The following is a 72,089-nucleotide window of genomic DNA, read 5'->3' on the forward strand; positions in this document are numbered from 1 at the left end:
AGGCAGAGCAGAGTATGTCTTATTTGTCATCCTGTTAATTCCAGGGCACTTCATTTACTGGGGACCAAAAGTAATGCAAGGTATGGTCATCCCTGCGGACCAATTCCCAAGGAAGATTGCTTGGCATGTTTCCAAGGACAAAAGTTTACATTTAGTTAAGGACTAAATGTAGCTATGTAAGGTTTGGGAAAATACTTGCCTTTTGCCTTAAAAGCCGTACAATCAAGAGCCTGATGGCTTGATTTTTTTTGTGATTCTCTAAATTTTTACTGGGATGGTGAAGAAGCCATATCTATTTTTCTTGCTTTCAAATTCATCAATTGTTGCCTAAGTTTTAATATTCTATTTCCCCTACTTTATTAGGTTTGTGGGAAAGGAAAAAATAGTATTCCCTCTATTTATCTAGATTCTTGGCTGAGAGACCCCCTAACTCTTTCTGCTTACAGTCTTCCAAGCATACAGGAAGTATACAGGTTATTAAGCTTTTGTTTTTATTTTGTTACTATGTCTTTTATTACGAGAGGATTGGGGATGTCTCAGCCAAGAATCTAGATAAATAGAGGGAATACTATTTTTTCCTTTCCCACAAACCTAATAAAGTAGGGGAAATAGAATATTAAAACTTAGGCAACAATTGATGAATTTGAAAGCAAGAAAAATAGATATGGCTTCTTCACCATCCCAGAAAAAGAAATAAGATAAAGCTTTCTTGAGATAAGAAAAATCATTTCAGGCCCTGGCCATCTTATGTTCTATGCATGACCAGCCTTCTTACCCAAGCATATTCTTGAGTTATTTTTGCAGAATTTAAACCTCTTTGAGCACTCGAATCATGGATAAATTGGATCCAGACAATTGATAATACTAACCCTTAGCTACCCTCCCCCGACTTTGATTAGCTATGACCTTGACTCTATAACCATAAAATGACTTTTGGCCTACTCCTATGCTGAGTTCCCCCTTTGTAAGCCCCTTCATGAATATGCATGCACTCTTAGCTGAAAATTTCCCCAGTTTTGCTGTTTGAGGAAGCACTGTTTAGGGAAACATTCCCAGTGTTTTCCTTTCCTTGTTGCAAGTAAAATCCTTCTTTTCTACTCTTTGGCTTTGTTGTGTCTTCTGGTTCCACATCTACCAAGAAGCAAATCCAGTTTCAGGTAACAAGATGACAAGGAAAACTAATGCCCCAACTAAAACTAATACCTTAATGGCTCATCAAGTGGAGATTTTATTTAAGATGGTTTTACTTAAACCAAAGTTGTTGTTGTTGTTGTTTTGTCTTTAGCAGGAAATTTTATTTAATATGGTTTAAATGAAAGACCTTGGCAGGTGGAGACCAGTTATAGGAGATTACCAGGAAAATCACAGTAAATACTCTTCCTAGTACAAATAGGGAAATATTTATACAAATAGATATTTCCCTTATAAATGTGAATGTCTCTTACAGAAGCATAAATTCTACTTGGCTTTCAGAGCTGCTCCTGTGTCTCTTCTTTCTTAAAAATAACTAGTAAAAGATAACTCTTATGCCAAACACGAACATTTTGGGGGTGGCAAATTTTATTTCCCTTTAGACTGAATTTATTGTTTTTGCTTCTGCACCTAGTAACAGCTGCTTGTTTTATTTACTTTCTGTTTAATAATGCAGGAAATTAATATTTGCATTATTAATCTCAGTGTTGCTTTACTTTTAACTTATATGTATTAGTATTAGTTATTCCTTCTGTGGCTCATTATATAGATAATGCAAAGTTACATTTGTTTTATTTCTCATTTGATTAGAGTAATTAGATATTTTAAAAATTCTTTATTTTTAGTTTTCAAGCTAAACAATGCATTTTTTCTTTTTTATATATTCAATTTTATTTATTTATTTTTTAAGACTTTATTTATTCATGAGAGGCACAGAGAGCGAGAGAGAGAGAGAGAGAGGCAGAGACACAGGTAAAGGGAGAAGCAGGCCCCATGCAGGGAGCCTGATGGGGAACTTGATCCAGGGTCTCCAGGATCACGCCCTGGGCTGAAGGTGGTGCTAAACTGCAGAGCTACCCAGGCTGCCCTATATATTAATTTTAAATGGCATTGCACTGAAGTCAGAAAGTGGGACTCCTTTAAGTTCAATCTTGTACATTTATCGAAAATGATGGATTAATTACAATCAACTAGTATAAAAGGCTCATAGATGCTAGGAAAGAAAGATTCAAATGTTGATATGAAAGTATGGCCTTACCAACTATAGTATTTATAGTTCTAAATACTGTAAGTTCTCAGCAAGAAGAAACAAAGAAAATACAAATATTGTGATACAACATGTAAATGAAAAGTATTATAAGAAAATAAAATGTAGAACAGCTTAGGGGATGGTGGGTCCTGGAGTAAGGACATGAGGAAGCAATCAGAAATAGTGTGGTCAAGGTGGGCTTCAATGAAAAATTGGCATCTGAGTAAAGATTTGAAGGAAGGAAAGAAAAATTAGTCATGTTGGTACATGGGAGAACAGTGTTTCAGAAAAAGGGAACATCGGTGCAAAAGCCCCATTCATTGGATGGGCCATGAAGTTTGCAGAATAGCAAGGACCATGTAGTATCCTTCTATGTTCTATGCTGGGGACTGAGGAGACCAGAGAAATAACAATGAAGTATCTGTATGTCAGTGATGACAGGTGCTCTGGAGGAAAAAAAAAAGTGAAAAGAATGTTTGGAGACAGCTGGACTCACTCTCTTAATTTTTTTTTTTTTTCAGAGAAGTCTTCAATGATAGGGTCACACTGAAAGAAGTGAAGTAGACAGCCACAAAAATATCTGGATGATGTGTTGTTCAGGCAAATGGAATAGTAACAATAATGTTCTATAAAATTAGTTCCTTCTTCTTGAAGCCCAGGTCCATTTTGTCAGTGTAGATGGAAGAACAAGCACTAGAGGTTAAATGAACCCTGGACATGGCACCAGTCAAGGAACACATAGGCCTAGGTTCAGAGGATAAAGATGGTTATCATTCAATGGACCCGGTAGGACAAATAGTTAACCAGCATTACGCTAGGGATATAATCATCAGATGCACCTAATTAACTCTCTGACATAAAGAATAAAGATATTTTTTTTTCAGATTCCAGGTCTCTTGAAATGGAAGAGATCTCCAGAGTACCAGATGAAGTGGTACCAGGACAGTTGCTGGCATGACTTCATGGGCCTCCAGCCAATGCATCCACCTACTCAGGAGACCATTGCCACAGATTTTGCCCTTAAAATTCCTCACTTGCAAGGCATCAGGTGTTTGGGAACTTAGAACATCAGCTCCCTGTTCTCTTGGATGGTGCCACTCCAATTTCTCTCCACAGCAAAGCCTCAGTGTCCATTTTATTGCCTTGCTATGCATTGGTTGGAGAAACTCTCCTGTGCTGTGGTTATATTCCTAATGTTTTATATAACTTTATTTTGGTAAAAATTGTGTAAAAAATATAACATACCAGAGTTTGTATTTTTTCTCCAAATTTTTATTTAAATCCCAGTTAGTTAACATGTAGTGTAATATTAGTTTTTAGTGTAGAATTTAGTGATTCAGTACTTATATACTAGACTCCATGCTCATCACAACAAATGCCTTTCATAATTCCCATCACCTATTTAAGCCATCCTCCCACCCACCACCCCTCCGGTAACTATCAGTTAGTTCTCTATAGTTAAGAGTCTGTTTCTTGGTTTTCCTTTCTCTCTCTCTCTCTCTCTCTCTCTTATCTCTATGTTCATTAGTTTTGTCTTTTAAATTCCACATGTGAGTGAAATCAGATGGCATTTGTTTTTCTCTGACTTATTTCATGTAGCGTAATACTCCCTAGCTCCACCCACATCATTGAAAATTGTAAGATTTTATTCTTTCTTATGGCTGAGTAATATTACATTGTCTCTCTCTATATATATGTACCATATCTTCTTTATTCATTCATTATTTTATGGATATTTGGGCTCTTTCCATAATATGGCTATTATTGATACTGCTGCTATAAACATTGGTAAGTTTGTGTATTGACTCACTCTTTGTCTTTGTCTTTTTAGAGGATAGTCTTTGTCCTTTTAGGGGAATGTGTTACACTTAATGAATATAAAATTAGTTATATTTTCTCTAGTATAGTTATATTTCATAATACCATTATTTCTAGTTTGCTTTCCTGAAATACATTTTCCTTTCTTACTTCTCTTTTAGCTATTTTTAGATAGTTCACCCATTTGCTGTCCCATATTTTGAAAGGTAAATATTCAGTAAAAAATCTTGACTTACGCTATACTACTTTCTCCAATTATAGTACAATATTCTGACATTTCTTTCTGCATAAGCCTCTAATCTTTGTGTATGAACACAAGTGTATTTAACTCCACCCAATATCAAGAAGTCAATTTCATTCAATATGTTTTATTTTCATTGCATAATTTGCCTCTTCAGTTGCTCCTATAATACTTCTTAAAATAATACAAATTAAGAAAAAACAGTCTTATGATTTGTTTTTTATAAAAGGTATGCTAAAGGTGGTGAATAGATTGCAAGTTCAAGGAATACACATGGTTAACAGGGATTTTATAAAGGCACCAGAGTGAAAAAAAAATGACTGAACCAAACAAAACAAAAACAACCCAGCATCTTTATATTGAAGACCAATGTATCAAATATATTTTAAATGAAATAATTTTTTCAGCATATTTTTAAAAATATTTTATTTATTTATTCTTGAGAGACTCAGAGAGAGAGAGAGACAGGCAGAGACACGGGCAGAGGGAGAAGCAGGCTCCATGCCAGAAGCCCAATGTGGGACTCAATCGCAAGACTCCAAGATCATGCCCTGAGCCAAAGGCAGACGCTCAACTGCTGAGCCAACCAGGCGTCCCTTCAGGATATTTTTTAAAGAAGATGTCTGGCAAATTAAATATACCATGATCACTTCTGAGACATAGTCCCAGAGGTTATGAAGTTGATTATCTGGATTAGTCAATAGCAAAAGTTCTAGGAGAGTTTTCCAGACAGAGGACTGAATAAATGATACACGTCCCATTGTGAAAAGAAGTGTATTACAGAGTCAGGAAGGAGGGTACAAATAGTAGCTAGAGGAAAGAATAATGGGAGGTATACAGCAACAAATATAAATAAAATATTGAAAAACATAGATGGTAATTTTATCATAACTTTGGACAAATAAAATATATTTCTACTTCTTATGATGAACAAGAAGAGTGTGTCGTGTTTTTGCTCCTAGAAATCAGTAAGAAAACATTAATAATATTAAAAAAGTTAGATGAATGTTTTTTAATACTAAATAAATATTAAATCTTGAAATTATTTATAGCATAATACACATACAATGCAAGTGAAGATAAAAATAACACATAGTATTAGAACCAGGGTAAATATAAGTAATGTGCAAAAGCCTCACAATTTTTCAGAAAATGAGCACCGTATTTAGAATGTATGAATGAAAATCCATGGTAGAAAGAGGAAAAAAATATAATAAATTTAATAATTCTCAATGATGCTGATGAAAAATCTTCAGAGCAACCAGTCTAAATCAGACACTGTGCTTAGAAGAAAAAAAAATCTCTTCTAGGCTTCATAAACAGGAATGAGTAATAAGATAGATACACAGTAGCCTCAGTAGGCCCATAAATTAAAGCATAGTATGTTTCCTAAGTTATCCCTTATAAGGACTTTGTAAGGCAAAATGTTGCATTGTAAAATGAAGTTTGCAGGAGTCAGACCCTAGTAATATTGATCAGAGAAGAAAATTTAAAATTCCAAATCAAATACATACATATGCACACACAGATCCCTTCCCATGCATTACCTTCAGCCACTCCCAAGATTGAAAACTGATTTTCTTTATAGGAAATTTGTTTATGATGTATGAGATATGAGTTTACTCCAATTATTTTAAATCATATACACCAAGTATAATTCTGTGTATACTTATTTCCATATCCTAACCCTTAAAGTCCTTTGAGAAGAAATTAATTAATTGGCATAGTTATTTACTACATAGATTTTACAAAGCATTTCTGCCTGATTTTGAAAAGTAATCTCTGTGACATACTTCCAAATGTCTCAGGAATTGTGTCGCAGTTACACACACACACACACACACACACACACACACACACACACTTCTAAATGCTTATCAACTGCTTAAACTTTGGAAAGCACATTATGCCTTTTTTTTTTTTTTAAGAAATTAAACTCTGCTATGTTTGATGGAGACCATACTCTATAAACATCACTTTTTGTCATCAAAGGTCACATTTCACAGATAAATGTTCAAAATTTAAGTGTATGGCAAAACAAATCCACATGATCAGAGATATCCTGTATTAACCAGTGTCTGTCGCCATGGTGTTTGCACCTCACTGTGTAAACAGTATATATAATCTACATGCTGAAATACACTCCTAATATGTTAGTTCAGTATTCTAAATAAACAAAATAATAATTAACTACCCAAATTTCAAGTCTCTAAGTTATAATTTAATTTGTGTTAAACCTGTTTTTTGAGTTTACGACTAATTGATGGAGCAATCAAATGCCTGAAGCCATCTAGGTGTGTTTTAATGGTAACGTCACAGATTTGTCATGATAGAAGTTTTCTGTGTATGACTCTCAGGAGAGCATTTTTCACATCTTTGTTCCTCAGACTGTAGATCAGTGGATTCAGCATTGGAATGACAATGGTATAGAAGACAGATGCCACCTGTGCCTGGGTGAGGGATGATGTGTTATCAGGCTGCAAATATGTGAAAATCAGAGACCCATAGAAGATAGTTACACCCATGAGGTGGGATGCACAGGTGGAAAAGGCCTTCTGTCTGCCTGCTGTAGACTTGATCCTCAGGATGGCTGAGATGATGGCAGTGTAAGTGACCGTGATGAGGAGCAGGGAACTGAGAAGTGTGATCCCAGCTAAAATAAAGATCACCATTTCTGTGCTGAATGCATCTGCACAGGATAGGGCCAAAAGAGCTGTGGTATCACAGAAGAAATGATTGATGCTGGAATCACAGAATGACAAACTACTTATCACACAGACTGATACCAGAGAATTTGTGAAGCCTATTGCATATGGCAGGGCTCCCAGCCAGTTGCACACTTTCTGGGACATAACCACTGAGTACAATAGAGGATTGCAGATGGCTACGTAGCGGTCATAGGCCATTGACCCCAGAAGAAAACACTCACTGCACACCAAACCCACAAAAAAGTACATTTGAACAAAGCAGGCAACAAAAGAGATGGTTTTCTGTTGGGATTGGAAATTTACCAGTGCCTTGGGTGTTACAGTGGAGGAATAAAATATGTCAATGAATGCTAAGTTGCTAAGAAAAAAGTACATTGGTGTGTGAAGCTGAGAGTCAATTCTGATTAACATGATCAGCCCAAGGTTCCCCAAAACAGTGAACAGATAAATAAAGAGAAACATTAAGAAAAGACTGACTTGTAGTTCAGGGTAATTTGCAAATCCAGAGAGGATGAAGACCGTCACCTCAGTGAAATTGTTTCCAGCCATTTGTATCAACTCAGGCCTTTGACTTACCTGCTGAATAATAGAATAACAGTAACAAAAATTAGAGAATGATTCAAGCTAAAAGACTTAATAATCAGGTTTGACTTAGACTCCAATAACGAGAGAGTAAAAGATGGCAAACACATATTAAAGACTTCAAGCAACTTTATACATGATTTTCCTTTTGTTTTTTAAATAGAATTGGAAGACACTAATAAAAAATTCCAAGTTGACAACTGCATGGAACTGATAGCACTCTAAGAGGTAGCTCTCTGGAATGGTTTTGGAAGATAGTTCTCCTGAGATACCATCTTCTACCTCAGCCTGTCTTTGGGCTCACCTTCACAACGGTTCCTATTCTTTCCCAACGCGTTTAACAAACATTTAATCAATGAAGGCACTTTCTCTTGTCTATTATTAGAGGCATTCTTCTTAAGGCTTACTGGAAGATGCAGGCATGCAAAAAAGGAAAAGGTTTTCAGCGTGAGGAACACACACTCACAGACACACAATTATAGAAAGAAGTTGATAAGATTAGACTTACCTGGGATATAGTTATCCAAAGGACATTTTCTCTGTGAGCCATCTTCCAGTTATTTTCAGGTTTATGATCAAATGACAGGAAGAGAAAACATCATGCAATATCCACTAAATTCGTCATTAATTTTTGACGTACATTTGCCTCTCTTTCGGCTCTGGATCTCATGAATTATAAGTACGATGGCTTTGATCTGTTGGTGTGGTTTAGCCCAGAACTCTATTTCCTATATAGTGGACCTTTATTAATCTTATAGGCTGATGAAAAAAAAAATGCTGATTGAGGAAAGCTCTGGGCAATGTGTCTGTTACCTCTCACTGATGGAATAGAAACAACAGCCAAATTAACTAAGATAACTAATTTTATGTGCCTTCCTGAGAATTAAAATCTAATGTTTTAGCTCAAATCTAGATTCATATTCAGAATAGTTTTGTTCTTCATATTTTTAAAGCAGTCTCAGAGCAAAAGATTGTCTTCAGAAATCTAGTTTGTTAACAGTCTCCTTATAGCAGCATGTGTTCCTCAAACTCTCAAACTTGTGTCATAAAGGAATTCATCAATTAGTTTCTTTAATCTCTTGAGATTTACATTTTAATTGTACCCCAAGGTCTATTCTTAATTTGCCTGCAATAGATCTCCAATGGAAATGTTTAGAAATATATTCCCTCCTTTTGTGTATTTTAGTTTAAATGGCTGTAGACATACTGACAAATGTAATTGATAGAGTTTTGATAATCAGTTTTTATATTATTAACATATATGTAATATATACATGATACATGTTTATATAATATAAATTATATATTTAAATATATTTAAATATTTTATATAATAATGAATACATTCAAAGTATACCTGAAAAATCAATTTTCCATCCATTCTCTTTTTTCAATATTTATTTATTTTCATTTTTATTTGTTTAATTATTTTTTTTAACTGTTTTTTTAAAAGATTTTATTTATTTATTTATTCATGAGAGACACACAGAGAGAAGCAGAGACATAGGCAGAGGGAGAGTCAGGCTCCTCACAAGGAGCCTGATACTGGGACTCAATCCCGAGACCCGGATCACACCCTGAGCCAAAGGCAGATGCGCAAAGTGCTGAGCCACCCAAGTGTCCCTGTTTAATTATTCTTGAGAGACAAAGAGAGAGCACGAGGGAGGGACAAAGGGAGAGGGAGAGCGAGGATCCTAAGGAGGCTCCACTCCCAGCACAGAGCCCACTGTGGTGCTTGATCTCATATCCCTGAGATCATGACCTGGGCCTAAATCAAGAGTCAAATGCTTAACTGACTGAGCCACCCAGACTCCCCTCAACACACACTTATTAAGCAGTTATTAAATGGCAGATACAGACAGGACTAGCTTTATTGCATTTCACTTTATTGTGCTTCACAGATATTGGTTTTTATTTTTATTTTCTTAACAAATTGAAGGTTTGTGGCAATTCTGTGTCAGCAAGAACACAGGTGCCATTTTTCCGATATCATTTACTTGCCTTGTGTCTCTATGTCACGTTTGGTAATTCTTGCAATATTTCGATGTTTTGCATTATTATATTTGCATTGCTGCAATCTCATGAGAAAACTTTAATGGATGAGGAATTACTTCTTATGAATGAGCAAAGAAAATAGTTTCTTGAGATGGAATCTACTCTTTCTGTTGCAAAAGCCATAAAGACTGTTGAAATGATAAAGGGCTTAGAATATTACATACACCTAGTTGATAAAACAATGAGAGAGTTTGGGAGAATTGACTCCAATTTTAATGAAGTTTTACTGTGAGTGAAATGCTATGCAAAATAATCAATTACACGCTACACAGAAATTATTTGTGAAAGGAAGAATCTGTTGATGCAGCAAACTTCATTTTCATCATGTTTTAAAAAATTGCCTCAGCCACCCCAATCGTCAGCCACCACCACCTTGATCAGTTAGCAGCCACCAACACTGACATAAGATCCTCCACTAGTACAAAAAATTATAACTCACTGAAAGCTCAGATGACGGTTAACATTTTTATCAATAAAGCACTTTTTAAAATATTTTTATTGAAGTTTGATTTACCAACATATAGCATAACACCCAGTGCTCATCCCATCAAGTGCCCTCCTCAGTGCCCGTCACCCAGTCACCCCGTCACCCCACCCCCCACCCGTCTCCCATTCCACTACCCCTTGTTCATTTCCAAGAGAGTTAGGAGACTCTCATGTTTTGTCACACTCTCTAATTTTTCCAAAGCACTTTTAAATTAAAGTGTGCGCATTGTGTTTTTTTTTTTAGAGATAATGTTATTAAACACTTAATAATAGACTACAGCATAATGCAAATATATCTTTTAAAACCAAAAAATTCATTTGACTCACTTTATTGTAGTGATCTAGAACCAAACATGCAATATCTCTGAGGTGTGTGTATGTTATGTTTTGTGTCAGATTGCAAAGATGAGAATGATATTGTATCTACTTTCACATTACTTAGAGTTAATTGCTTCTTTCAAGATTCAAAATTTTGCTCAGTTCTTTGATAGTTTGATATTTGGTGAGCCTATAGGTATAGGTATAGAGGTTACCAGTGCATAATTAGTATAAGGAATACGGTTGACCATGGTATAGGATCAGGGACATTCAATAAATATCAGTTCAGTTGAATTCACTTTTGCTTATTAACCCATTTTGAGTTCTAGTGGTTAATCAGCTATATTTAATATTTTGCTTAGGTATTTTTAGGTTTACAGAGTTTTGAGTTTACTTTACACAACTTTGTAAGTGTTAATATCTTACTTAATCATAGTACAATTATTGACACTTAAAATTTTCCACTGAATCAATAATATTAACTAAACTGCAGATTTTATTCAATTTCACCAGTTTTTCCATAAAGGCCTTTTTCCTATTCCAGGATCCAATCCAGAACAGCATGCTGGCATTCATGTCATTTCTCCCTGGTCTCCTATTAACTGTGACTGTCCCATTTTCTTTCCCTTTCTAACATGACTGTGATACTTGTCAAGATTACTCACCAAGTGGGACGTCTGGGTGGCTCAGCGGTTGAGCACCTGCCTTTGGCTCAGGGAGTGATCCCATAGTTCTGGGTTCGAGTCCCACATCAGGCTCCCTACATGGAGCCTGCTTTTCCCTCTGCCTATGTATCTGCCTCTGTGTTTGTGTGTGTGTGTGTGTGTGTGTGATGAATAAATAAATAAAATCTTTAAAAAAAAGGTTTCTCATCAAGCATTTTGTAGAATGTCCCTCAGTTAAAGATTACCTGATATTTTTCTTGTGCTTAAATTGAGGTCATTCATTACAGGGAAAAGTGACAGAGACGTGATATGTTTGCCCTATCATCTTCTCCAGGGATACAGGATGTCAATAAGTGATATTATTAATGATTTAAACTTGATCACTTACTTGACGTGGTGTCTGCCAGACTTTTTCACTATAAAGTTAGGACTTTTCTTTGTAATTTATACATACTTGGGGAAGGTACTTCAGACTATGTAAATATTCCATTTATTCTTTTGGGCATCCATCGATATGTTCCTTCTACCAATTATTACTCTGTTGATTTGTAACAAATTTCCATTTCCCCATTTTTTCCAAATTTATTTTTTTATTTTGGTGAAAAGATTTAGATTTAGATTTAGATCTAGCCTGCTGGACTCAATTTAGATGATCCCAATTTTGTTGGCAACATTCATAGTATCATCTCCAAAGAGCCAGTGGATCATATGCCTTCTCTCCATCAGGCCTGAGCAGGGTGTTGACTTTGGCCACATCAGTGTCATAGAGTTTCTTCACAGCATGTTTGATCTGGTACTTGTTGGCCTTGACATCCACAACGAACACTAGCGCACTGCTGTGTTCTATTTTCTTCATGGCTAACTAGGTAATCAGGGGGAACTTGATGACACAGTGGTCAAGACTGCTTCTCTTAGGGATGCTCTTTGGAGGATATTTGGGCTGCCTTCAGAGAGCAGTGTCTTGGGCTATGGGAAGGTAGGTGATGTGCAGGTCTTCTTTTTTATTGTGACCATGGATGCTTGTTAGCACCATTTTCTTGGCCTTCAAAACCTCTGCTTTGGCTTCATCTTTGGGAGGAGCCAGGGTCTTCCTTCTTCACTTTCCATGCCACCTTCATGAAAGGGCCTTTCAACATATTTTAATTGAAATTATTCTGTAAGGAAGAGTTGTTTTATCTTCTCTGTGTATTTATTTAGTTAGCTAATTATACGAGCATGTACTCACTGTAATTGCTTTTTCTTTAGGTTATCCAACACTACAATCATTTATTTTGTTGCTCAAATTGTTATAGGTCTGCTAATGAAACCACCAATGAATTTGTGCCTGTATGCTTGGCTCTTTGGTATTGCTCTTGTCTTTTTTTTTTTTTTTTTTCACCTCTTACATTCTGGCAGCACAATAAGCTCCAGGCTTATCTCATACTTTCCTGGACTCAGCTCTCAAAACAACTACTTCTCCAAGGAGCTTTGCCATCTTTTATGGGAAGATGGTATTTGGAAATCAGAATCTGGACTACATAGTCTATTTATACGTGTGCATCCATATTTTTCCCTTATGTCACACATACTTTATAATTATAACTTTTCAAATGAAGACTCTGTGCTATAGTTTAAAATGTTAAAATTTAGGAACCATAATTCTGAGTTTATATCTTGAAATACCACTTACTACCTTTATGGCCCTGCAAACATTTCTTAATCTCTTTAATTCTCAGCATCCATGTCTGCCAAATGACATTAGTCACTTCTGCCTCATGTGTTTGTGAAGATGAAATTAAATATTATATACAAGATATCCTATATAATATTGAGTATATATAGGTATTCAATCTATGTTTGTTTCATGTATTAATATAAATAAGGTTGCAATAATCTATTATATCTATACACCTATGTTTATTAAACTGTTTTCTCCACCATTGGACACTTTTGTTCATCCTGATTTCTCTCTCTCTTTTTTAAAAAGTAATTCAGAATAAACCTTAATTTGTTTCCATTAGTTAAATAGCCAGAAGCATTATTTTGGGACCACACTTACATCTTTTTGTTACATATTAGTGGGACACATTCCTGACGAATTTTAATTTCCATGAAGATTGTCCCAGATCATCAGTGTCATCATAACCTTGCCTCTATTGACCATTTACATCTTACCAAGCTCCGTATATAATAAAGCTCAATAAATCAAAGGTTATTCTTCCAGGTATTTATTACTATTCATTAGCAATATTTCCTTATATCTTTGTTTACTATTTATATGACCATCACTTCAAATATTATTTAAAATCTGACTTCTTTAAGTGGCTGAATTTTTTAATAAACTGTACTAGATGGAAAACCTCCTAATTTAAAATTTATCTTTACTTACTCCTCAATATCTAATATGCTATTACATCACAGGTAAAAAAAAAAAAAACACAACACTGTTTAACATACTTAACTCACTGATTTATTAAACAAGTATTACGCACTTGCTATGTGATAATCACTAGCCCAGTAATCCTGAAACTATGAAGTTGAATAAGAATGAGTCTTTTCCTTATAGGACTAAATAGTTCGGAGGAGGAATGAAAAGTAAAAACAAAATTTCACCATCTATTGTTACAATACATTGTGCAATGATAGAACAATGGAGGAAATCAAATTTTTCAAGGATGTTATCAAGAAAATTGTTACAATGATGGGAATTCTTGCTCTTGGCCCTTGAGAATGATTAAAGATAAGTATAAATGGTCCAAGAAATTTGGACTTCTTATTAAAATGAGAGAGTATATGTGGCATTGAGGAAAGAATTATGACCAAAACCTTTTTCTGAGATAAGAAGAGAGACACATTGCAGGGAAAGGAAGCAATGGAAGAAGTCAGAAGACTATTTCAATAGTAAGGGTTCAAGAACATAGGGCCTGAACTGAGACAGCAACACTGATAATTAATGAAGAAAAGGAAACTTATTTTAAGGGTATTTGGGAGCCAGATCCAATAATATCTAATACAATAAATATTTGAATAAAGTAGGATAGAATCTAGGCTGACTTGCTAGGTATTTGGCTGGTGTGATTTAATGTACAGAAATAATTTTATACAGAAAAAATAATATAAGAATATAAATTAGGTGCAGAGACAGTGGTGAGAATTCTTTAAAATGCTGGGTTTTAGAAATTTGAAGGACATCCAGAGAAAGACCTATTTTTCTTTGGTGAGCTATAAAATGCTCAGATGTCTAAAAAAGTATGAATGTATTTCTCACTTAGACTTTTTTAGTTATCTTAATTAGTTTGCAAAACAAATTGCTCTGAACATCATGTGCAGTTATAAGAGGACAGGACTGAAATTCAGACTGCCACTAATTACCCACCGAATAATGAGCCCAAATGCATATATAATATATAGTTGCATTTCCTTCTCTTCAGTACATGATTTTCTCACCAGAAGTACAGATTGTAATGTCCCATTCAATTATAAATTTCTATGATTCTGAAAAAAGAACATGGTGCCAAAAAAAGAGGCCATACTCACCTCTTTGACATTCATAAGTTGTAAACTATGTAACACCCATCAGCACAATACCTAACTGTTGAAATGACACTTTTAAGCCAATATACATAACATCCTTATGATGCTCAAACTGCTCCTTACAAATTGGCACCAAATTGTTGTCCACTTGTGGCTTGAATCCTTCAAGCAATCTTTATTCTCTATGCATCTCACTTGATCTCAAGATATCATATATTGCAAAGCCTCATTATTCCTGTTTGAAATATATTTCCACACAGCTTCTAGGAAGTCAAGGCAGTGTTAAAGATACATTTCTTTGATTTTCAAATGCATTGGAAAATCAAAAGTTCAAAACCTTTTAAATTTTTATAATTATATTCCTCCAAACCCTATAAAACATATTTAATCACTTTTTATGACATTTATTCAATAATAAGGCAATTATAATATATCCCTTGACCTTTTCACTTCCATATCCACTGACATAATATGTTTTTATAGCACTGTGGCTTTCCCCTGCAATAGAACTTAAGCAAATTAAAACATTGAAATATGTAATATTCACACCTACATATATTAATTCAGGATTGCCTGACACCTGTGGATTAAAGTATAACCAAACACCTTAAATACCTTAATTTTATCATACAAACTTTCTTTCTTTCTTTCTTTCTTTCTTTCTTTCTTTCTTTCTTTCTTTCTTCTTTCTTTCTTCTTTCTTTCTTCTTTCTTTCTTTCTTTCTTTCTTTCTTTCTTCTTTCTTCTTTCTTCTTTCTTTCTTTCTTTCTTTCTTCTTTCTTCTTTCTTCTTTCTTTCTTTCTTTCTTTCTTTCTTTCTTTCTTTCTTTCTTTCTTCTTTCTTTCTTTTTCTTTCTTTCTTTCTTTCTTTCTTTCTTTCTTTCTTATTTCTCTCTCTCTTTCTTTCTTTCTTTCATCTATAAATAGCTTGATATATAGACACCTTTAGATATCTATAGATATAGATGTATACTATTATCAGCATTGCACAGCTAACAGAGGCTTTTAAAAACAACAAAATCAAACATATATTCAGGTTGGCTATAGATATAAAGAAAGAGACTATATTCACTCACATGTCACAGAATTACATTAAATTACTGATTTTATTTTTAAAACATATAACCAGAAACAAGATCATCACAAAGTGCAGAAGTAGATGAAGCAAACTTCAGGGAAAACTTTGCTTGGTTAAGGTCATTTACTGATTGTTGGAATAACCATCTTTGTATATAACTAAGGTCTCACTAGATGGGAGAAGTTAATTTTGGTTGCTCTTTCATATATCTATCTGAAACTATTAAGAAAATTCACTCTACCAATTTATAACCTTTGTAAGAAATATTTAAGTACAGCTGACTTATTTGTGGTTTTAATGGCATTCCTAAACAATGTTTCTATCTATAATTGTACAATATTTCAAAATGGCAAAATCTTTTTATTTCACCCCATCCATTTGATTTAATATGCTTCAGTTTTCTTGATTTTGGCCCAATGACCATGCTCACATTCCTGTTTTTTAGTAATAAGAACAGAGGAAATATGTCCTCAAATTGCTTCTCATGAAATCAATTGATAATTTGGGGAAAGAAGAGCATAATCATTCATTGTATCTACATTAATTTTAATGTATGGGGTTTGACTTCCCTCATTTATGAGACTTTATCCCGCAGTACGCTTATTATTTATTTCTGTGAGCCTATAATAACTAAAATTTTATATAAATATAATTATATTGATGAAGGAATTACATTTTATTTGGAAAGTAATTTAGCAAAGTACCAAAATAAATTGTTTCTATGTATTTTACCAAAGAATTCCATTATCAAAAATCTGTGAGATGAAAACAATTAGAAAAATAAAGATTTAATACAGACTTTATCATTATTATATAAATTTCTTTGCAAAACAAAAACCTAAGTACATAACATCAGGAGATGAATACTTTAGTAATCCCAACATAGAAATAAATTATAGTCTGTGATTATGAGATATCTGGAGAAGTGCTTGACATTGCCTAAAATCCCCATTATTAGGTGATAGTTTTGGTTTTGGAAGTTTGGCTATGACAATAATAGTGATTACTGAACAGCTGTTATATTAAAACATTTGACAATGAGACTATTCTAGAAGGAAATATGGACTATATAGAAACAGTAAGATTAAATTTGCTTTAAAAGGGAGGGAAAACTGAGTGGGAAGTCATCAGAGAAGGAGACAAACAAACTGAGGGTTATTGGAGAGAATGTGGGGGGAGAGGGGGAAGTGGATGATGGTCATGAGATGTGATGAGCACTGGGTGCTATATGCAGCTGACAAATTATTGAACACTACATCTGAAACTAATAACGTACTATACGTTAGCTAATTGAATTTAAATAAAAAGGATATTTTTTGAAAATAAAAAAAATCATATTACATATTTACCTAAAGTAAATTGTCAGGCAATGAGCAAAAAGTTCCATAGACTTACAGATTTTTAACAGCAAAGATTTATTGCTATGAGCTAACTATCATTCCATTTGATAAACATTCTTTTTACAAACTCAAAGCTGCTGTTTACTACATATTACAAAAGTGCCATTAGCCAAGGCTATGCTTTCTTTCTTGACAGTTGTGGTGATGACAATGATACTAATCAGAGTTATTGATGCATATCTGAGTAAGCAGAACAATAAATACTATATGGAATGATGAACATAACATAGAGTTCTAACAGTCATTTGTTTAAAAAAACTATTGGCATTTTTCAAGTAGCTGTACTGTTTTATGGAAGTTTCCTAAGGGCCAATTTTAAGTGAATTCCCTTGTACTCTGGTATGACAGGATACCTTTGCATTTCCATTTTGGTATTTCTTTTAAACCTTGACAGTGAGTGTGCCTGGTTGGCTCAGGCAATTAAACATGCAACTCTAGATCTCAGGGTATTGAATTCAAGCTCTATGTTGGGAGTGGTGCCTACTTAAAAAAAAAAAAAAAAAGAATAATAATCAACTGGCAAAAATGGAACTTCCAGGATGCCTGGATGGCTCAGCAGTTAAGCGTCCACCTTCCGCTCAGGCTGTGATCCTGGAATCCCACATCGGGCTCCCTGCATGGAGCTTGCCTCACCCTCTGCCTATGTCTCTGCCTCTCTCTCTCTCTCTCTCTCTCTCTCTTTCTCTCATGAATAAATAAACAAAATACTAAAAAAAGAAATGGAATTGTCATAAAAAGGAGTTTGTGGAATTATTTTTTTTAAGTTAAATATTCAAATTGTAATAGTTCTAGGCAAAGATGGCATACAAAATGTACAGGCCTCCTATTTTACAGAAACAAGTAGAATTCCTTATGTGTATTTTGTATAGCATCTTTGCCTAGAACCATTACAATTTGCTTGAATTCTACCTCTCAAACATTGATCTTGCTGGTCTAGGGTGAGTTTTTAACTCCATTGATCTGTACAATAGATCAGCTCCTCTAGAGTTGTGAAGAAGGAAGATTGAGTGCACTCTCTGGAACTGATTTTCACTGAGTTAGTAGAGATTCAAAGTAATAATTTGCAAATGTAAGGGATCCAAATTACATAGTGGCATAAAATTATTTTAAACTGGAGATGCCTGGGAATCAGTCAATGCATAAAGAGGCTTTTGCAGAGTTTCTCTTATCTAAGGCAGGAACCTCCAAGAATGAGTCTCCCATAATTGCTCTCTCCCTAGAGTTTTGTCTGCCAAGAGAGAAGACAGAGAAGACCACTTGCCTCTGTATAAACAAGAAATATCACAAAATTTCTTATTTCTCCTGTTTCCCTCAAAAGCACATTTGTTCTTCCCATAGAAGCCTTTCCCCTACTAAATTAAGTATATGCACCCCCACCTCCAATTATTGAGCAAGCTACTTTTTTTGTGCATCTTATTTATGTATGAATAAACTGTGTATTCACTTGTTAAACTGTCTTTTGTTGGTGAAGTTTACAGGTCCTCAAACCATAAACCTAACAGGACAGAGGAAATGTCTTCCATCCCAGACAGAATGATTGCAGGTATATGTATGTATAAATACATGCATAATATATTTAATATATGTCTGTGTGTTTCCAAAAGCCAATAATGAATACCATTTTTCTTCCAACAAATCTCATAGGTATTTAACAATGCACCTGCCTGCAGAATCAATAAACATCCCTTAAAGGTTTCTTCTATAAAAAATTCATGGTCACTGAGCAAATACTTTTCTCAAAATAATTCTTTTCATTGCTTCTTTGGCCTCTCTGTTTCTCACACTGTATATCAGGAAATTTAGGACTGGTAGCAAAAGAGTATAAAACATGGACAAGATTTTGGCTCTATCCCGTGGGTAGCTAGAGCTGCTTCCCAGATAAGTAAATATCACTGTTCCATAGAAAAGAGTCACTACTGTGAGGTGAGAAGCACATGTGGAGAACGCTTTATATCTGCTCCTTGTGGAGTGTAACTTCAGGACAGTGAGGAGGATTCCCAGATAAGAACTAACCACTATCAGAAAGGTAGTCACCGATGTTGTGCCAGAGAAGACAATAAATAAAATCTCACTAGATTGGGTGTCAGAACAGGACAGTTGAAAAAGCAGTGGGATGTCACAGAAGTAATGGTTGATGACGTTGGGTCCACAGAAAGACAGGCTGAGCAAGCTGCTCAGGTGGGTGAGTGAGCTAGCAGAACCTACTAGGTAGCAAGCAGTCACCAAGTGGACACAGAATGTGTGGGTCATGAGGCCTTTGTAGTGAAGTGGGCAGCAAATGGCGACATACCGATCATAGGCCATGGCGGCCAGGAGGAAGCATTCGGTGGTCAAGAACATGTTGACGAAGGAATACTGAAGGAGGCAACCATGATAGGAGATGGATTTCTGTCCTGCTATGTAGTTCACCAACATCTTAGGAATAAAGACTGAGGAATAGCAGAAATCCAAGAAAGCCAACTGGCAAAGGAAAAAGTACTTGGGGGAATGGAGCTGGGCACTTACCCAGATTACTGCGATAATCCAAGCATTGCCCACCACTGTGACGAGGTAGATTGAGAGAAACAGCACGAATAGGGCAGTGTTCAGGTCAGGGTTATCGGTCAGTCCCAGGAGAATGAATTCAGTTACCACACTGACATTTCTGTTGGCCATGTGTGTGTCCCCCCCTTAAGGGGGGTCTGCAGGGAACAAGAGAACAATGAAAATAACCAGAGTATGGCCTGAATATATGAATTCAGTCTACTAGCATCTTTAGAAAACTGCATGGTGTTAGTTAGCAATCATAGTCCACAGGAAATTCAGTTCTCACAAGTGTGAGAAGTCAACCTGATAGGAGACTTAGGTTGACTCAATGTCTCATCAGGGGATATAAACTGACATTATGCACCGTGAGAACCCTGGAAGAATCAAAACTCTTGGAAAGCCTCATAGGTTTAACAGAAAGACTTTAGGAGATTGGGCCCTGGTAACAGTATACTCCAGATTCCAGACCACAAGGCAAGGGCCCTGTATTTTTAGGAAACACATTCCCTAATAAAAAACAAAAAAGCCTCAATATTTAACAGGTAAATTTCTGAGATATGTAGCAAAACTACCACCTGTGACATCTTTTTAACTTAGATAATACACGACACATATTACATAATTTATATATATATTTATATATAAATAGACAATGTATACATGATTTGATTTATAGACTAGCCTTAAAAATGGAAAATGAGAATTGGGTATGTCTAGAATAGAGGATGAAAAAAATTCAAACATTTTCTAGTCCTAACATTACTTATTTGTTAAAACTCATTTGTTCTGGGAAGTTGCTCTTTGCTATTCCAACAGATATTTATCATTCCATTTTCTGATTTCCTAGAGTATTTATTACCCAATGGCTTGGATTAGTCCATATCATATTTTTTTATTAAGATTAAATCAAGAAGCTTTAATATGTTTTCATCTCTGCAGTCAAAAGGCCTCAAGTCTAATTTCTAAGACTATGCATATACTTTTGGTACATTAGATCATGCATGGATACAGGTTTTTATCAAGAAATATATTATTAAATTAAGTTTATTTTAGGCTTTCCCATATAATTCAGAATACATGAAAAATAAGATTATGATTGCTGGTATATTGGGTAAACACTTGATTAAATAATTATTAGGGAACACTTTCCTTACCACAAGATTTATAGGAATACATAATGCACTGCTATATTATGGGAGTTTCCAAAAAGAGAAATAAATATAGATCACGCTTCACATTAATTTGACTATTGAATCTATTTTCATGAACATTAATTAATATGCTGTTTCACAATTCAGGCTTTGGCAATAATATTTCCCTGATAGTGAATAAAAAGTGAGAATGAGGGGATCCCTGAGTGACTCAGCAGTTTAGCACCTGCCTTAGGCTTACGGTGCGATCCAGGAGACCGGGGATCGAGTCCCACATCAGACTCCCTGCATGGAGCCTGCTTCTCCCTCTGCCTCTCTCTCTCTCTCTCTCTCTCTCTCTCTCTTTCTGTGTCTCTCATGAATAAATAAATAAAATCTTTAAAAAAAGTGAGAATGACATAGGTTTGGATCTGATTCTGTGATACTGTGTTTTTATTCCCAGAGTGATATAAAGGTAGTGAGTAACAGTTCAAATGTTACAAACCTTGGGACAAGACTGTTTTGACCATATCTACTTTACTGAGATGCCAGAGGTAAAAAATAAGGATGAGGTCTTTTTTCGTTCATTTATTTCTTTTTGTTTTTTTGCTGAATTAAACTGTGATTTCAATCTTAAGTCCTAGTTTCTAGATTAACTACGATTTTATCTGTTAACCTTCCTCAGGAGATAGCTGTGATAAATAAGAAACTATGTAAAAACTGTCTGGCACACTCCCTAAATGCTTGCTGTATAGTCAAAGTAAAACAACCAAGTGAAACAGAAATTGCATTACCTATTGACATACTGGACAGACGGCTTTTGACTGAGGTAATTTTTTGGATCTTAAGTTTTGTTTGTTTGTTTCATTTTGTTTAGATAGTTTTGCCTCCCTTGACTTTGTTTTTATTTTATTTTTTATTTATTTTTTAAAAGATTTTATTTATTTATTCTGAAAGACCCAGAGACAGAGAGAGAGAGAGAGGGAGAGAGAGAGAGAGGAGAGAGGCAGAGACACAGGCAGAGGGAAAGGCAGGCTCCTCTCAGGGAGCCTGATGTGGGACTCCATCCTGGGACTCCAGGATCATGCCCTGAGCCGAAGGCAGGTGCTCAACTGCTGAGCCACCCAGATATCCCAACTTTGTTTTTAAACAAACCAATTTGTTACTTTGACAATTAGTTCCCTCTTACGTCACTGATTTCAGCTTTATTGCTTTGATTTTCATTTAATAAATAGTAATTTTCATCTGGATTGCCTTTCATGCCGTTTTTCTTTTACTGTAAAGTCAGTTATATATGATAAATTAATTGAGTTTAGATTCTTTGAATATAAAATTTAGCTCTGATAACAGGGCCAAAAATCACCACTTTCAGATTTAACACAATTTAACAGCTTGTAATAATTAAATTTAAATTTTAAAGAATATCTTTAAATAAATTTACTACTATAATTTACATAATTATATGAAGCTCTAAATAAAGCTACCAGAGGAAATAGGGGGTGAACCCAATACTTTTTTAAAAGATTTATTTATTTATTTGAGACAGTGAGAGCATGAGTGAAAGGGGTAGAAGGGGACGGAGAATCTCAAGCAGACTCTCCGCTGAGCAGGGAACCCACTCAGGGCTTGATCACACCACCCTGAGATCATGACCTGAGCAAAAATTGAGTCCGACACTTGACCTGAGCAAAAATTGAGTCCTACACCTAGGCACCCTGAACCCACTAATTATTCTAAGAGAGCTATTTTATGTGATAATGATCTAATTCTATTTCACTTCATTCAGTAATTTGAATGGATTTGAAGCAGATGATTTTTCATCACATTCCATTCATAGCATGTATTAAGAGTTGCCATTTTTGAAAACTGGAGAGGCATGTATAATTCCTTTGTTAGAATACATAAATATAACACTTACCTGGTGTTGAGAGGAAGCTTAGACCTTTCTCTTAGTTTCCTGACTTGTGTTTATATTTGGTTTAGGGTCTTTGGAGGATGAAATCCCTAGTGATTCTGTGATACTGTGTTTCATTAAAAGAGCAAAGAGAGATTTGGGAAAGGTAAGGTCCCAGTGCTGTCTTACCAAATTGTAGCAATTTATGGATTTGGCCATTTCTCAGTTTTAGAGGAAACTGTCACATAAATTCATGTCTCACCTATATGAGGCTCTGCAAATAAACCATCTAAATAAGTGAAAATGAACTCCAGCAGTGTTTATGATTATAATTTACATTACATATATAATATCATATATATATATATATATATATATATATATATATTTAGTTTTAAAGAGCACTAAGTTACATTTGTTGATGACCATATGCTTCTATATACTTGCATCATTATTGGTAGTAATTATGGAAAATATGCATATATTTCAATCTGAGATAACCCAAAAGAAGTGAAAGCAATCATCAATCACTAGATAGAATTCAAGTGTGTGTGTTCATACACTAGATTGCCTTTTAATACAAGAGATAATTTACCCAATTAAGACACTAAAATAAACATTAAGTTTAACATTTTTGTCACTGTGGTCTTTGAACATAAATGTACATTTTAAAAATTCTAGGTTGGCTGCTACTTGAAGGATAGAATGAAAAATATAAAAGGTGGTAAATCAGAGTGAAATGGTGGACATTTATGTTTAGTAACGAAGGGGAGGGGACAAATGAGAATAAATAAGTCAGTGGTACAGGTCAAATGCAGCCAAACCAACAAATAGCTATACAAGAACAAGGTGTTACAGATTTGCAGTGATTTTAAAGTGAAGCAATGACAAACATTGTATGGTCTCATTCATTTGGGGAATATAAAGGATAGCGAAAGGGAATAAAGGGGAAAGGAGAAAATATGAGTGGGAAATATCAGAAAGGGAGACAGAACATGAGAGACTCCTCACTCTGGGAAACGAACTAGGGGTGGTGGAAGGAGAGGTGGGCGCGGGGTGGGGGTGACTGGGTGACGGGCACTGAGGGGGGCACTTGACGGGATGAGCACTGGGTGTTATGCTATATGTTGGCAAATTGAACACCAATAAAAAATAAATTTATAAATAAAAAATACAGGTAACAAAAAAATAAAGTGAAGCAATAGTTAAATAGGCTCACACACAGGGAATATTATAATAATTTTACTAACAACAGTGTTGCTTTTTCTTTGGCAACCAAATATTAAGTAGCATCCTCATTGGGTTGTTGTTGTTGTTGTTGTTGTTGTTGTTGTTGTTGTTGTTAAATGCCCAGTTTGGGCAGCCCAGGTGGCTCAGCATTTAGTGCCGCCTTCAGCCCAGGGTGTCATCCTGGAGTCCCCGGATCGAGTCCCACGTCCAGCTCCCTGCAGGGAGCCTGCTTCTCCCTCTGCCTGTGTCTCTGCCTCTCTCTCTCTCTCTCTCTCTCTCTGTGTGTCTCAGGAATAAATAAATAAAATCCTAAAAAAAAAAAATGCCTAGTATGTTCGAAGCATTTCACCACTATTACCTCTAATCTTTATGTAATTTTATTTAATTAAATATTCTGATCCATATGATTCACATTATACCTGGCCCAGAATAATTAAAGGAATTATCTGAGTTTAGACTTAAGGAAATGGTGGAACAATATCGTAATATAATGATAGTCTGGTGTAAAAATTTGTGTTGCTCTTACTGTTTATTCCATAAAGCCTTTCAATATTTACGAAGGAGTGAACATAATAATGATGGAATTTGAAACCATATTGCATGAAAAATAGTGGGAAATATAGGAAATATCTAGTGCTAGAAAAATTAGATTCAGGATAATATTCTAATTCAGCAAACAGTGAACATCTGAACAGTCTAAGAATGAAAAGTGAGAATATGTGAATTTTAAGACTTCATATCTAAGAATGATACCCGCTCAAAAGAAAGAGATGGGTATTGCTTAAATTGGGGAAAAAAAAAAGGTCATATTTAATTGGTAAATTTTAATTAGTTTTATAGGAGAAGGATGACTAACATTGGACCATTTTTGGGGGGATTCTATATCAGATTCAGATTCTATATCGATAGGGTTTTGATATGATGAAAATATGCTTCTTATATATTTATCATCCTGAGAATTACAATTTGTTCACAGGCTGCAATTGACCAATGACTAGCCTGGGATCAATGTAATCACTATGGTGTTCACAGCACAAAACCAAATTTCAAATCTTAGGAACCATAAATTCATTAAAATAACTTGTCTCTTAATAAACAACAAACATGACCACTGTGCAGATGTACCCACAACTTGTCCAAGCAGTGCTGGTGACTTATTTCCCTGATGAATTAGACCAATTTCCAGACTGTGAACTCCAAATCTACAGACATGAAATAAAATAATAATAGTAATAATAACACCTATTTAGATATAAAAGTTATGTTTAGTAAACATCTACTGATTCTGATTTCTTCAAGTGTTGATGTTGAGCAGTAACTAATTTTATGGATGGGTAAATGTATTGGAGCTGAAAGAGCTCATTCTCAATTTTTTTCCTGATATTTTACATGAAAGTTGAAGAAATAGCATCAGATGTTTCATTCATGAAGTCTTCATTTATTTCTAAATGACTAATTATATTAACCATTTAAGGACATTTGGAATCTGTTCAACCAAGTTGCATTGGCCATATATATATATATATATATATATATATTATATATATGATATCATATATATATGATATATATATGTTATCCATTATATAGAATATATTACTCATTTTCAAATCTTCATCCTATAAATCTGCCATACATCTCTCATTTGCCTCACAATTTAGGAAAATGATTACTTTTTTTCTTATTTGACCATCTAGTTACTGTATATAATAGTTGCTATATAGACAATAATACAGCAACTCATTTGTTCAGATGAATTAAAGGTCAGCATTAAACATAAACCAATATGGTATTTTTGTTCCACAAAATAACTCTCCTCCATAAATGCCCACTTAATAAACTGTTATTTTATCTTTATCTTGGCCAGCCCCTTATTTTATGAGGTAAGTATTATAACAGAACTTAATTTATTTTTCTGAGTTCTAATTATCTGGCTTGTATATCATATCATTCCTTGTGTTGATACTCTAGGATATGAGATATTGAATGCTTTTGAAAAATTGTGAAGAATGATGCAAAATTAGGTTTACTTATTATTTTATTTTTTGATTTTTTCTGAAAATCAAAACTTTAATACAAATTCACTTTTATGAATGCCTTTTATACATAAATGTCACATATATGTAGCCTTAAGGGACCCAATTTCAAGTAATATATTAAATGATCTTGGAAAACCATAAAGGTCCATACAAATGTTATATGATGTTCTTGGGGTTGTTGGTGGTGGTATTATTATTTCATTCTGAAAAGTAAACGTTTAAATGAATTTCTTTGCATGCATATCTAACATAATGAAGATTTCAATTTACTATCTTTATTCACATTTCAATTTGCTGCCTGCAGAGATATTGGAGCCATTCACTCATGAGTTTGGCTGTCACTGAGAGGAAAAAAAAATAGAAGTTTAATCTAGCTTGCCTTGTAAAACCACATATTAATATTTATAGAGTATTCAGCTCTCTCATTGTGCTGCTGAGCCTAGTTGCCTCTTATTATTTTAGTATTTAAAAGAATCTAAAAAATTAAATATAATTTTATTTGTAAATGGTATTTTCCATAATACTGTTTTGTCCAGATAGGAGACTTTGTAGCAATTTGCAGAGAAGAGATCACTATGGGATAATCAGTATTTACAGACCTGATTTCATCATTATATACTTGTATATATAATTTGAATCAAAGGACAAACAATGGCTTTGCATATTTTCCCTATTTGGAATATATAGCACAGATTTCCTCCTATCTAGAATACCTTCAGGGAATTTCTTGCTTAATGGCTAAAGAAGATTCTGGTAAGATCTTTAATGGAAAAAAAGGGGGGGGGGAATAGGGCAGCTCCAGGGGTACAGCGGTTTAGAGCCTCCCTCAGCCCAGGGCGTGATCCTGGAGACCCTGGATCAAGTTCCCCACCAGGCTCCCTGCATGGGGCCTGCTTCTCCCTCTGCCTGTGTCTCTGCCTCTCTCTCTCCCTCTCTCTCTGTGTGTCTCTCATGAATAAATAAATAAAATCTTAAAAAAAGGGAAATAATTATTAATGACTCCCTAATTTTCTTGGAGGCCTCCTTTCTAAACATGAAGGCAAATTCCTCAGCATAAGTTTTCACTAAGTTTTACTAATCCTTCCAAGTGGAGTGGAAGTAAAAGTGTAGCATTCTGTCCTTCAGTTTCATATATAGTAATGGAAACCAAGGAAGGCCACAAATAGGGACATAGTTCAGACTGATCACTGGGAGTGAAATCACAGAGGCGATCTAGAACCCAAGGTCTTTTTCTGACTATTTTTGAGAATCTGCTTTTATTTTGATAAATGTCTGGCTAGAAATAATCCAGGCTAATTTCAGAACATGCATATGCCAGCTTTGTGGATAATTCAAGTACCAGTCCTTTTTGTTTTAAAAGTATTTTACTTATTTTTGTGCTTAGTAGAGAGACTGATATAAGAGATATTTTATTACTTATCAATCTTGTTTGTATCTATTTGTGTGTATGTTTATGCATTCTATTTGTATGTATTCGTTTCTACGCATATACAGGAATGAAGGGGTCTTCAGCTGTCCAGAGATAAATAGCCTAGATCTTACTATAGATTTTAAGTTAGTTTGTAAACCATAACCAGACATATGTCTTTTACCTTGTTATTTTTCTAGGCTTTTTTCCTTCTGCTATAAAATAGAAAATTCCCATTAAAAAAAACTCTAAGACTCCTTCAGTCTCAAAACTTTAATAAATTTATATAAATATTCTGTTCCAGAGAACTTCTTTGTATGCTATTTTTGGACCACATATGGTGTGAAATTAACAAGGACAATATTTTATTTCTGTAGCTCTTTTCACAGCATCTTTTACTTCCTTGTTTCTCAGGCTGTAAATCATTGGGTTTAACATAGGAATCACCAGGGTATAAAACACAGATACCACCTTTTCTTGTTCTAAGGAATATTGAGAGCTTGGTTGAATATAACTAAAGCTTATAGAGCCATAGAATAAAGTCACAGCTGTTAAATGTGAAGCACAGGTGGAGAAGGCTTTGTGTCTACCTGCTGCTGAGCGGATCCTCAGGATAGCAGCAACAATGAAGACATAGGAGATCATCACAATCAAGAAAGTGATCATAGCAATAATTCCAGAGAAGATTAAAAGCAACAGTTCATTCATGGATGTGTCAGAACATGACAACTTCAATAGTGGGGGAAGGTCACAGAAGAAGTGACTGATGATATTTGGCCCACAGAAAGACAATTTCACCAAGCCAATTGTGTGTGTCAATGAGTTGATTAAGCCTCCTACACATGACCCAATGACCAGGACAATGCAAACTATTTTAGTCATAGCCACTGTGTAAAATAAAGGGTTCACAATGGCCATGTAGCGGTCATAAGCCATTGCTGCCAGCAAGAAGCCCTCAGTGGTAAGGAACTGCCATCTCTGACCTCTAACTGCAAAGAACTGCTGATTAGTTGTACATATATATTTGTAAAATTTGCTTTTGCAGAGTTTCATACAATTGGATAGTACAGATTTTTTTGTCTGGATTTCTGTTTGAATCAGGATAATATTTTTAAGAACATTAATATTGTTACATAAATCTTTAGGTTTTTTTTTTCTTTCTTTTTATTGCTTAGTAATATTCCATTGTATGGATATGACACACTTTGCTAATCTACTCATCTGGACATTTGGTCTGTTTGCAATATTTAACTACATTGAATAAAGCTGTTGTAGGGGCATTTTGGGTGGCTCAGTTGGTTAAGCATCCAACTCTGGTCTTGGCTCAGGTCATAATTTCAGGGTCTTGATTCGAGTCCTACAATCCTGCATCAGGCTCCTGCTCCTTGGGGAGTCTGCTTTTCCGACTCCCTCTACTTCTTCCCCACATTCTTTTTCTCTGTCTCTCTGTCTCTCTGTCTCTCTGTCTCTCTCTTTCTCTCTGTATGACTATCATAAATAAATAAAATTTAAAAAAAAAAAAAATTTTAACTAGAAAGCATCTAGTCTCTTCAAGTACTATTTATTAGTCTATTCCAAAAGGATACTCCATGAATGAAAAAAGAAAAACATAAATAAATAAAATCTTAAAAAAAAATAAAGTTCTCATTTTGGATTTAATGGTAGCAAATGTCAAATACATCAATAAGAATTAACTGTATTATGACATTTGAACTTAGAAATTCCACTTATGCCTTCATGTACATCCAAAAACTTTGTGGTTATCCTTAGGAAACAGTTGGAGGCATTAGCTTCTGAGAAAAATGTCCCCTGGGAATGAGGGGAAAGGGTACTGAGCTGGAAGGGTAAACATGACGATCAGCAAGTTATAATTGGCTTTTGGTATCCAATAGAAATATCTTACTCAGGAGACTCAGGAAACAAAGTTTTTATACTTTTTCTGATAAAGAGAGCAAAGTAAACCTATAAAATAAAGCAAATCTATAAAACATACAGATACTTTTTACAATATTTTTTGGATGTTGCAACATGTTTCCTCAAATGTGCAATGCCTTTTCCATTTAATGCACAACTGTTGATTATTACCATATTTTGTTTGAAAAATAGCTATCTTTTTATATTTTATAGAAAATAGAAATAAATATTTTAAATAGTTCACAGTGCTATAGCTTTTCCTCTATATATTACAGAGAGATATTTTGATGGCTTCATTATCCTTTCACTTGGAAGACACTATTTCTTTAGTACAGTAGGTATAACTCAGAAACAAGACAACAGGGGATCCCTGGGTGGTTCAGCGGTTTGGTGCCTGCCTGTAGCCCAGGGCATGATCCTGGAGTCTCGGGATCCAGTCCCACATTGGGCTCCCTCCGTGGAGCCTGCTTCTCCCTCTGCTTGTGTCTCTGCCTTTCTCTCTGTGTGTCTCTCATAAATAAAGTCTTTTTAAAAACAAAACAACACAACATTACAAATGTATTGAAATTGTAAGAAATGAAGTAACTGGTTAGCTTTAGGATTTCTACACTGACGGGTGAGTAATCCCTATGGAAATATGTAATTATGACAGATTGCAATTCATCCTTTAGGGAAGAATATTTTACACTGACTAAAAAAATGATTTTTCATTGTTTCAGTAGGCATTGCCTAACGATTTTTTTATGTTAATGTAGAAAAAGAAATTGAAGTGTAGGATAAGGGGTGAGAATAAGTGGCCAGATTATAAATCCTTCCCACTCTAGGTTTATAAGAATAAAATTAGAACATAATTTTTATGCTTTCTTCATCTTGTTTTTTATATTTTTAGCTAATTTGCAAAATGTATTTTTCTGAAAGTCAAATAAGTGAGTTTCACTTACCAGTGGAAGAAAAACATATTCAGTACTTTAGCTTATTTAGGAACCTTATAGTCACTCATTCCAATGGATTATTTCTCTATATTCCTCCCCAAATAATCAATCAATCAATCCATCACACGGAAAAGTTAAATTTGTCTAACACTTACAGTAATACAAATTGAGTAAATGATAGTAGTTACAGGTAGGAAGATTAAATTCAAAATTTTCCTTTAATATATGATAACCATAGGCAGAGCACCCATGGTATGAAAGCAAGAGCAAAATGGTCAAAAAACAATCATGTCAGAAGACAGGGCTAGATAAAAATTTAGTTATATATTTACTTAGGTTCAAATGGGAATAGAGTCCCTGGAGATAATATTCTGATTGAAAGGATATAGTAAATACATGATTAAAAGTTCCTCTGTGTTTCTTGAGGGATTTAGGAAACTCTCAAGACCTTAATGGCTCCCTGAAGGCATTTAATTTCCTGAATGTTAGAATGAATAGAAGGAAATGTAGGGTAAGTATAGGGAAAAAAACAGAATCTATAAATCCTGAAAAAACAACGCAATAGAATAGATAGTGATACCTGCTTGGTACTTTTGCAAGAGAAGCTTTTCAGAAGAACCCATTTGTTTTGACTGTGGTAGTAATTGGTCCGGGTATATATTTGTCAAAGCTCATTAAATTATATACTTAAAATGAATACTGCTTATTGTATCATAATTATCCCTCAATAACTTTTATTTGAAAGACCTAGAACATTCTAAGTACCAGATGCATTCTGGATTTTTCAAGTATATAATTTATTACCAGTCCATATATGAAGAATTATGAGAAATATATATCAGAAATACAGAGAGATTAGGTTTCATAGACCAATATCCTCTTTTCTCCTAGGAAGTTATAGATCAAGGACAATAAGTATCTTTTTTTATTTAATTTTTAATTTTTATTTATTTATGATAGTCACAGAGAGAGAGAGAGAGGCAGAGACATAGGCAGAGGGAGAAGCAGGCTCCATGCACCGGGAGCCTGATGTGGGATTCGATCCCGGGTCTCCAGGATCGCGCCCTGGGCCAAAGGCAAGCGCCAAACCACTGAGCCACCCAGGGATCCCCAAGGACAATAAGTATCTAAAAAAGCTGTATAAATGTCTATTTGCAGGTGACAAAGGAGAGAATAAAATGGAGTAAATATTACTAAGAGGTTCATTTAAAATGGAGCGAGGAGGACATAGGAAGGGTGGGCCTAGAAGTCAAACGTGTTCTATGTTAAAAAGGACACAAATGGACTTTCTGCGTAATACTAGCTCTAGCAACCAATTACACATAGGTTAGTATAACTAGAGATATACACAGCACCAATCTCATTTCACTCAAAATGACTTATATAAATTCCCTCTCCCCTCTTTAAATATTCTAAACTCCTTTGTTTCTCCCAAGCACACTTTTGGTTTTGGATGAATCTGTCTCTCTTGGGTTGCAATCTCTAAGTCCCCAAATAAGCACACATTTTATTTTACAACTTAACAGTTTTGTCTTTCCTTGGTTGACACAGGCTCTCAGTTGTGGAGGAAAAAAAAAAAAAAAAAACTAGTTCAGAAAGTCCCTATCAGATCCTGTATCTTCTGTAGATCTATTAATCCTCTGAGGTTATATGCAATACTATTTCCTTTTTTCTTTTCTTTTTTTAGTAATCTCTGCACTAAACATGGGGTTCAAACTCAGGATCTCAAGGTCAAGAGTCAAATACTCTACTACGTCAGCCAGGCACCCCATGCAATGTTATCTTTAAAAGCACCTATTTCTGGGAAGTGGCCTCCTACCAATCATCAGATACTTAAATGGATACCTAAATTAATATCTAATGGCATTGTTAATAATAAAAACTGATATTAAGCTTTTAAGTATTGATATTTATAACATTGACAGGGCTGCAATTGAATTTGGTATCTAGAAAAATTAGGCAGCTTTATTTAAAATGAATTTAGCATATATTTATTGATTTGTCATGAAAGAAGCCTTTTCATGAAAAATATAATTCAAAAGTTATATTATTACAACACATTGAAGTGTTGTATTTTAGAAAATAATAACTTCTTTCAAATAAGAGTTATTGAGGGATAATTATGATACAATAAGCAGTATTCATTTCAAGTATATAATTTAATGAGCTTTGACAAATATATACCCGGACCAATTACTACCACAGTCAAAACATAAAATATTTCTATAACCCTCAGAGTATCTTCTTCTCTTTTTAAGAAACTGCCATCTCTGACCTCTAACTGCAAAGAACTGCTGATTAGTTGTACATCTATATTTGTAAAATTTGCTTTTGCAGAGTTTCATACAATTGGGATAGTACAGATTTTTTTGTCTGGATTTCTGTTTGAATCAGGATAATATTTTTAAGAACATTAATATTGTTTTTTTAAGAACATTAATATTGTTACATAAATCTTTAGGTTTTTTTTTTTCTTTCTTTTTTATTGCTTAGTAATATTCCATTGTATGGATATGACACACTTTGCTAATCTACTCATCTGGACATTTGGGCTGTTTGCAATATTTAACTACATTGAATAAAGCTGTTGTAGGGGCATTTGGGTGGCTCAGTTGGTTAAGCATCCAACTCCTGGTCTTGGCTCAGGTCATAATTTCAGGGTCTTGAGTTCGAGTCCTACAATCCTGCATCAGGCTCCCTGCTCCTTGGGGAGTCTGCTTTTCCGACTCCCTCTACTTCTTCCCCACATTCTTTTTCTCTGTCTCTCTGTCTCTCTGTCTCTCTCTCAGATAAATAAATAAATAAATCCTTAAAAAAGATTGTTGTTGCATATACTAGAGTAAAAGTTTTTAATGGGCAGGACTACTCAGGTCACCTGGATATATAACTAACAGTAGAGTGTTCCAATTCATTAACAGGGAATATCTATTTAGATCTCCAATTCCTCTCAGCAATTTTTTTATAGTTTTCATGTCTTTATTGTTAAGTATTGATTTTGTTGTTGTTGTTGAGTTTATTCCGAAATTTTGTACTATTGTCAATAGAATAGTTTATCAATCTTTGAATTATTTGCTATTAATACACAGAAACATTTCATTTTTGTATATTGTTTTTGTCTTTTACATATATAATAATTCCACCTGAGCATGACGAAAATTGTGCTTCTTCCTTTCTTGTTTGAATGACTTTAGCATTTTGTTTTGTATTATTCATTTAGTTTTTATTCATTGTTTTCTTTTGTATTGTTCTTTCATTTCATATCGTTCCTTTATCTCATATTGTTCATTTCTTCCATATGTATTTTTTGCCTCACTTTTGAATTGTTCTAGCTTTCACATATAAGCATGTGTATTTCTGGAACTTATTATTGTGTATTTTTGTGTAGTGTGTGTTATGTGATGGGAATCTTCAGTAAAATCTTTTTTTTAATAATAAATTTATTTTTTATTGGTGTTCAGTTTGCCAACATACAGAATAACACCCAGTGCTCATCCCATCAAGTGCCCCCCTCAGTGCCTGTCCAGTAAAATCTTGAATGGTTTTTTGTTCTTGTGTTTTTCTAATTTTTTTTCAATTTATTTTTTATTTTTATTTTATTCATTTATTTTTTTTTACCAAACATTGGCAGTGTTGTCCATTACTATTTCAGGTTTTATTTTAGTTTATTTTGCTTTGTTCTTAACCTCTTTCTCTTCTCTTCTTCCGTAGGAACTCTACTATGTATCTATTGATATGTTGAATCATGCAACACAAATCTCTGAGGCTGTGTTTATATTCCTTCATTCATTTCATATTTGTTTGCCAAATGGGATGATTTTTAGCTAGCTAGCTCCAAGTTAATTGATTCTTTCTTCTATCTCCTGTTTGTTTTTGGATCTTTCTAGTGGATTTTTCATTTCAGTTATTGCATTTTTAACTAGGGAATTCTAATTTGGTATTTTTATTAATCCTTTTCTTTTTATTGAGATTCTCTATTTGATGAATACTTATTGTAACACTTTCCTTTAATTCTTTATATATTTTTCTTTAGTTATTTGAACACATTATCTAGTTTTTAGTTCAAATTCAATTAGCCAGTATATACGGTACATTGTTAGTTTCAGATGTAGTGTTCAATAAATTTATCAGTTGCATATAACATCTAGAACTCGTACCACATGCTCTCCTTACTGCCTTCATCCAATTACTCCATCCCTCCACCCACTTCCCCTCCAGAAACCCTCAGTTTCTTTCCTATACTTAAGAGTCTTTTATGGTTTGCCTCCCTGTCTGATGATTTCCCATTCAGTTTTCCCTCCCTTCCCCTGTTCTTCCACACTGTTTCTTATATTTCACATAGGAGTGAAACTTATAATAATTGTCTTTCTCTGATTGACTTATTTCACTTAGCATAATATTCTCCAGTTCCATCCATGTCAATGTATATATTGGTAAGTACTCATTCTTACTGATGGCTGAGTAATATTCCATTGCATATGTATATATACCACATCTTCTTTATCCATCCATCTGTTGATGGACATCTGGGCCCTTTCCATGGTTTGGATATTATGGGCCTTGCTGCTATGAACATTGGGGTGTAGGTGCCCCTTTGGATCACTACATTTGGGAATGTAATGGATAAGCCTCGCTTTGGGAAAACCACCTTTGTGATCATGGTATCTCCCCTGCTAGGTAAGTATTAAATATATTATTTATAATAGTGCTTTAAAATCTTTTTCTGCTCTAACATCTGGGTCATTCAGTTTCTACTGACTTCTTCCTCCCACCCTTCACCACTGCTCAAGTCTAATGTATTACATTTATTCTTTTTATTTGTAGGTCTTGTAAATTTCTGTTAAAAGCTATATATTTGGGCAGCCCAGGTGGCTCAGTGGTTTAGCACCACCTTCATCCCAGGGCATGATCCTGGAGACCTGGGATCGAGTCCCAGGTCGGGCTCCCTGCATGGAGCCTGCTTCTTCCTCTGCCTGTGTCTCTGACTCTCTCTCTCCCTGTGTCTCTCATGAATAAATAAATAAAATCTTTTTAAAAAACCCTATATATTTGATATATTTGATACAGTGTTGATACTCTGTATTTTCTAAGTGCAGCTTTATTGAGTACTGACAATTATTTATTCAAAATTGTTGTTCTGAGTAACATCTCCATCAGTATTTTATGAAAGTTGTAGCTGCTTCATCTCTTCACCAGCACTTGATGTTGTATACTCTTTCATTAAAGATTTTTTTCATCTATACCTAGCATGTGGCTCAAACTCACGACCCTGAGATCAAGAGTCACTTTGCTCCACCAGCTGAGCCAGCCTGGGGCCTCTGGTATCCTACACTATTTTTATTGTCATCTCTTTTATAGTTAAATTTCTTTCCCTAGATTAGTAGTAAAGTAGAGCAATTTTCCTATTTTTTCTGGAAGTGGGAGATTTTCAATATTTATTGCATGATGTTCTTATACGTACTTTCACCCCTTCCCTCACCCTTTGTTTTTACTTGTCTTAGTTTTATTGATTTGTAAGATTTCTTTCTTTTTTTTTTTTTTTTTCTGGAGTCTTGGAAGCTTGACTACCCTACGTTCTCCTACAAATGGACCTTGAGAGCTTGTTTGGAGGTTCTAGCAGGGGAGCGCAGCTACTCGTATACCCTTGACCGAAGAACGGTCCTCCTCTATCGGGGATGGTCGTCCTCTTCGACCGAGCGCGCAGCTTCGGGAGGGACGCACATGGAGCGGTGAGGGAGGAAGGGGACACCCGCCTAGCCAGCCAGATCAGCCGAATCAACCCTGGCGATCAATGGGGTGACAGATGTCGCAGCCAGATCGCCCTCACATCCAAGATTATAAGATTTCTTTATAAATTTTGATTACAGTTTCATATCTATGCAGGAAAAATATTTTTGCTGACTTTGTGGTTTACTTTTGCACTCTACAAATATATTTTTAATTATCAATATAAGTCAATGTCCCTTAATTTCTCCTTAATGGTCATAACTTTTTGTGTCTTATTTAAGAAATATTTTGCCTATTAAGGTTTTAGGATGTCTCAATTTATATTATTTATTGTTCTAATGTTTACATTTACTATGTATTATTGATTGACTTCTATTTAAAATAATGCAGCTTGAAATATTAAATACAGTGCACTCTGTTCCTTTTTTTACTTTCTCTATGATAGTAAATCCTTAAAAGATTTAACCCAATTGACCCAACACTGCCTTTTGCATTATTGTTTCCATGCATTTATATTCTATTTATTTTAAATCACCTAATAGAATATTATTATTGTACTGCCAAAATTCAATCACAATTTATAATTACCCACAGATCTCCAATTTACCCTTCCCTTTGCTTTCCGTATTTTCATTGAAGTTAATTTTTGTCTTTTCTTCTGAGCACTTGTTTAAGAATTATATACACACACAAAGACATACACACATATTGTAAAGTGCCCTTACAGTAAGTGTACAATTTATTTCAGATTTCCTTTTTTTATTTATGAGAGAGAGACAGAGAGAGAGAGAGAGAGAGCATGTAGGGGGGAGGGTCAGAGGGAGAGGTAGAAGCAGACTCCCTGTTGAATGGGGAGCCCTATGTGCAGTTTGACTGCAGGACCCTGGGATCATGACCTGAGCTGAAGGCAGATACCTAACTGAGCCACCCAGGTGCCCCAAGTATACAATTTATTTCAATTTTATGTTTATGTACCTGAGCATAACCACCACATAAATCTTAATGAAACAGCTATTTCCAGCATTACAGAATGCTCCTTCATGGCTATATTACCATAACTTAATTTTAGCTGTTGCTAAACCTTACACAACTCTTACATATGAATTTTTTTAAAAATATGGACTTTTGCGTCTGTTTTCCTTTATTGAGCATAACTTTTGTGAAATTATTTACATTATTGTATATCAGTAGCTTTTTAAAAAAAGTACTGTTTGGCCTTCATTTTGTGAATATATCCAAATTTATTAATTTATTATAAAATGGTCTGTTTTTAATTTCTAGTTTGTAATTATAAATATTATGAATAAAAATGCTTAGAACATTATTGTTCATGGATGTTTATTTTTTTTTTAAATTTATGATAGTCAGAGAGAGAGAGAGAGAGAGAGAGGTGCAGAGACACAGGCAGAGGCAGAAGCAGGCTCCATGCACCGGGATCCCGATGTGGGATTCGATCCCAGGTCTCTAGGATTGCGCCCTGGGCCAAAGGCAGGGGCTAAACCGCTGCGCCACCCAGGGATGCCTCATGGATGTTTATGAACATACACTTATATCTGGGAAATATTGGGACATAAGTTAGCCATATATTCAGGTTACCATCAGACAGTTCTAAATGCCTGTACTATTTTCATACACTGTTGGAAATGTGACAGTAATGATATTAAACATTTTAACATATCCTTATTGGCTATTTTGAATGTTTTTCATATACTTTGTTTTCTAATTTTTTCATATTTAGTTGTCTTGTCTTTTATTGACTGGTAGTTCTTTTTCACATATTCTGGATGAATCTTTTGTCAGTACACACTCTATGAATACTTTTCCATAGTTTGTGGCTTGCCTTTTTAATCTTGTAATGGTATATATCCAGGGACAGAAGTCCTCATTTAAAACAGAAGCCTTGGGCAGCCCTGGTGGCGCAGCGGTTTAGTGCCACCTGCAGCTGGGGATGTGATCCTGGAGACTTGGGATCGAGTCCTGTGTAGGGCTCCCTGCATGGAGCCTGTTTCTCCCTCTGCCTGTGTCTCTGCCTCTCTCTCTCTCTCTGAATAAATAAATAAATAAATAAATAAATAATCTTTCAAAAAATAAAACAGAAACTTCACTGAGTGTTGTATATATAAGCAACTGGAATATAAATAAAACTTTGGAGGAAGAAAGAATAAATAAAAAAAAAGATCTATTCTTCCACTGTTATTTTTATTTTATTATTTGTATATCCCTATTAAGAAATGTTTGTCCATTTTGATGTCATGAAGACAGACTTATGTTTATCTCTAGAGACTCTATTTTTTTTTTCGTCTTTCACACATATACTTCTATGGTCCATCTTAAATCAATCTTTGTATATGGTGTGAGTTAAAGTTAAGGTTTATAGCTCTTCCTACTCTTTTTTACCCTTATTAAAAATAATTTCTAGTTCTTTATATGTGATTACAGATTCACAGAAAATGAAGAAGATATTACTTTCCACCAGGGAAGGCTTCACTCTTTCTAAAAAGGCATAACAGATGATAGGTTAAATTAATTCAATTATTATTGGGGTTTGTTCTGGGCTGTATTAAAGTTATATCTCATTTTTTTCTGTCTTGTCCTTGTTTGGCTGTAGATTTCCCAAGATATTGATTAAGAAGTGAGCCTCTCTCTCCCTAGCTCTTAAACACTGCAGAAAATTCAGTTTTAACTCTGGTGGTGTGAACTTAGCCACCCTGCCCTATTCAGGCATATCATGGAGATATGGTGGGTTCAGTTCCAGAATATTGCAAGAAAGTGAATATTGCAATAAAGTGAGTTGAATGAGCTTTTTGGTTTCCCAGTGCATATAAAAGTTATGTTTATATTATGCTATAATCTATTAAGTGTGCAATAGCATTCTGTCTAAAAATGTCAGTGTGCATACCTTAGTTTAAAAATACTTTACTTTTTTAAAGATTTTATTTACTTGAGAGACAGAGACAGAGATAGCAAGAGAGAACATGAGTGGAGAGAGAGGGAGAAGGAGAAGCAGACTCCTCGCTGAGCAGGGAGCCCAATTTGGAACTTGGTCCCAGGATCCTGAGATCATGACCTGAAATGAAGACAGATGCTCAACAGACTGAGCCACTCAGGTGCTCCTAAAATTACTTTATTACTACCAAACCCTAACCATCATCTGAGCTTTCAGCGAGTCATCATCATTGATCATGGGTCATTGTAACAAATAGCTTAATAATGAAACAGTTTGAAATATTGCAAGAATTACCAAAATGTGATAAATATACAATGCAAGCAAATGCTGTTGGAGAAGTGGTGCTGATCGCCTTGCTTGATGCAGAGCTGCCATGAACTTTCAACTTGTAGAAAACATAGTAGCTGTGAAGTTAAATAAAGTGAAGCATAGTAAAAGGAGGTGTGTCTGCACGTCTTGAAATTGTAGCCATATCTTGAGGGGGCAGTCAGCCTTGTAATTGATTAAGGCCTCTAATGTCTGCTGGGAACTTGTCAACCAAGCATGTAAAGACAGACAAAATTCACTCTCTCTCCAGATTCCATCTTAATCTGCAAAATCTGAATCATTTTGTACTCCAGAAAGAAAACTCTAACCTTTTTTGCCTGACCAAAATCTAGCAAATGTTTTGGGCAGGAATTCCACATTACATTTGCTGCTAGCTCTTCCTTCTAGCAGGATTTAGTGTCTTCTAAGTACAGCTGGGGAGTGCGAGACTTCAATCTATGCCTGTACTCCGGAACCATGGCTTTCTTGCACTCTCCACCTTCCATCTCATTCAATTTCCTGTTGGGGGTTAAAGCAGCTGTGTGTTTAAGTTCCTATATAATCCAGTTCATCTTGTTAGGCTGCCTAACTGCCAAAAGGACTACTGTTTTCTTTTCCTCCAGAACAGTTAAAGGGCACAGGAGCCCCTGCTTTTGATATACTGAAACCTTTACTATTTGTTTTGTTTTGGACAATACCAAATGTTCCTCTGTGTTTTTCAGAAATTTTTTATTTATTTATTTATTTATTTATTTATTTATTTTAAAGGGTATGAGGCAGAAGGAGAGGGAATCTTAAGAGAATCTTAAGCAGGCTCCATGCTCAGCACAGAGCCCAACACAGGGCTCAATCTCATGACCCTGAGATCATGACTTGAGCCAAAGTCAAGAGTCAGATGCTTAACCAGCTGAGCCACCCAGGTGTCCCCAGAATTTCTCCATTTAAATCTGTCTATTAATCTCTCTATCTATCATCTATCTATCTATCATCTATCTATCTATCATCATCTATCTATCATCTACCATCTATCTAGTTTGCTGTGTGTCTATACTTCTGTTTATTTGTTTATCTGGTCTTCAGGCCTCTTCAGACACAGAATATGGCTAATACCCTGAGAGGGAATGCAACTATGTGTGGTGAAACCTGCAAAATATCTGCCTGACCCTCTCCTGAGTCTTCTGAATCCTCTCCAGAGCCCTCCATGCAAGACGACCCTGCATTGTCAAGTGTGCCCTGAATCAGTGAGACTAAGTCTGCTTACATATCCAAGTTCACCCCTCTCTGAAACCTATACTACTACAACTCTCTTCTCTTCAATAGTTACTCACTTTACTTAACAGATAATGTGTTATCTTATCTTGCTTTTCTTGTTTTTTTTTTTTTTGCATAGATGCTGTTTTGATCACAAGTTGTTCCATCCACAAGTAAAAGTGCATATTTTCCTAACTTTTTTATTTTGAAACATTTCAAACTTATAGTACAGATTCAAGAATAAGACCGATTTTCAAGAATATTTAAATGATCTCTCTTATGTTCCTTACCTATAGATACTAACTGTAATTGATTAATTGATTTATCAGTCTCTCTATCCCTATTTTACTATGTCTATGTATGTATGAGTGTGTATATGCCCATTTCGTATACATATATTTCCTTAAAATAGTAATGACATAATATTATTTTATATTATGCATCACAAAATCATGCTTCCCAAAAGTTTGAGATATAACACTAGGTAATACATTCATCTTCACACAATACTTTGCAAACTTATTTACCATATCTCTTCATTACCTGTTCCCCTAACAGCTTTTGCCCCATATATTATCTTAAATCTCTTTACTTTTGAATCTCACAGAGTAACTGGTACAAGTAAAAGGACTAAACAGAAGTGAGTTGAATGAATAAACTATAACTAATGACAGTTATTTTCTTCTATAGCTATTTTTCTAAGATAACATTAAGATACACAATTTAAACATAAAAATGGAGATATATGTCATTACTTGGATGACAGCATTTTTGGAACAACAAAAAACGGTCTGATCCAAGAAAATCATTCCAAGAAACTATTACATTTTTTTCTCTGAGATAAGAATGCCTTTGATAAATTATAAATTCCTATCATTGGAGGGTTCTTTTCATTTGAATCAATGTCAGAGTCTTTTAACTGTGTGGTGCATTCTATCAGAGCTTAGCATCAGAATTTGTTTAAAAAATGTACTAGCTCTTGAGAGAATGAACATGTTAAATCATAAGAACAGTGAATATGGTAAAATAGAATGAATTTACATTTTCATGTCAAACTCAACACTCATGTATGTCTTCAAATTCATGAGACTACCTTGATTATAGTTTTGTTGGTGTTTTAAGTTCTCTTCCACCATATGGACCTCCTGGCTGCATCTTTTACATCCTTATTTCGTAGGCTATAAATCAATGGGTTTAGCATGGGGATCACCAATGTATAAAACACAGCAGAGACCTTCTCCTGTTCCAGGGAATACTGAGAACTTGGCTGGATGTAACTAAAGGTCACAGACCCATAGAATAATGTCACAGCAGTCAGATGAGAGGCACAAGTAGAGAAGGCTTTGCGCCTCCCCTCAGCCGAGCGGATTCTCTGGATGGCCATGATAATGCACGTATAAGAGACCATAATTATAGTGAAAGTGAACATTGCAATGACCCCAGAGAATATTAAAAGCAGCATCTCATTGTTGTGGGCATCAGAACAAGAGAGTCTCAGAAGAGGGGGAATGTCACAGAAATAATGATTCACAATGTTAGGACCACAGAAGTCCAGTTTGAGCAAACCTATTGTATGTGTCAGTGAGTTAATGAGCCCACCCAAGTAAGATGCAAGGACCATCTGAATACAAACTCTTTGGGTCATTATGACTCTATACAACAAAGGATTAGCTATTGCCACATAGCGGTCATAAGCCATCATAGACAGGAGGATGCCTTCTGTGGTTACATATACTGCAAAAAAGAAACTCTGTAGAACACAACCAGAAAATGTGCTGGACTTGTGTTTCGATAGGAAATTGACCAACATCTTTGGAGCAAAGACAGTAGAGTAGCAGATATCACAAAAAGAGAGGTTGCTAAGGAAGAAGTACATAGGAGTATGAAGTTGGGCATTTAACCAGATCAACATAATCATGCCCCAGTTACCTGCCAGAGTGGTGAAGTAAATAAGGGTGAAAAGCAAAAAAAGAGGGATCTGCAAATTAGGGTTTTCTGTTAAACCTACCAGAAAGAATTCCTTCACCCCTGTATGGTTCCAACCTGCCATTCATTCAGGTTTATATAGGTTTTCAGTTGCAGAACAAGACGATATCACTCAGATGAAAAAGATACATGTATAATTCCCTCCATGATCCAGTATCCATAATAGTATTGGGGCTTTTATGTTTATGCTGTATTTGGTTGAAGAAAATAAATTGACTTTAGCAGTGGGCCATATGTATATTAGGCAACCCATCTATACTGACTCAAATTTTCAGAACTAGAAATCATTTTATTCCCTGTTTCTCAATTTCCACATCATAAATATTGAGAGGAGGAAACTCTTTTAGATCAACAAAGTATTAATTGATAAAATTGACAGTCAAACACAAATATTCCTCATATCAGACCTCTGATTCATTCTAAGACATACACAAGTTCCCTGCTTACATGGGCTACACACTCTGGCTCCTTGTAATAAAAATTATCTCCTTATCCTCTAGCCAAACTGTTCCTACTTTTCAACAGCTAGTTAACTCATGGTGCTGACTTTCATAATATGCAACCCCTTTCCTTTCTAAATCTCAAACATTGGAACTTTTTTGTCTCACCTTTTGCTCAGATTCTGGAGTCAGAAGATCAATGACCATGTCCTCCATAAGAGCTGAACTGAGAAGAAGAGGTAGAACAATCTTTCTTCATCCAATATTGTTAGGGCCAATAAAAAAATAGCAGTACATTTTAATTTAAAAATCCTTCCCTTTTGCATCTTTGGATCACTTCACCTTTGCATCTTTCATTTTTTATCACCATTAAAACAAAACCCTACAAAAGCCAATGTTGGGAAGCAGAATGTGAGGATGAGGTACTGAAACTATATCAATCAGATATTTCTGCTTTCAAAAATGGAGACTATCACTTAGTTGCACTTGTTTTTTGACATGATATAATGCTAATTCAATAATATTTATGGTTAAATATTAAAACAAATTGTACTTTCCTTACATTCAGTGGGTGTTATTACTGCTTTATGTCAAGAAATGTCATATTTGCTAGAAATGAAGCAGTGAACAAGAAACATGTCATCCATTATTAGAGAAATCAACATGCATGTATATATATAGTATATCCCCTCCTAACAAGTGCTATGAAGAAAAATAAAGAAGGGAGGTGAATAGAAAGAGATGTAGGTACTATATTATATAGCATATTATAATCTGTATTGCCACTCTAACCAGTTACCAAAAATTGGTGGCTTAGACCAACAAACATGCATCTTAAGCAAGTAAGCAAGGCACTGTGTGAGGCATGAGCTCTTGAGGATTGTGCACCCATGGAATTTGATGTCTGCTGAGGTCAGGATAAGGATGAGCTTCCGACGCGATCTTTCGGGTATTGCTAAATCAAAAGCAAAACCTTCATTCTGTGAGTATAGTCTCATCCCTTATCAAATGAAGTTATAAACTAGATCCTATTTGTATTTCAGATCAGTGGCCTTGGTAAGCATAGTGAATCCAGGTCCAACTGTATCAAGGCAAAGAAGGAATGATGTGTGGAAAGTACCAGCATTTTTTTTCTGTCAATACCAGATTGTAAAATGTAAAGTCACATTTTAAACCTGAATAAACTGAACCTAATACAAAAATAGAAACAAGAATAAAAAAAAAAAAACATTGGAGGTGAAAAGCCATTTGTGTATGTTTCTTAGTGGTGATCTTTTTCTCCTGCAAGGCTTTTTAATGAAACGGGAACCTCTCATTCCTGGAGTATAGTAGAATGAAGGCTTAGTTTCACTGGAGCTCAGCCCTGATTTGCTGTAGATTTTGCCTGTTACAAGAAACTGTAAAAAGGAACCAATACAGAAGATTTTGTATAATTTTGCCATTTATCATTTAGAGAAAGAGAAGGAAAAAATGGATTTCCTCCCAGTTTGGCAGGCATAAGGCTTCACATAGTACATGAACTGATATATGATACTGATGGGCACGTGTCAAGACCACAGCACAGAAAAACAGAAAGTGTGTGCTGGAGTAAAGGGAGGAAGGAGAAACCTAAATGTGAGCTCAATAAGTTCATGTAAAGATTCCGAGCAACAGGGGATCCCTGGGTGGCTCAGCGGTTTAGCGCCTGCCTTCCACCCAGGGTGTGATGCAGGAGTCCCGGGATGGAGTCCTGCATCGGGCTCCCTGCGTGGAGCCTGCTTCTCCCTCTGCCTCTCTCTCTCTTTCTCTCTGTCTCTTTTTCTCTCTCTCTGTGTCTATCATGAATAAATGAATAAAATCTTAGAAAAAAAAGATTTCTAGCAACAACTTTGTCGACTGAACTCATAATAAAAAACTATAAATAGAGAAAAGTGTTACCAAAAATTTAAATATGATTTGCTCACATGCTGGTTAGAATTATAACTAGAACAGAGATTTATTCTGTCATTAATGCAGGGCTTTTCCCATCACTCAGTGTTGTCCTCCTGATAAAATGAGAGACTACTTTAAAATACTAGCAGTAGGAGTGTTCTGAACATAGTGTTCTAAAACACTGAAAACATTTTATAACCAATGTCATGATCAGATTTCACTACCTTTCAGAATAATATCTTGAAATGGTAAGACAAAATAAGGACACTTTTTGTTTAAAAACATATGTTTGTTTAAAAACATTTTCTTTCTCTGAGGTTTTTCATTTATGGCTCCAAAGAGACATTAGAAAATATATAATCATCAGAGACACAGTTAGTGATAGGCATATGGGTGAGAGAAATCGCAAAGTTGAAAGCATTTTTCATTATGATAAGACAAGGAATCCAGCCAAATGCCTATCCGATGAATTAATGATTCTTAAAATAATGGGCTTTCCATACAATGGGTGCATTGTTGTTAATTTAAATGAAAATATCTCACTATTTGCTTTTGTGGAGCTTTACTGACAAAGTATTATTTTTATGCATTTATAAATAAATTTGTTATAAAATATTGCATGTAAATATTAGTTCTTTTACTGTTCATGTTATTAAATATATACAAATAAATATAGAACTGAGGAAATATGATATGAAATATTATTAGATGTTTAAATTCACATTTCTATAACTTCATAAATATATACATGTCCTTATAATTTGAAATGAAATATACTGAATGATTTATGACTAAAAATTGCTTATAAGACAAAGGAAGCAAAAATTGGATGACACACAAAAAATAAAAAATAATAATCACAAATAAAGATGTAAAAAATTTACCAGCAACAACCTTGTCATACCGAGAGACCGAGAGATTATAGCTTGGATAGTCTGATTTAAAAACAATACATACAAACTCAAGGAAAATAGAAACTAATTATTAAAATATTATTGGAATTATAAAATAAAATTATATCTAAAATATTTCTAAAATATTGTATAGATGTGAAAGAAATGGTTTTCCTTATGATATAGTTAAAATACATTATAATTCTTAGATATTCTATCTTAAAGAATTTTTTATAATTGGACAAGTAGCCTTAAGTTACTATATAAATCAAATATTAAATACTGTAAGCACACATGCATACACGAAAATATTGAAAATACTGCCCCTTTTCCCATAAAATGAGAAACTTTGAAACCTTTGAAATTTAAATAACCCACAAGTTAGGACATTGTTTTCTGGCTCTTTGGGAATAATACTGAAATCATACAGCTGTTAACATATTCTTCTAGTGTGAGGAGATAGGAAATATTAAAAGTTTTAAATAAACCTACATTACCACTTCTTAAATATATTCACAACAAAACGAAGTCCAGAGTTAAAATATCTAGTGAAGAAGACCAGGTTTTCATGATTCTTAAAAGACTAAATGCTGAGAGTAGAGATTTTTTAATGTTTGGTTATTTTCTTTTGGGGACACGAACTGTAGCTCATGTGTAGATGTGAATCTCAGATGTCCACAGTTTGGATCGTTAGCATTCTTTCTGGTCTCTGGAGGTTGGAACTAATCATGCCCCTGCAGCTCTCTTCAAACACCATTCACTAGGTGCCTCTGCTTTCACTTTGATAAAATGCACTTCCTTTCATAAATAAAACATTCACACATCTTGGGGTAAAGGCACAAAATAGAGACTAAATGCAATGCAGGGACAAAAGAAATGTGTTCCAATTACATATATGCTACTCAGACAAATGTTCAAATGTTCTAATGATGAAACAGTTGAGATTGTCTTTTATTCCTGTGAAATGGGGATATTCACACGTGTTATATCAACCTCATTGGTTCATTATGAAATTGATATAAATTAATACATGACATCATACTTTCCAAACTTTAACAGTAATTTACATTAAATTTTTCTGAGATTTTACACACATACACATACACATAGAAGTAACTGAATTGTATACTCTCTTTTTGGTTTATTTATGTAAAAATACATGCTTTTCTTTTTTCTAATAATTCAACAGACATCACAGAGCTGTGGATTATGTCTTATATTCTTTTGTAGCTTCCATGTTCCCAAGGTGGTAGTAGACACATGAGAAACTGTGGAGATTTTACATATATTTCACATAGCTTTATTAGCTTTTTGCATAATTTTATATTGGCTCTTTTTAATCATACAAATAATATATTTATTATTGTGTGTTTGGGAGAGGATGGCAGATGATTTTGTTAAGATGTGTTGTTAATTTTAACATGAAAGCAGAGTAAGTTACAATATATGAAAATAAAATAGTGAAATCATGTCAATCCAAATATTGTACAAAAATAAAAAAATTACATGCAGTTGTGAAAATTCCAATAAGACAACATTAGATTGTCTTTAGATACAAATTAGAAGATATTGCCATGTAATAAGAGAAAAGATTTTCAGAAACCAACAAAACAGTAAATGAAGGAATGGAGTTAGCTACATAATGAAACTGGATTGAAAATTAGAAGTAGGGAAAAAAAGGAATATGGTTAAATATAGTCAAATTAATGGCACATGCTCTAGCACCAACTGGATCACAGTTTGTGAAGTTGTTGCTACAATAACTCAAACAAGGGATCAGTGTCAATGACAAGAAGACAAGCCTATATGCTGGCCAAAAATATCTTGGCTGATATACAACCTAAGTTTTCTGAAATGGAATCTGATTTTCCTGAGACGGGTTACTTGCATCAAAAATGGAGAAGTATTTTGGATCCTGGGAAGGTTAGATTTATTATAGAAATGATAAAATTAAATTCATAAAACAGAGTTTAAGAGAACTTGTTATATTATCATATAACTTGTTATATTATGTATATATATAATCATATATCTATATATGATTATATATATATCAATATATATTATATATATATTATATTTGTGAACCAAATTCAAATACATAATCAGAAACTGACTTAGAACTGGGTTTTTTGTTGAAAATTGAAGAGAATGTTAATATGATTTTATTATTTTTTAAAATATTTTTTATTTATTTATTCATGAGAGATGCAGAGAAAGAGGCAGAGACATGGGCAGAGAGAGAAGCAGGATCCCCGTGGGGACTGCGATGCAGGCTCCATTCCAGGACCTTGGGTCACGACCTGAGCCAAAGGCAGATGCTCAACCACTGAGCTGCCCAGGTATCCCAGTATGATTTTAAACATTATAAAAATAATACAACAATTTGGAATTCACCATATTTATATATTCATTATTAAAATATAAAGCATTTATATTCTTGTGTTGATTTCATTTATTAACCTAATAATCTTAAGGAAATAAAAAGAAATCTATAAATTCAATTTAAAATATAAAGAGTTTAATTAAATAAGATTACATATTGTAGCAACTTTTAAGAGCCCTTAGAAAAGTGATTGTTAAAAAAAAGAAAAGTGATTGTTGTAATTTACTAGTTATACAATTAGACCACCCTGTTTCACAATAGAATCAAAATGTAAGGAAAAAAGATGATTTTTATACTTATTACAGCAAAATATTGCTTATTAAATAAAAAAGCCTCGGTGTCCATGGAAAGATGAATGGATAAAGATGTGGTCTATGTATACAATGGAATATTACTCAGCCATTAGAAACGACAAATACCCACTATTTGCTTCATCGTGGAGGGACCTGGAGGGTATTATGCTGAGTGAAATAAGTCATTCAGAAAAAGACAAACAGTATATGGTCTCATTCATTTGGGTAATATAAAAATTAGCAAAAAGTAATAAAGGGGAAAGGAGAGAAAATGAGTGAAAATATCAGTGAGGGTGACAAAACATGAGAGACACCTAACTCTGGGAAATGAACAAAGGGTAGTGGAAGGGGAAGTGGGCAGGGGGTTGGGGTGACTGGGTGATGGGCCATGAGGGGGCACTTGGCGGAGGAGCACTGGGTGTTATGCTAAATGTTGACAATTTGAACTCTAGTAAAAAAAATTAAAATAAAATTAGAAAAAATGAAAAAAAAATAAAACAGAAAATTAGTAGTACATAGTCTTTTTGTATGTAAAAATGGTTCTTGAAGCTAACAAATAACTCACATTTCAAGAAATAGATGGGGAATAATTTGCTCAATATTCCAAAAACAAAATCACTTTTCACATTAGTTAATTTCCAGCTTTTTAGATAAGTGATATTTGAAGTCTGATACGTTGATAACTTATCAGTATATTAATTGCTAATTACACACTGAAAACTTCATTATATTCAAATTCTTACGTATCATGGAACTCTGGTGACATTGGATTAAAAAAAATACCTTTCTATATTTACCAATGAAATACAGTAGTAAACAACAAAGAAAGAAAGGAGGAAAGAGAGGGAAGAAGGAAGGGAAGAAAGAAAGGATGGAGGAAGGATGGGAGGGAGGAAGAGGTGGAGAGATAGTGCTAGGAGAGGAGGAGAGAGAATATCCATATGACTTTAAATATAAATTGTAAAAAAAAATAGATAGCCTAGGACAGACATTAGGATTTCCATCATTATTTTAAAAGCTTTTATAATTTCACTTTCATAGTGCAAAGTTCAATCATATAAAGAATAGATCTGTTATCAGGGTAAGAATTGGAAATTGAAAATTTTAAGAAGAATTGTTAGAATACCATTCTTAGAATATACTAGGCATTCTTCAACCCCTAGACATATGTCTGGCAAACACTACAATTTATCCCCTTTCACATTCAACATCACAGACATTCTTTAACCTTATTTTATAGATATAGGTTAGATTTTATGTCAATGTACAAGCCTTTTTATCAGAGAATCCCATAGTCAAATTTTTTCTATGTCTTTCTCTAGCAGTGCCTAACAGAATGCCTGGTATATTGAATTGTACAATAACCATTAGTGGGAAAACTGAATATATTTTATATTATTCTACTTACCATCTTTACAGTTTGGGGTAAAAATAAATAATATTTGTAAAAATTATAAAATATCAAGGGGTTGATTAAGATATTTGTGCATGTGTGAATAACTAAAGATGCCAGATATAAATGAATAACTGAGTTGCATTCCAGAATAATCAATAAAACCTTGCACTACAAGCAGAATAATCACCAATAGCCAATCCTCTATAAATGTCAGCACTCATACTGATCATAGTGGCTGACATAAAATCTGTGAAAATATATTCACTAGTGAAATGGGAAGCAAGGCTTGTTTTTTTTTTAAATTTTTTTTTAATTTTTTTATTTATTTATGATAGTCACAGAGAGAGAGAGAGAGGCAGAGACACAGGCAGAGGGAGAAGCAGGCTCCATGCACCGGGAGCCTGATGTGGGATTCGATCCCGGGTCTCCAGGATCGCGCCCTGGGCCAAAGGCAGGCGCCAAACCGCTGTGCCACCCAGGGATCCCCGGAAGCAAGGCTTGTTAATATAAAAAGCTAACACAGACGGGCTATTCCTCAGAAATGATAGATAAGAATTAACTTATTCAAGAGTGGTTCCTTACAGGTTATCCTCTTGCAAAGTTGCATGGAAATCAGGTACAGATCAATATGAAGACAGTAAAGGAAGATGCTGAGGTGAAGAAGCAGTGAAGCCACATGTCATAAAACTTCAACATCAGCAATTGGACTGCATCCCCCTGTTTAAACCAGGAAAGATGGTGTTTCCTTAACTATGAAGCCTGAGCTAAAAGATTAGACTTCAGTCCAACGTCTTGTATTTGCACTTATGATGTTTGGACCAGAGGTTCTTGAACTTCATCAAGTCATGGGAAGGGCTGATGCTTCGCAACATATGAATGTTGAGGCGACATCTTTGGGTGGCTGTTATTCTGCTTACCACACTCATCCATATGAAAACAGTTCCTCTGGTCACTGGAAGAAATTTCCAAGTAAAATTGCCTAGTTTTACACTGTAGTCTCCGATTTTAGCCTTGTTATATATTTGTTTTCATGATGGAGATATCAACTCTGGGTTGGTTGATTCATATGACACCTTATATACTGGAATATTTGTCCTGAAAAAGCTAATCTTTCTGTATGGATAAATGTCTACCCCTGTCAGCCTCATGTGAACCTGGCCTGTACCCTGGGGCTTGTCACTTAACCAACCTCATTTTTCCATATATCTTCCATGACCTACAATTCAATCATACTTTGGCTTGGATATTAAGGAGCAGTGATTCTCAGGTATCTGAGAAGTATAAAAGATCTAACTACTACTTCAATGGTGGTCTTTCTATTGGATGAAGGTAAGTGAGCTGACAAAATCAACTCAAGTCTACCAGTCAGGCTATGCCAAATGATCAAGAAGACCACCCAATTTGGGGGACAAGTGAATTAGACCAGAATGTTTGGCTTGACAAATAAGCAGCCAAGAACATATATGCATCCTGGTTCATACTTGTATCACATATAGATCAACATCAGCAGACTTCTAAATTGGGAAAAAAACCTAGATGATCATCTAAAGTGCACCATCACTGTCTTTGGATATCCCCTCTTGGAGGAGTCTTAGATAGTGGGCTCCTGGTTTAGTAAAAGGCTTCAGGTGTCACCATATTTTTGTTTGTTATGTTCACAGTCCTAAATGTACATATTTGCTCCTGCAGTAATGTCAGGGATTCTGTCAACAACACTTTTTAGTGGAAATGGAAAGGATCACTGATGTAATAAGGTAGAAATCATGGAAGCCACCATTTTGGATAGGAAAGAAAGAATTGGGGTTAAGCTAATTTGTTCCAAACTAATTCTTTACTGGCTACCCACTTGTATGCCTCTATGAAAAATATATAGGGTTGAGAAATTAAGGAAATCAACTATGATGCAATGCTGTGGTGGATTAAAGATGGATGGTGGATTCATTGACACACCACCCCTTGAATCTGGGGTCACCTTCATTACTTACTTCTCAATAGAAGACAAAAGGTGTGATGTTCTGGGAGTTCTGAGGCTAGGACATGAGAAACTAGAATATCTGCCTTAGTTTTTTTTTGTAACACTTGCTCTTGGGTTATCCTGAGGCCATCTTATTGAAGAGAACACTTGGAGAGACCAAAGGAGAATCCATAAGACTGCACAAAAAAGAGATGGGCTGTCAACCTTCAGCTATTCCAGTCCCAGCTATTTGAGTGACCCCAAATGAGACACCAGATATTGGGGAACAGGAAGACGACCCCTGTCTAGCCCCTCCCATATAGTAAATTCCTGAGCAAAATGAATCGTCATTTTTTAACCACTAAGTTTGTGGCAGAGCAATATGCAACCAGAACAAATGCTGAGGTGGCAACTCAGGTCACATAACCTGGCATTATTTTTACAGTTCACCTGAAAGGTTTGGATTCCAGCTCTTGCTCACCCAGATATGTGGTGGTGCCCCTTTGTGATAATGCCAGGATTTCATCTTCTTTCATGGTCTCAATTGTAAAGCTTGTTTTTCAGCCTCAAAATCAATCTTTAAGAGAAGCTGGTGCTCTCCCAACTAGTGAATTTTGAGTTTGTAGAAAAGGGCTAAAACAGGGTTTGACCATGACATATGGCTATTAGACCCTATCTTCTGAGAAGAAGAAGGAGGGATGGTTGTTCCCCTAAGAATAAACGTTAAAAGCCACATATCCTGCTTCTCAACAAAGATGACTGATCCAGCCAGATTATAATATATTATCTCAGAATGGGTTAAACACTGATGAGAACAGTATTCTTGATGTTGCTTCCATCTTTGATGAGGGATGACACCAGGAGGTGGTGTCAGGTAATTTTTCTTTAGTTTGCTCAAGAACACCTAAAACAAAAATGATAATTATGTGGTACCTAAGATCCTTTACCATCTTATAGGGGGAAAATGGTGTATTATGATAAAATCTTGGTTTTTATAAACAAGGATAACTATGTTTATATAACAAGGCAATGGGGCATATAAATACTTAATTAGAACTAATAACAACATATCAATTATAAATTATGGTATGTCCTTACCATAGTTAGAAGCTGACTAAGAGAAAGTATGGATTCTCAATTAATACCCCTGGTCTGTATCAACTTGGTAAATATCTCATGTGTTTCAAGAAAATTTGTTTTAAGAAAATATTTTGTATTTATTTCTGAGAAAAAAATTACTTATGAATGTATTCTTTTGACGATATCTTTTAAATATGATTGACAATTTTTTTGTTTCATGTCCCTAGAAAAAAATGGTATTTTTCATCTCCTGCCATGAAATTCACTTGTCCCTGACCTCCAGTGCTCAGTGTAAGGGTAATAAAGATGTAGAATTGTCACATAGACTTATTTCTGACATGAATAGAGAGATCTGCATTAAAATGCAGATATTATTATGGAGGGAACATCATTTTGGTACTTTAAGTTTGTATACTGCATTGATTTCTTGTAATATAATGAAACATAATATAGCTTCTATGGGAACATTGTTTCTCACCATAGTCAGAAGCAGAAAAATAAATGTCATAAGCTGCAATGACCACACATACCATACTTTATTATAATTTTTTCTCAACTGTAGCCTACTTCTTAATACATATTCACCAACTTTAAATTTATATGCATACTTTACTAAAAGTATGTAAATTTCTCTGTTTATGCATATTATCAAAGTGGATCTTAGAAATAAATCAAAATTGGGGAAATGATGCAGAACAAAACAAAATCACACCTGAGAGTTTCTTACCAGAATTATTATTCTGATATATTCAGTCAGTAACCTCATGCTAATGGGTTTCACTTGGTTTCCGGACAAATATATAGTCTTGAGTAAGCTCAGTGGTTCTCACTCAGGGCTAATTTTGTCTCCAGAGAGACATTGGCAATGTTTGGATACATTCGGTTGTCCTGGATAGGAAGGATGCTACTGGCATCTAGTGAATAGCGACCAAGGATGCTGCTAAATGCCCTAAACTGTACAGAGTAGGCTTCTCTTACTCCCCAATAAAGAAATATTGGCCCAAAATGTCAATAGTGCTACTTTTAGGAACTCTGAATTAGATATATTCTTAACATTTTTATAGTTTACAAATACACTGTAGTTAAAACATGGGCAGAAGACATGAATTGACAGTTTTTCAAAGAAGATACACAAATGGCCAACAGACACATGAAAAGATGTTGAACATCCCTGGTCATCAGGGAAATACAAATCAAAACGACCATGAGATCACCTGATACTGTCAGAATATCTAAAATCAACAATACAAGTATCAACAGGTGCTGATAGGGATGTAGAGAAAGTAAAGGCATCTTACACTATTGTTGAAAGTGCAAACTAGAGCAGCTACTTTGGAAAACAGTATGGAGTTTTCTCAAAAAGTTAAAAATATGAAATATTACCATTTGCAACAACATGGATGGAGATAGAGACTATTGTGCTAAGTGAAATAAGTCAGTGAGAGAAAGACAAGTACGATATGATTTCACTTGTATGTAGAATTTACAAAACAAAACAAGGGACGTCTGGGTGGCAGTGGTTGAGCATCTGCCTTCAGAGCAGGTGGTGATCTGGGCGTCCTGGGATCCAGTTCTGCATCAGCCTCCCACAGGGAGCCTGCTTCTCCCTCTGCCTATGTCTCTGCCTCTCTGTGTCTCTTATGAATAAATAAATAAAATCTTAAAAAAAGAAATGCCTAGTCTCTTCTGGGAATCAAAACTTTGCTGATTCTTAAAATCAAATAGTAATATAATATTAAAAAATAATAAACAGGGATCCCTGGGTGGCGCAGCGGTTTGGCGCCTGCCTTTGGCCCAGGGCACCATCCTGGAGACCTGGGATTGAATCCCATGTCAGGCTCCCGGTGCATGGAGCCTGCTTCTCCCTCTGCCTGTGTCTCTGCCTCTCTCTCTCTCTCTCTGTGTGTGACTATCATAAATAAATAAAAATTTAAAAAAGAAAATAATAAACAATTATATACCATTACATTGTAATTGGCAGTACAAGCTTTACATATATTCTAGGAGATTGATATATATTTGATCATCTAATTCTCAAATCCTATTAGTAGCTTTACATATATTAGTTCATTTAATCCTCAAAACAACTCATGTCAATGGGCAATATCTTATTGTTGTCTTATCTCCATTTATAGGCTTACATCTAGTATAGATTAATCCAGTCATTCATATTTTTATGTTTACTGGGAAATACACAATAAAATACACAATTTATTCCTTCAACTTTGTCCAGATTAAAAAAAAAAAAAAAGGAAATGAGACTGAAGGATCAAAATGAGCTACAGAAAATGTTTGATAATTCAATTACCAAAAGCGATCCCAGAGAAAGAAGTGTTTATACTTCAATTGACATGTATTCTCAATTTACAGAATAAAATGATCAGAGCAATTGTTCACCCTCTTCCTGAAGTTAGGGACTCAAAGATTAATTCAGTAACATATGGGCAAATAATTAGCAATGTATGCAGTTTATATACTTGATGATCTTCATAAATATGTTTGGTTTTCAAATATACCCACTATGAATGGAACAGGATCTCTTACACTAATCAGCCCAAAGGAAAGTAGTGTGTTATAACTTCACTCTGGTCTAGTATTAAAGACTATTGCTATGTGACTTCTATCTAATTTCCTAAGAGCCAGTGAAACCACCATCATTTATCGTAAGTGATATCAAATGTCCCTAATGATAAATGTTCTGCAAGTGCAGAATCTAGACTCACTTTCCCAGACATGGAAAGCTACATTTACTCATTCATCTTTCCATCCATCTACTTATTCTGTTTATTCACCCATTAAATACACATATAATGAGAATATGCCATATGTCCAGTATTATATAGAAGTTGAAATAATAAACCAAGATATATATCCCCTGCTGCCAATGAGCTTCTATTATGGGTAAGTTGACAGACAATTCAACATATACCTTTAATATAACACAATAAAGAATATAATGAATCAGTGCACAAAACATTTTGTGAACATTAATTAGAAAGCAATTATTATTATCTATTTATGTCAAGTGTATTTCATGAAATAGAATAATTTTGGAGAGCACATTTCTACATGAGAAGATGAGTATTTTAAAGTATTGAGGATAAAAAGTTATTTTTATTCTTAAAAAGTGATACATTTCAAATAGTTGGCATACAAGGTATTCATGGCATGATGATATTAGAAGAACAGGCTATACCTGGAATATTCGTAAATGATTTAAATTCTCATTTATTTAAAAGTCCAGTTTCTTTCTAATAGCTTTTTTAGGGCATTCTTTACATCCTTGTTTCTAAAGCTGTAGATTATTGGGTTAAACATGGGGAAGACAACAGTATAAAACACTGCAACTACCTTGTCAGTGTCTAGGGAATAGCTGGTGGTGGGACGTAAGTATGTAAACAAGAGTGTTCCGTAGAATAATGTGACTGCTATAAAATGGGAACTACAAGTGGAGAATGTTTTGCTTCTGCCCCCTGAGGACTTAATGCTCAAAACAGTGAGGAGAATACAGAAGTAAGAGATAAATATGACCACAAAAGTGCTGGTCTGAATGAAGCCACACAAGGCAAAGAGCAAAAGCTCGTTAATATAGGTATCTGCACATGATAAAGCCAGGAGAGGTGGGATATCACAGAAAAAATGATTAACAATATTGGAGCCACAAAATGGCAGCCTGAATGTGAGGCACACATGTACCATAGATGTCATACTTCCGCTGAAGTATGCCAACACAATGGAGCAAATACAGACTCTCTTAGACATAAATGTAGAATAGAGCAATGGGTTGCAGATGGCTGCATAGCGGTCATAAGCCATTGCTGCCAGAATAAGACACTCAGCATCAGCAAAACAACCAAAGAAAAACATTTGTAGCGCACAGCCATAGGGAGAGATGCTTTTCCTGGATGCTAAGAAATTTACCAGCATTTTAGGTGCGATTGCTGTAGAATAGCAGATGTCTAAGAAAGACAAGTTGCTGAGGAAATAATACATAGGAGTTTGAAGGCTTGAACTGATATTAACTAGGATTATTAAACTCATATTTCCTACCAGAGTTAGTGTATAGACTATGAGAAATACCAAGAATAGTGTGACTCTGAGAGGTAGATAATCTGTGAATCCAACAAGAAGAAACTCAGTTGGCATGGTATAATTACTCTCCCACATCTTGTTTTTCTTGTTTTTCTTGTCCCAAATAGATGGCATCAGAATACATGAGTTGACTTGAGTGATGTATGAAGCAAGAATATCTTTATTCTCCCTTTAAGGAAGCAAATAGAAGGATAACAAAATCACAGTTATCACATGTTCTGGGATCTATTTGGTTTGCTTTCATTTTTTTGTCATTTTCTTTAAAAGAGATAATTAAAAATCTTCATTGATACTGAAGGATGTTATTCAGAGTTGGTGTTTTGAGATGCAGCAACTCTTCGAAAGCTGTACACATTAAGAAATGATATTAATTGGAGCTGAAGGAGAATGAATGTGGCTTGGTTGATAAGACCTAAAAGAATTGTGAAAATTGGCAAAATCCCTAAAGCAAAGCTTTATTTTTCTATCCTAAAATTACATTGTTCTATGAAAGGAAAGTTGAGAAAATTTCTAGGGAAAAAGTGCCCACAGATAAGCTAGATAATTCTACAGAAGAGTATCTGTGATCATGGGAAGTAGTTTAATGTAACAGTTATGACACAGTAGTTACTATAAGAGATGACTTAGTTCAAATCTTAGCTTTGCTACCTACTGGTTGTGTGAGCTTGATAAAGTTATTTAATCACTATGGGATGGTTAGAGGAATAAATGAGTAAATATTTGTAAAATATTTATGTTATTGGCATATAATAAACACTAATATGAATATTTATTAAAAATAATTTAAAAAATAAGTTGACCTTTTTGTTTCCTTTTAATTGCTTACTCAATGCTGAATTTTATTGATTGATTGAATGATTGATTGAATGATTGATTGAATGATTGAATGAAGTAGGCTTCACACTCAGCATGGAGTCCAACATAGGGCTTTAACTCACAACTTTCAGATCAAGAGCTGAGATTGAGTTGGAGGCTTAATGGATTGAGCCATGCAGGCACCCCACAGCTATATTTTTAATAAAATATTAAGATGTCTCAAAATTCATCTTATCTTTGGCATCCTAGTTATATGATCCATGCTCTCTTGTGAAGAAAAGCCATTGTGTTGGGCACCTGGGTGGCTCAGTTGGTTAAGCATCTGCCTTCGGCTCAGGTCATGATCCCGGGGTCCTGGGATCCAGGCCCACATCTGGCTCCCTGCTCCTCCATCTGCCTGCCACTTCCCCTGCTTGTTCTCTCTCTCTGTCAAATAAATACATAATATCTTTTTTAAAAAAAGCCATTGTGTCTCGTATGTGTGTGTTCTATACAAATATATTGTTTGGCAGTAGTAAATCTTTCGCACATGTTCTATAATTATTGCTTTCCTCTCCCTGGGCTTATGTATCTGTCTTTCCTCTAGGTAAGACAATGTCCAATGCAAGGTCCCAGAAACACAAAACATCTTGAAGATCAACTGTATTTCTGTACTTATGAGCAGACTTCTAAACTGGCTATGTTGCATAACCAGAAGGAAATTAATTAAGGCGGAAAAAAAAAACCAGAATGAATGCAAATAAAAAAATAAATTATACCATGATGGGATATATTCAGCAGGTAGTTAAGGGTTTGTAGTGTTAGAATAACACTACAGTGAGCAAGAAGGCAAATGAATAAGGGATGTCTGTTCTGTCTGTCATGCTTGTTAACCATAGAATGCTCCTCCCCGCAAAAAAAGACCTGCAATCTTCTAGATACACTGAGAAAAGAGGTCAGTCTTCTTTGGGAATCAGATTTTAAAAAGGAAGAACTTGATTGAAAAAAGATGTAAGGTGTCAAAAAGATGTCTTGAAAGAGAAAAAAAATTAAGTGGCTGCGCTGTGCCAATGTTATGTGTAAGCCTTATATAATCTTCATATTCTCATTTAAATCTGTCTTTTCTTTTTTCTCTGAAGTGATGGTTAAACAATCAATTCAATGATTAACGTAGTTAAAGAAAATATAATTAATTACTTGCCGTATATACATTTTATATTGGACTTTAAATAAGAGTTTGCACAGATGCCATGATTAAAGAATCGATAATCATAAAAAGGTTTCCTCTAAATCATTTTTGTCAAACTTCTAACCAAAGAATTAACATTAAAGGATCAATTAAATAGCAAAAGTATACCAAATTTAGGAGGTTTTATGCCATCAGTTCCCAAAGATTGTATGAGTTGAGATATTATGATTAGCCTCAGCTTCATTATAAGAATAAAAACACTCTACACTGAGATCTCCAGATCATCACATTTGCCTGCTTATTGGGCTTGATTTGGGATCACTGGTACAGAAGAGGCTAGGGCAAGGAAGATTAGCAAATAGAAAAAGAGTAAATGTCTGGATCCTTGGTCTTTAATTCTGGTTCTTGGACTACAAGTTATTCAATCTTTGTGTCAACCTATCCTTGTTTCCTTGTTTATAAAAATCACACTTGCTTTATTTATTGTATGGAATTATCCTATGAGGCAAATGAGTCTACATATTCAAGAGCTTCATGAACATAGGAAACTTTCATCTTTGTTTGGAAATGAGTAGTAGAAATTCTAAAATCAGGCAACTTTATAAAAAAAACAAGTTTTATTTTCTCACTGACAATAGCAAACAAATGGCACTGCAAGGTACCGGTTAAACACATAGGATTTAGGTAGGCAAGATTGATGTTAACTTCATATGTGGCATCTAAGTTTCTATAAATCATTCGAGTTCTGTATTCCTAAATTTCTTGATTATGTTTGTTAGCATAATAATAGTCCATAAGGTTGCAGTCAGGATTAAACTGGATAATTTATAGCACCATTTATAGAGCTTATTACATTATAGATGCATAACATGGATCCATTGTCTATTATTACTGTTAATGACCTTATGATTATTCAATAATTCAACATATGACTCCAAAGTCATAAGTTCCCTGAAGTGATGATTATAGGAACAAGTAGTACATAGTTATATTTTATGTGAACATATGTATGTGCTTATAGCAAGTGAGATTTGGCTTACTGATGAGAGTTACTTAAGCTTACTCAATTAACTAGACCATTGGATTTCCCCAAATTCCAAAGTAGGCACAGTCAGCTTTCATTGCCTGGCAATAATGGACACAATGAATCAGGCAGTGCTTTTGGGAAATGCCATGGGTAAGATAAAGTCAGATTTAAGCCCCTTCATTCCCCATCCACTCCCTCGGCCCATGTATACACACAAAAACTAAGAAACACCACAGAGAATAAGTAAACATACCTTTTATCTAAGAAAATATTATCTTTGTTACATTGTTACATTCACAGCAGACACTTACTTTGGCACCATCTAGAATTTTGAATCGTAAAATTTATTTTGTACAAGAGGCTGACAACCCTTCTCTTGAAATTTTACAAATGGGTCTTACAATGGATGAGTATTTATCTTCTAGTCAGTGACGAGTGGGACATGACCCCAAGATAATCCTCAACCCCAGGAGGATTTAGGATAGGCAACTATTTACTTTCCAGTGGTGTGACTTGAATGGTTTACTTTAAATGAGAAAGATGAAAATGCTAATGAAATGGACTCTAGTGTAGCCAGTTACAACATAACACATGTCTCCATCACTGGGTGATGTTTAATTACAAAAATAACAACATCAACAAAAATATTTTAGTAATACTGAACAATAAAAATGCTTTCTCCTATTAGAGCTATGATTTCTATCAGATACGGAAAGATGCTTTAAAGTATTAATCATGTGAGGGGATTCTAAAGTACAATCTTAATGCTACTGAGAAGAATTCCAAGAACCCTGATTTTTGTTTGGTTTTCAGTTATCTGAGTCCATACAAGAAAATAAGCATTGGATGACAAGCTGCCGGAGTAAGAGCTTAGGTATCAGACAACCTCAATTTGAATGTTAGTTTTGCTATGTCACAACTATGTGACAACTATGTGAGCCATTAAGTTGCTTATTTAACCTGATTTTTATTAATTTTTAAGTTGAATAATAATTGCCCATCTTATTAGATTCTTTTGGGGATTGGGATAATGCATGTAAAACCTAGACCCTTGTCATCAGGTTATATTCATTTAATAACTGTTAGCTTTCTAGGGCACCTTAGGGGCTCAGTCAGTTAAGCATCTGACCTCAGGTTATGATACCAGGGTCCTGGGATCGAGTGCTACATTGCACTCTCTGCTCAGCAAGGAGTCTGCTTCTCCCTCTGTGCTCTCCCTATCTCTGTCTCTCTCAAATAAAAGAAAATCTTTAAAAATAATTCTTAGATTTCTTCAATAATTATAGCATCATTTACAGCAGTATTTCTTAATACTTAAAATGCAGTTGCTGTATTTTAATTTGTTGACATTGGTATGGAGTCTGCACCTTAAGATTCTTAAGGTAGACAGAATGGAGAACAGGTAAATCCGGAACGCCAGACATTACACACAGCTAGCTTTTTTCTTATATCTAGTGGGAAAATGAAAATCACTTTTGTTGCTACAAGAGGGTTTATTTAATAGGCAAAGAATCAGTGTATTTTTTTTTAAGATTTTATTTATTTATTCATGAGAGACAAGGAGAGAGAGAGAGGCAGAGACACAGGCAGAGGGAGAAGCAGGCTCCATGCAGGAAGCCTGACACTGGACTCTATCCCGGGGCTCCAGGAGCACACCCTGGGCTGAAGGTGGCGCTAAACCGCTGAGCCACCCCAGCTGCCCAGGATCAGTGTTTTTTTTTTTTTTTTTTTAAAGGTCATCTTTTGTCAATCAAAACAGCTATGTGTGTGAAGAATTAAGAGCTAGAAAAATATAGCTTACAAATTTCTGAGAGAGAGAGAGAGAGAGAGAGAGAGAGAGAGAGAGAGAAGATGCCAAAATCACTGTTCTTTTCCCCCCCATTTCATTTGATAACCCTATACATATCCCAAAAAGAAATAGAAAAATACTTTAAAAATAATAATCTCTTAGTTGCATTTTAAAAAAAATGTGATTGTAAAGAAAATCTCCCTCTCTACAAGGAGTATAAGTTTGTTATTACAGCACAAAGGTGGGGCACCTGGGTGGCTCAGCTAGTTCAGTATCTGCCTTTGACTTGGGTCATGATCTCTGGATTTGGAATTAAGTCCTGACTTTGGCTTCTGCTCAGCCGAAAGTCTGCTTCTCTCTCTCACTCTGCCTCTTCCTATGACTCATTCTCTGTCTCAAAAATAAATAAATATAATCTTAAAACAAAACTACAAAGGTATCCTTCACTTTAAAGAGTGACATCCTGTTTTACAAACGGTGATATGGGGACAAACAACAATAAAACAGCTCTGCTCAAGGAAAGAATAAAATGGATTGGCTAACTACGTTGGAATATAAGGAAGATGGGGGATTAGTTGAGAAACTTGGCAGGAACCAAAGGAAATAGATAAGAGTGAGGATAGCTCCACAGGAACAGTCTGCTTCATGTACCACAATTGCCAACCCTTCCATTGTCAGCTGTTGTGAAATTAATCCCTTATTTTGTTTTACATTCAAAAGACTCAAAGTTAGGAACTGAATTTTTGATCAGCCAGGAGTAGTGCACATATTCAAGCTTTAGTTTCTATGGAGCTAGAAAAAGAATTATGTATCTTCTTAGCCTGCCATGGGTCTGAAAAGGCCTTTTGGCATTCCTGCACTGGATGCAGTGCAACCACTACTTGTATCCCTTGGAGGAAGTGTTGCTTTCCTGCACATAAGCAGTTGAACCAGAGTAGGGAGGAATGTGTTATTATTATTTTTTTTAGGAATGCACACAACCCATGCCAAAAAGCCCATCCACATCTAACGTCCTTGAACCTCTCCTTCACTACCAATCGTATTCTTTTATGTTCCCAATCAACTGGCCAGCCTGAAATAGATTTCTCCTACCAAGAAATGTAGATAAAAATATTTATTTCTGGAAGCTCTTCTTCATGGATAAATTATCCAATATTTTCCAATATTCTTCAGGAAATCCTTAACCTGGGGTAATAATACTGTGGCAATGCATTCGTTGCAGTAATCACTACACTATGTAGAGCCTGCCAACAACCAGGATTAGTTTTTGTTTTGTTTTGTTTTGTTTTGTTTTATGTTGTTTTAACTTTTCCATTAATTAGGCATAGAGAAGTCCCTTGGCGCCATGCTGTGCTGGGAAAGCAAGTGAAGGTCTCCTGAAAATTACATGGATCTTTAGGATTTGTTCAGGCCCAGTTTCACATAATGCAAATTCCATGAAATAATGTTCTTCATGGAGTACTTGACTTTATCAATAAGAGATCTTAAAACTCCATATTCATAATAGGAAATTTAGGACTCGTGATAACTTGGTGTCCTATGGTCAGATACTCAATCTCAACCGAACCCAGTAGCAAGATAATACTTATTTTTCAAAATGAGAAGAGTAAATCTGCTGAAGAAAAAAAGACATTTGATCTTAAAATCTTTGAAGGCTTCTGTTACTGCACATAACATTGTGATATCCCAATGTCCATTTGGGGAATGCTAGAATGTTACATGAAAAAGACTGAGGTATAGAACTGTTCGCAATGTAGTCTGAAGAGCCATTTTTTGCTATGTATCCTGCATAAAAGTGAGCTCAAAAGTGGGCTCACCCATACAGTATATGTACCCTCCAGAATTGAAAGCTGTTTATCAATATGTTGCATCTCTCATATGATAGAACACTCAAGGTTTAGAAAAGTGTGCTTCCACCGAGGAAAGATGTGATATTGTGAAGAAATACATACTTGGTTCTCATCCCAGTTTCTAAAACCCTTGGAATTTTCCTACGTGTTGGAAGAGAATAAGATATCTTCTGCTATGGTACTGATGAAGTGACTTTTAGAATGTCCTTAGCTCATCTAAGTTTGGGAAGGGGGCATGGAGAGTGCAGGAGGTTGAATCCATTGCAATGATCAATAATTTATTCAATCATGCCTATGTAATAAAGCCCCCATAAAAACGGAAAGGTATGGTATTTGGGGACTTCCAGATGGATGGGCACTTGGAGATTCAGGGACCGTGGTATCCTCTAAGAAGGCATGGAAGCTTCACACCCTTTCCCCATACTTCATCCTACACATCATTTCCATCTGGGTATTTCTGAGTTATGTCTTTTTATAATAAACTGGTGATCCAGTTAGTAAAATGTGTCTCGGAGTTCTGTGAGCCACTGTAGCAGTTCAATAAAACCCATGGAGAGGTCCTGGGAACCCCAGATTTATAGCCTTTTCAGTCAAATGTCCAGGTAACAACCTTTTGTGATGGGTATCTGAACAGGGAAGGAAACTTAGAGTGGAGACCTTAAACTATAATCCAAGGAGAGGGTCACTGAAAGCTCCAATCAACAGCCAGTCTGTTAGAAACATGGGTAATAATCCGGACTTGGAACCCCCTGCCTGCCACACATGTTAGTAATTGGGTGCAGAACTCAAAATGGAAGATATACCAACATTCCCTAGTTGATTAGACCCACAGAAACAAGGTTTCTAGATTGCCAATATTTGCAGATGCAATATGATATTCTGGTCTTCAATATTGCAGATAGTTGTATATTTTCACGTGATAGTGAGAGTCAAACTAATTTTTATTTTTCAGGAACCTGGGATTTATACATGTAGAGACAAAATGTTTGAAAGTTCTTTGTTTCCCCTGCCAAGAAAAACAAAACTATTCAGGATGTTTGTTTCTTTTGTGTGGGGCAGGGAAGGAGAGAAATCATCATGTCGTTGAAAAGCTACATTCCACATAGATGTATCATGGCTATGTTGGAAGAGTACCATATTGGGAATACTAATTATAAATGGAAGTAATCAGCTGATGACATTCATAAAGGATAATTAACTAATAGTTTATAAATACATTAATTTTCTATATTGGCAAAACTAAAAAGCCAAGTTACAATTATATAAGAATCACTGTCACCAAGGTTTTCATGTTGGAACTGTGCCATAATGGGCTGACTCAGCCTGCCTGGATTGCCCAGACTCTGCATATTCCATAGGTCTTCAAGGACTGGCCTTTTACTGACCTCCCAGAGATAACTTCTGAAACGTTGGAATATCCTACCTGATAAGAGTACCTTTGTATCCTGGGGTCTGACATGAGTATAAGTTAATGACGTAATTAATGACAAATGCCAGTTTGAATTCTGGGGTGGATCAATCGGAGAGTAAATACCTATGGACAGTAATGTGGGCTCTCCAAGCCTCCACTAAAACCCTGTACACTGGGGCACATGGGTGGCTCAGTCAGTTAAGCATCTGACCCTGATCTTAGCTCAGGTCTTGCTTTCAGGGTCCTGAGTTCAAGTTCCACGTTGGGCTCCACACCAGGCATGGAGCCTACTTAAACAAAAACAAAAAACCTGTACACTAAGACTTGGTTTTGTTTTTCTAGTTGGCAAGAATTCATAAGAGCCCTTAGGAAACATAGCTAGGACAACCAAGTGCTGATCTGTGTGACCTCACCAGGAGAGTACAAGAAGAAGCTATCAATGCCTGGATTCTCCTGAACACTGATCTACACACCTTTTTCTTTTGAAATTTTAACCTAAGTCTGTATCTTTAATAAACCCTAATTATAATAGCCGTTCTAAGTTTCGGAGTCCTTCTAGTAAATCATCAAACCTGCTGGCGGTCTTGGGCACCTCTGACATAAGTACTAAATTCAAAAAATTTTTGCATTCAAGGGGGAGAGGCCCCGCGAGGAGCTGGGCTAAGGCCGGGGCGAGTGCCCCCAGGTCTTCATGGATTTCCAGTGGACAAATGCTTTAAGCATTTATAGCAGCAAATGTTCACAATAGCCAAACTGTGGAAGGAGCCTCGGTGTCCATGGAAAGATAAATGGATAAAGAAGATGTGGTTTATGTATACAATGGAATATCCCTCAGCCATTAGAAACAACGAATACCCACCACTTGCTTTGACGCGGATGGAACTGGAGGGTATTATGCAGAGTGAAATAAGTCAATGGGAGAGGGACAGACATTATATGGTCTCATTCATTTGGGGAATATGAAAAATAGTGAAAGGGAATAAAGGGGAAAGGAGAAAAAATGAGTGGGAAATATCAGAAAGGGAGACAGAACATGAGAGACTCCTAACTCTGGGAAACGAACAAGGGGTGGTGGAAAGGGAGGAGGGGGGTGACTGAGTAAGGGGCACTGAGGGTGGCACTTGATGGGATGAGCACTGGGTGTTATGCTATATGTTGGAAAATTGAACTCCAATAAAAAAAATCCCCAAGTGTTTTCCTTTTATTCCTTTTAATTAAGATTTCAAACTTCTTTATTTTTTGGTATGTAAAATGTGAAATTTAATGTATTCCAAAAATATAAAATAAATATTAGAAAATAAAAATAAATGAATACATATAAACTCACCTCCCAAGTGAAGTGAAAAAACAAAGAACTCTGAGTATTGCCCAAATCAAAAATTCTGTGTGATCACCCCTATTATCCTGCTTCCTTGTCAGTGACAACTACTCTTCTGTATTTTTCATTCCCTAGCTTTTAATTTTAAAAATCACTTCCTGCTCAGCAGGGATTCTGCTATTCTCTCTCTCTCCCCCTCCCCACCACTTGTTCTTTCTCTCTCTCTCTCTCTCTCTCTCTCTGTCTCTCTCTCTCTTTCTCTCTGTCGCTCATGAATAAATAAATAAAATTTAAAAACATAAATAAATTTTTGAATATTACAAATGCAATGGCATCCACTTTATCCTTCTGCTTTTCTTCAATATTATGTTTCCTTTTTTGTTTGTTTGTTTAGATTTTTATTTATTTATTTATTCATGAGAGACACAGAAAGAGAAAGAGGCAGAGACACAGGCTGAGGGAGAAGTAGGCTCCCTGCAAGAAGCCCGATGCAGGACTTGATCCTGGATCCCGGGATCATGTCCCGGTCCAACCACGGAACCACCCAGGCATCCCCAGTATTCTGTTTCTAATGCTTTCCTACGTTTGTATGTATTCCCAAGCTCTTTAATTTTACAGTTTTGTAGTACTATTTTTTCTTAATGTGTCATAGTTAAATTGTCCGTTACCTTCTATCATGACTAATGCTTGAGTCTACCTTATGGGTCACATGGTACACAGGTATAAGTCTGGGTACATCCCTAGATTTGGTATTGATTGGATAGACAGTAAACTTGTGTTCAACTTTAAAATATAACAAAATGTTTTCTAAATTTCTTACTCATATTTATACTCTCAATAATAGCATGTAATACCTTCCATATACTTACTAATACTTGTTATGGTCAGATATTTAACATATATATATATATTTTTTTTTTTTTGCCATCATAGTGGGAGTGTCAGATATTTAAGTCCTTGACATCTGGAATTGCTATTTTTTGTCTATTGTCTTAAGTAGGGATCTTTTCTTTTTTGAATCCATACAGTGTATTTTCCTCACCGTTTTTTTAAAAATACATGCTCTTGGGGCACCTAGGTGGCTCAGTTGGTTAAGTGTCTAAATCTTGGTTTGGGCTCAGGTTGTGATCCCAGGGTTGTGAGCTTGAGCCCTGCATTGGGCTCCATGCTCAGTGAGGAGTCTGCCTGAGATTTTCTCTTCTCTCTCTGTCCCTTCTCTCTCTCTCTAATTAAGTAAGGAAAAAAAAAAGTCTCCATTCACCCTCAGTGACATCCTGTAATGTATTAAATTTTTATTTACATGCGAATCTGTTTCTGGACTCTGTCTTGTCTTGATCATCAGCCTCTGTTAAACTTTCTTCACTGGTAAGTTTTCCTTCCTAACCAATAATGTTAGGATCCTCTTCAGAAATGGCTTAGCCTTTTTGTTTGGGGTTATTCAATAAGTACTTAAATTAGTTGTTACTTTCAGAACATTTCTGAAAATTTTTTTGGAATTGCACTGTATTTAAAGATCACTTTGTAAAACTTCTCATAATTTGCTATTTTATTTATATTCCATGAATATATTTCATATGGATTTTAAAGTTCTGTTTTCATTTTTTTTCTGCTAGCTGTATCTTCCATTGAATTGTGACCTAGAGGGATCCCTGGGTGGCGCAGCGGTTTGGCGCCTGCCTTTGGCCCAGGGCACGATCCTGGAGACCCGGGATCGAATCCCACATCGGGCTCCCGGTGCATGGAGCCTGCTTCTCCCTCTGCCTGTCTCTGCCTCTCACTGTGTGTGTGTGTGTGTGACTATCATAAATGAATAAAAAATTTTAAAAAAATGAATTGTGACCTAGAATGGACAACATTGAACACCATTATCTTTTATATAATTTTAAAGTGATATCTCTAGTCTTGTTTATTGGTTTTCATTATAGGATGCCAACTTAATCATCTAGTCTTTGGTCTTAATTGGAATTATGTCTGAGCCTTCAAATTCAATTTGCCTGGCTTGTCTTGCATCATCATTAACATAAAGGAAGATATAAAAGCAAAACAAAACAAAACCTTTGCAACGACAAATCTTTTGAAATGAAACTTTAAGAAACTAAATCCTAAACTTTTTATCATTGAATTGTAAAAGAAGACATGCCATTAAAAGTGATTTCTACTATTTTCTAAAGGATCATCATTTCACCTTTTAAAGTCACAAATATTCATTGCTGATACTACTACCTTTTGAGATAGATCAACCATTCAAAGTAAATGCCCAATGGGTCTCCTCCACAATAATCTTTGGTGCATTTTTTTAGCTAAAATTCAAAGAATATACAGTGCGATTATTACTGAAGAGATAAGTACTGTGGTGATGATTATCCTCAGAGAAAAATAATCACTATATGATAAAGAAATCAAGACTCCTTACTGTTTTTATTCTCATGTAACAAATCCCTTTGAAAATTGTGAATTATTACCTTTTTCATTGGGGAAAATACAGGATTCAGCTTCAGAATGCTTCCTAATTATGCCATTTCTTATTGAATCTCAAGAGAAATCAATAGACATTAGAGTTACTTAATGAATCAACATTTTTCATTCTTCTAAGTATAAAAAAATCCACACATACATTTCAGAAACAGAAATGACTAAATTAAAAATCCAGGGACGCCTGGGTGGCTCAGTGGTTCAGCATCTGCCTTTGACTCAAAGCATGATCCCAGAGTCCCAGGATCGAGTCCCACATCAGGCTCTCTGCATGAAGCTTGCTTCTCCCTCTGCCTATGTCTCTGTCTCTCTCTCTCGGTGTCCTTCATGAATAAATAAATAAAATCTTAAAAAAAGTAAAAACCCATTTTCCTACAATATTTACAATTTATTACATGTATTTGCTTTATTAATTTGAATAAAGTTATTAGAATAAAATGTTAGCATTTTAAGATTGATCTTTAGATAAATTACATAGATAAAAATGTTTACAATCTAAGAAGTGATTAATTATAAATCTAATTATTTATAAAAATGACAAATATTTTTAAATTTACAGTTTAAAATATAATCAGGTCCATTCATTTTATTTATTTATCCACAATATTTTTTCACAAATATTTTTTTTTCACTACATGACAAGGACTGTTCTTTTAACCTGGTTAGTAAGGGTAAAGCTTTGTGCTCCAAAAAAATTTGTTAGAAAAAAATAAAAAAGAAAAAATATATGAACAAGTAACTGAAATGATCAATTTTATTATTAATGTGTCCTGAGATTATAATTGAATAAATTTTTCTAATTAAGGGCTTTATTCTATCTTTGATGCTGAAGTTTTTTATAAAATATTTAAAGTATACAATAATCATATATCATAATATGAAGATATATAGAAATCTGAATCAATAAAAATGAGTATTCTCTATGATGAAACTCAATGATTCACAAAATATTTAGTTTATTTAAAATTATCCTTTCAAAATTTCTTTTTTATGTAGACATTTTTGTTTGCTAATAACTGAATATGTGACATGTGAAAATATAAAAATTACTGTGCATCTCATACACTGTAATATCCTTTTGATGAGTAAATTTATAACAGGTTAAGAGAATGCAATCATCAAAACACTAGAGATGATTTGTCATGCACCTGTGAAAGTCTATAAAGTAATCAGAAGTAATCAATACATTGAAAGAAGGTTTCACAGATGTGTACAATTCTTTAGAAACATTGTTAAGATAAATAATGAAATAAGTCCATTGGATTTAGCATAAAGCAAGTCACTGATGGCATTAAAAAGAAGGCCACCAGAAGCAAAGATCCAATACAGAATGTAGGGTCTCAAACTTTATGACATCTGTCTACTCAAAGATGTATTTCCCACTCCTCCCCTCTGTGCTAAGTAATTCTAATATACTCAATATTTGAGCTCTTAAATATTAATCTTTATATAATAGAAATGAACATATTATAGAAGAAACAGCAAGAATATCATCAGCATTCTAAGCCTGCCTGAGCAGCTATGTTGTTTTCTATTTTTCCTGTAATTATCATCTGTGGTAGGACAGAAAAGTTGGTACCTACGAACAGTATACCCCATTAAGAAAATAATATCATAAGAATGTTGTCTTAGTCTGACCAGGTCATAGAAGTCATGGCTACCTGGATTAGTTACTGTGATAAGGAAGTTGAAGGCAAACACCATGGCCACTTATTTCAGGTTAAAGATCAGGGTCTTGGTAAAGTTTATAACTCAGAGGTCTTCAAAAGAGATGACCTATCCCTGTAACCTCCTCATTATCCTATAGAGACATGGAAACCCTGATAGATATGTAGTGAGCTTGCATTCCAGAGGACAACCCTACTTTGTTGCTTACTCTTTTTATGGAATTGATATGTGCATGTGGCCTAACCACTGAATGACAAATATTATCAACTCAGGTGCTAGAGCCTGGATCCGAATAAGCAGTTTAGGAGAGTGCTGAGAAATGCCGGTTTCCCAGAACTTGAAGACCTTGAAAAAACCAGGGAAAGATTCAACTCACTGGTTGGTTGATCAACTGGACATTGCCAAAAACAAACAAACAAATAAACAAAAGCCAACCAAGGAGAAAAGGAAAAAGAGACAAAGAAAAAAAAAAAGGAGAGGAAATGAGAGAGAGAAATAAGCGAGAAGGGAGGGAGGGAGAAAGGAAACTTATATCAAATCATACACCAAAATCAAGGGAAAAGTGGTAGACCAGAAGTAAAATTTAATTTAAAAATTCTTGAATAAAACAGAGGTGCCTGGGTGGCTCAGTTGGTTGAGTTTGACTCTTGATTTTGGCTCAGGTCATGATGTCAGGGTTGTGGGATCTAGCTCCAAGTGGAGCCCCATGCTGGGTGTGGAGCCTGTAAGATCCTCTCTCCCTCTCTCCCTGCCCCTGCCTACTGCTCACATACACACTCTCCTCTCTCTCTTTCTCTCTTGCTCATACGTGCTCTCTCTTTCCCTCTTAAAAAAAAAAAAGGAACAGGAACTCTCAAAATTGTTGACAATAAAAAGCAACATGATAATTTTGTTAAAGTTTGTCAATTTCTTAAACAGCTTATGCTTACTATAGCTTCCAGCAATTTTACTTCTATTTACTCAAGATAAATAAAAACATAGATGAAGAGGAGTTTTATCCATAATTGCTCTAAATTGAAAACAGACCCAACTGATGACACATGTATAGAATGAACTACTACCTAGTAATACAAGGGGGAAAAATGGATAAAAGTAACAACATCATTAAATCTCAAAATTACATGAGGGACAGAAGCCAGACTCAAAAGGTTATACACTATGGTTGGTCTGCAAACTAGCCCCAAACACAGATGGCAAGGAGAGATTTAAGAAAGAGGCAGATCATTCCAGATGGTGGCAGGTTTAATAAGCAAGGTAACTTATATACAACACTTGTTTTGGGAGATAGCAAAACAAGTAGACTTCCACATCCGCTCACCAGAATCTTAAAAGTTATTATATAGAGGACTTTTCTGGATTCAGTCATGTTTTCAGTTCCGATGGTCTTGACAATATCTTACTCTCTCAAGGCTATGTCCTCAAAATGGCTGCTAACACTGGAATAATGGGCAAAATGTGCATTTCAAGGACAAGAAAAGAGTAAAGAACCTTTGATTGCCTAGGTTCAGCTCACAACTCAACTGGAGGTCACATCCTCTCAATCATCTCCTCTAGCAACTCTGTGATTCCATTTAGATCACACCCTGTGAAGAGCAAAAGCATAACATAAATTGCATCAGTGGTTTCCCAGTGATTGTCAGTCTGGAGAAATAGGTAAAATTGTCTATAAAGGGACATAATGGAATTTGCTAGGTTGGCAGCAAAATTCTGTCTTGATTGTGGTGATGTTTGCAAGACTGTGTTTGTCAAAACTC

The 72,089-nt window shown here is 35.0% G+C and overlaps 5 protein-coding genes and 1 pseudogene across 5 annotated transcripts; all 6 read right to left on the reverse strand.

Moving 5' to 3' along the window:
* Window positions 1-6,604: 6,604 nt before the first annotated feature.
* LOC121471612 (olfactory receptor 8I2) lies at window positions 6,605-7,537 on the reverse strand. The gene has a single exon (XM_041722404.1). The coding sequence runs from the start codon at window positions 7,535-7,537 to the stop codon at window positions 6,605-6,607; it is 933 nt and encodes a 310-aa protein (XP_041578338.1).
* Window positions 7,538-18,800: 11,263 nt separating this feature from the next.
* LOC121501799 (olfactory receptor 1052-like) lies at window positions 18,801-19,739 on the reverse strand. The gene has a single exon (XM_041774265.1). The coding sequence runs from the start codon at window positions 19,737-19,739 to the stop codon at window positions 18,801-18,803; it is 939 nt and encodes a 312-aa protein (XP_041630199.1).
* Window positions 19,740-27,659: 7,920 nt separating this feature from the next.
* Window positions 27,660-28,364, reverse strand: LOC121471613 (olfactory receptor 1052-like). The gene has a single exon (XM_041722405.1). It carries the CDS (start codon window positions 28,362-28,364, stop codon window positions 27,660-27,662), a length of 705 nt encoding a protein of 234 aa, XP_041578339.1.
* Window positions 28,365-34,719: 6,355 nt separating this feature from the next.
* On the reverse strand, window positions 34,720-34,839 carry LOC121472411 (annotated as a pseudogene).
* A 6,663-nt stretch (window positions 34,840-41,502) lies between these two features.
* Window positions 41,503-42,435, reverse strand: LOC121501351 (olfactory receptor 1052-like). The gene has a single exon (XM_041773313.1). It carries the CDS (start codon window positions 42,433-42,435, stop codon window positions 41,503-41,505), a length of 933 nt encoding a protein of 310 aa, XP_041629247.1.
* Window positions 42,436-55,952: 13,517 nt separating this feature from the next.
* On the reverse strand, window positions 55,953-56,891 carry LOC121471614 (olfactory receptor 5AS1). The gene has a single exon (XM_041722406.1). The coding sequence runs from the start codon at window positions 56,889-56,891 to the stop codon at window positions 55,953-55,955; it is 939 nt and encodes a 312-aa protein (XP_041578340.1).
* Window positions 56,892-72,089: the final 15,198 nt, after the last annotated feature.

The sequence above is a fragment of the Vulpes lagopus genome, chromosome 11 (genome assembly GCF_018345385.1).
Source record: "Vulpes lagopus strain Blue_001 chromosome 11, ASM1834538v1, whole genome shotgun sequence".
In the NCBI taxonomy this organism is placed as follows: Eukaryota; Metazoa; Chordata; class Mammalia; order Carnivora; family Canidae; genus Vulpes; species Vulpes lagopus.

Excerpts from the sequence above, each read along its gene's own strand:
- LOC121471612 (XM_041722404.1), bottom strand. The coding sequence starts at position 7,537 with ATGGCTGGAAACAATTTCACTGAGGTGACGGTCTTCATCCTCTCTGGA.
- LOC121501799 (XM_041774265.1), bottom strand. The coding sequence starts at position 19,739 with ATGGCCAACAGAAATGTCAGTGTGGTAACTGAATTCATTCTCCTGGGA.
- LOC121471613 (XM_041722405.1), bottom strand. The coding sequence starts at position 28,364 with ATGAAACTCTGCAAAAGCAAATTTTACAAATATATATGTACAACTAAT.
- LOC121501351 (XM_041773313.1), bottom strand. The coding sequence starts at position 42,435 with ATGGCAGGTTGGAACCATACAGGGGTGAAGGAATTCTTTCTGGTAGGT.
- LOC121471614 (XM_041722406.1), bottom strand. The coding sequence starts at position 56,891 with ATGTGGGAGAGTAATTATACCATGCCAACTGAGTTTCTTCTTGTTGGA.